Genomic DNA, 72089 nt, shown 5'->3' with positions numbered 1-72089 from the left:
GAGTTTGACAGGTACGATCTTACAAAACGCCATGTTATTTCCCATAGACAATCCACGCCCGGAAGTTGGATGGATACGGAAGTTAGGAGGCGGGATATATTCTGGAGAGGTCTATGGTTCATGCAAGTCTTGATATAAAGTTCTGTAACGTTAGGCTAACAACAGTGATTAAAATGCACTCTTTTTTTGTTTGATTGACAGGGCTGACCCCCAAAACGGACTTTGGAATCTGCCTGCCTTCATGGAAGTATCACATGCATTTTATACTAGGCTATCTATTCAAAAATAAAGAAAATTATCAAATAAATAATTGTGTCGAACTGTTTTATTTCATTGCATGGCTTTTGATGGCCATTTAATATAGACTGTTTATATCAGGTCTAAAGCTGTTAACAGAAGGTGTGACTTTCAAGTAAGTAAATACAAACCTTGAGTTATTAAAAGTTTGTACAAGCAGAGTTTTTTAAAAATCAACCAGTAGTTTTGGGGGATTTGGTTACATAACCCAAACATTACGTAACTTTAACTAAACAGTTGTGTCAACATAACCCAACATATTGGTTAAATTTCAACCCAGTTGTTGGGTTAAATTTAGTAACCCAATTTGCTTGGTTAAGATAACCCAATGCTGTGTTGGACCATATTTTACTCAGCGGCTGGGTTGAAAACAACCGAGTTTGGGTTGTTTTCAACCCAGCATTTTTTTAGAGTGTGCCTGCTGTTAATCAGTGTTGTGTGTGTCCCCATACCTAGCGTTCATGGGCTTCGTAAAAACCTTTCTCCGAGTGAAAACATCATCATTCCGCGTCATTCACGTCACTTAATGTGTGAGTCAGAGGTCGGAAACTGGGGCTAGATTTTGCTAACAGAGTTGCCCAGTTAGGGGCTCGTCATCACTTTTGTCGTCACGTTGTAGTTCGTTTGTAGTCCATGTGGCCTTTTATGTCCAACAGTTTTAATGTGAACTTGGGAATTTGCCCTTTTTATCACTTGAAAAGCTGCATATCTTTCTTTCATGAGCATCTTACACTATATTTTAAGCAAATACAGTTGTTTGTTTAGGATTAGTGAGTATATGTTTTAACCTTTGTTGTGGCACCCGTGTTTGTCACACATTCGATGGCAAAGCACTTGAACACTTGCTGTCGGAAAAACAAAGTAGCCATGGGGGCGGTCCTTGTCATTCCGAGGTGCTCTGAATGCGCCCATAGCCCTGTGTGACCTGCGTTGTGATTTGCTGTTTTTGAGTGACTGACGTGACACGGGATGACGATGTATTCGCGGGCTTTTATAGACCTCTCCAGAATATATCCCGCCTCCTAACTTCCGTATCCATCCAACTTCCGGGCGTGGATTGTCTATGGGAAATAACATGGCGTTTTGAAAGATCGTACCTGTCAAACTCTGTAGGTGACAAAGTAGAAAAAGCTGCTGGGCAGATTGGCCTACACACTTCTGCCATCTAGTTTCCACTGGATTTTTTGATTTTCGGTGCCGTTTAAGTAGTATAGTCTATATTATACTACTTAAACGGCACCGACAATCAAAAAATCCAGTGGAAACTATATGGCAGAAGTGTGTAGGCCAATCTGCCCACCAGCTTTTTCAACTTCGCTACCTACAGATGTTTTACCGGTATGATATTTCGAAACGCCATGTTATTTCTCATAGACAATCCACGCCCGGAAGTTGGATGGATACGGAAGTTACGGAGGCGGGACTTATTCTGGAGAGGTCAATTCTCTGCAAAACGATAGGGACAATACAGTGAAGCAGGCAGTAGGTTCTCCTTCCCCCAATTCCTCTTCCCCAGAGTGACAGAGACACGGCAAAAAGCACAGGTAACCCACACAAAACATACTAAATACAAAATACAAGATATAAAATAAAAGTAACATCAATCATTACATTTAAAAGGTTAACACAACTAGTCGCTAGGATTTAACCATTAAACTATGCTACCTAGCCTAGCTCCTGATAGAGACCTAATGGAAGTAGCTAGCTAATATGGCTAACTTAGTTAGCAACTATGCTAGCGGGAGCTAGCATGCTAATTAGCTGTACAAGGTTACAAGCAAAATAACACCATGACAAAGTGATAAACAAACAGAAAACAATGACACACCTGCAAAACGATAGGGACAATACAGTGAAGCAGGCAGTAGGTTCTCCTTCCCCTATGGAATCAATTTTGTGTCAAAAAAATTAAAGAATACTTATAAAATAGCAAGCAAAAAAAATCAAATCAAAATACCAAATAGAAAAAATCAAACAAATTGTTTTAACTCAATTAAAAAATACAAGATTGCAATGAAATCATTTGGGTAACCGTGTAACATATTTGTCTTTGCCTCTTTCTCAGTTTTGTTTGCTGCTGTTTTCTTTGATTACGATTCCAGCTTTCTCGTTTGCGCTCCCTGACTTATTGATTGTGGTTTTGACACAAACGTGTCGGGGGCATAGGTCAGGGGGTTGGGATTTCCTTGGGTGCATTCCCATTGGCTTATTTATGTTTGACGGACAGCTAAGCAAGTTTACGATTCAGTTTATTATTAACAATTGTAACTATTACTGATTGTACATTGTTGTTTACAGGAGCAAGTACGAACTGAGTTCTTACAAAGAATACAACAAAGATTCCTCTTAATGTTGAGAAATGAAGCAGTAGACCTCGGCTATCTATTAGATGTTGCCCAGCAGGAATTGAATGTTAGCTACTAGCTAGCCTACCGAGCGGGGCTCAAGGCGAGGCGGTGTGTCTTGACGTGAGCTAGCCGGTTACCGAGCGGGGCTCAAGGCAAGGCTGTTGTGATTGTGCTTGACTGGGACTAGAGGTTACCGAGCTGGGCTCAAGTTAAACCGCTCCGTGTTTGTGTTAGACAGAGGCTTGACTTGGCTGAGCTGGGCTCCAGGCGAGGCTACCGCAGTGTTTCCTCTAGGATTTTTTTAAGCTGTGGGGGCAGGCCTGTCCGAACAACCCCACCGCCCCCCCGTCCCACGGAACTGACAACTGACACTTCGCTGCAACACAAACAGTTATATGTATTCACCTCTATTCACACACAATGAGGCATTATTTTCAGTTGTGATTGAGCTGTATATTTGGAGAATCTACAACAGGTCTGCACAATGAATTTTGAAAGGCAACTGCGACTATTCTGCGTCTGCCCCATTTCTGATACCGTGGGGGAAGAAAATTAAACCGTGGGGGGCCGACACTACCAAATCAACATAGAGGAAACACTGCTACCGTGCTTGTGGACAGTAACGTTAGCCAGTCACCGAGCATGGCTCAAGATGAAGATTCCTCTTAACGGGCTGTTCAGACTACACTCTCGGATAAGTTGGATTGTACTGACGACCTACGTGTTATTTAACCTGGAGCTTGTTGTATTCTTTGTAAGAACTCAGTTCGTACTTGCTCCTGTAAACAACAATGTACAATCAGTAATAGTTACAATTGTTAATAATAAACTGAATCGTAAACTTGCCTATGTCCTGCCTTACCTAGGATTGCATTCTGCCATCAAGGTGCGACGCACCGGTGATGACGTTGTTACAACCAATCAGAAGCAGAGTACGGCATTCGCAATACGCTTGCTTAGCTGTCCGTCAAACATAAATAAGCCAATGGGAATGCACCCAAGGAAATCCCAACCCCCAGACACGTTTGTGTCAAAACCGCAATCAAAAAGTCAGGGAGCGCAAACGAGAAAGCTGGAATCGTAATCAAAGAAAACAGCAGCAAACAAAACTGAGAAAGAGGCAAAGACAAATATGTTACACGGTTACCCAAATGATTTCATTGCAATCTTGTATTTTTTAATTGAGACTTCCGGTTTCTGAACTTGTTGCAGTTCCTTCTGTGGTTCCACATGAGGGCGCTCGTCCACGAGTGCAGAATGCATGGAGGTCTATGGAGCTGTACCCCTCAAAATCCACTTTTCTTGGGATATATTTTTTTTTTCAAGTAATTTGAGTATTGCATTCGAAAGGGGAGGCAAAGAAAATACACTTGGTTGAGTATTATATTTTTTAAAGTCACTTGATTGTTCTAAAAAGCCTTTAAAATGTGTCAATGATGTCATTCATTAGCACAATGCTAGCGTGTTATGTGCAACAACGACCCAACCTGTAAGAAATCAAAAGGACATAAGTACTCGTTCATTCAACTTTTGACCTATAACCCGTGTTGAAGTTATACAAACTACAATCAAATATGAGATTTGTCAACGACAATCAGGTGAAAGAGACAAATTTAGCTGTCTAGCTCCATTGACTCCCATTCATTCTGCACCCCTGGCGATCGCCCCCAGTGGAACTCTGGTGGAACTGCATCCAAAATTCGGTACAATGGGACTTAATACGGAGTGGCAAGGCTCTCCGTAGACGGGCTCTGGTACAGGCTACAGCCACAGGCTAGTCACAGGTTTATTTTACACCATGTGACACGAAAGTACAAAATATAAAGAAATAAACAAGAAAGCTCCATAATAGATAAAACAAAGTGTACAGAAAGTAAATATAGGTAAAGTGATAGTTATGATAGTAGTGAAAGACAGTATATGGTGAAGATATTTAATATAATATGAAAGGAGGGATAGACAGATAACATACCTCTTCCCCAGAGTGACAGAGACAGGGAAGAGGTGAAGGGCACAGCGAAATATGAATATGAAAAATTGATACATTAGAGGGGGCGGGAGACTACGGAGGCCCACTAGGACTCTCACTGTACTGGCGATACAAGGCAGTGTGTCAAGGCAAAAACCATCTTTGTGTAATTATAAAACAATAGAAATGTGACCTGTTACACTCACCCCTCTAGAATTACACAAAGATAAGGAACCCATACAAGAATAAAAAAAAAATCCTATCAACAGCCAATACAAACACCAGCATGGCAGCTACCTAGAAAGGTCAGACGTGAACTGGGGGGATCAAGTCCCAGAACACCCACTGGGTAGATGAGGTGCCATATACACCTCAACAGTATGGCTAAACTAACAGTATTTCATAACAACTGTGGCATACATTATGCACACCAGAAAAACAATTCTCACACGGAAAACTGACTCTGAAGTCATGCCGTAAGGCAAACCTGAAATAACCTCACACAGTAAGCTACACATGAATAACATGACCTACAGCCTCATCCCCACCCAGGATGCTTTGCAACTGAGCCATAGATTCTATCAATCTACATACAGGACGAATAACTCTACCAAACCTAGATGTAGGAAGGGAATGAACGTAGTCAGGATGGTCAGTAACAGTGTTGCGTGCGGGGATAGGAGGGGCAGTGAAGTCAGTATGGTCAGTGTTGTGTGGGGGGTTAGGAGGGGCAGCAAATGTGACATGTTGTGCAGCATCACCAGGGTCAACCTCAGCACCAACAGAGGCATCAGGGACATCACAAAGAGGCACATCTAAATGTAGGGACCCAGGAACAGCCACAGTAGAGGCCACATCAGGATGGAGGGAACCAGGAACAGCCACATCAGAGGCCACATCAGGATGGAGAGAACCAGGAACAGCCACATCAGAGGCCACATCAGTATGGAAGGAACCAGGAACAGCCACATCTGACACATCAAAGTCACTCTGGATAGAAGACTGTTCAGCGACCCAGGAAGAGGTGCGGTCAAGAGAGCCATCCTGGCATGACAGGTCAGCGCCAGTAGGGGGCAGGGCATCCTCAAAAGAGTGGTCTGACAGGTGGGCTTCAGACACAGACTCACCCGAAAAGTCAAATCCTGCTTCTTGGCTCAAAGTGGCATCGTCCGGAGAGGCACTGAGTGGCAAAAAATTGACAGGAAGCAGGAGGTTTCTGTGAAGCACTCTCGTGTTACCTTCGCTGTCCTGGACTTTGTAGATGTGGAGACTAGGCTTCGAGGCCACAACAATGTAAACATCATGCTCCCATCTGTCAGCGAGCTTACGTTTTCCTCTGCACCCTTTGTTGGCTACAAGAACACGGTCACCGATGGAGAGCGCCAGCCCCTTCACACTTTTGTTGTACTGGTCAGCCTGGTGTCTTTGTTCAAGCCTTGAGTTCCTCTGAGCGACTTGCATGGCTGACTGGAGATCGCAGGCCAGGGACTTCACATACGTGTCGTAGTCTGCAATCCCCTCATCATGGCTCACATTCCTGAACATCAGGTCAACAGGCAGCCTCGGCACCCTGCCAAACATCAAATAGAATGGCGCAAACCCAGTCGTTTCATGTACTGTACAATTATACACAAACGTCATGGTCTGAACCATCTGGGGCCACTTCTGTTTTGACTGTAGAGGCAGGGACCTCAGCATGTTTCCCAATGTCCGGTTGAATCTCTCTGTACCACCGTTGCCCATCGGATGGTAAGGAGACGTGTGAGACTTGTGGACGCCAGCTAACTCCATAAGCTCCGCGATGAGTTCACTCTCAAAAGATGCTCCCTGGTCAGAGTGCAGGCGGGTGGGAAAGCCGTAGACACAAAAAAAGTTATCCCATAGCTTCTTTGCTACCTTCTTAGCAGTCTGATCTTGACAGGGAAACGCGTGGCCCATTTGGTGAAGTGGTCGGTGATGACCAGGACATCCACAGACTTGTTGTTCCTGTCCTCAGCTGACCAGAAATCAATACAGACAAGCTCCAGGGGGGCAGATGTTCTGATGCTCCGCAGGGGAGCTCTGGCAGCTGGCTCAGGGGTTTTGCTGAGAACACACCTCATGCAGGTCTTGACATGGTTTCTGACATCCTTCTCCATGTCATACCAGAAGAATCTCTGCCGGGCAAGGGAGAGGGTGCGGGGCTGACCCTGGTGACCAGCCAGATCATGAACACCAGCCAACGCATCACTCTTCAGAGAGTCAGGCACGACGTACTAAAACCTCTTGATGTTGGTAAGCGGGTCTTTAAAAACTCGGTACAGAATTCCATCCTCCAGCTGGAACCTCTGCCATTGCCTCAGTAACTTCAAGGCCAGGTTGTCCTCGTGGGCACGTTCACGCCTTGATGGTCTCAGTTTCCGATCAACGAAGAAAATCACTCTTGCAATGGTGGCATCCTGAAGCTGGCGAGCCCTCAGTTCATCCGTCGACCATGTGTGAAACGTGTCTTGACCACCATTACCCAGGCCCTCCAAATGATCACCAAGGGAAATGGCCCTCTGCTGAGCTCCACGGTCCCAGGCATCCTGTGTGTCCAAAGCTGCCGACACGTCATCACCTGACATGGATAGGGGTTGCTCAGCACTGAAGGAGGAGTCAGTCATGGCCTGAGGATGACAAGTGAGGCGAAATACGTCCTGAACACAACTGTTGTCCACGTCAGAGGCTTGCTGCAACAGATCTGTGTATGACTCAGACAGGAGCCGCTGGTTGACAGGCTTCACAAAGGGGTCACGACTCAGAGCATCAGCCACCACGTTCTTGGTCCTGGGGACATGCTTAATATCAAAGGTATATGGAGCCAGCTTGGAAACCCACCGCTGCTCACATGCATCCAACTTTGGCTTTGTCAGAATGTACGTGAGTGGGTTGTTGTCCGTCCAGACGGTGAAAGTGTGGCCCTTGAGCCAGTGACTAAACTTATCGCACACAGCCCACTTCAAAGCCAAAAACTCAAGCCTATGTGCTGGATAGTTGGCCTGGCTCCGACTGAGGGATTTGCTGGCGAATGCTATAGGTCTGGCTCTCTCTTCACCATCTTGAACCTGAGATAAAACAGCTCCTAAGCCATCAAGTGAAGCGTCTGTGCACAGGACGAACGGTTTGTTGAAGTTCGGATGAGCCAAAACTACACTGGTCATCAACGCTCTCTTGAGGTCTTCAAAAGCTGTCTCACAGGCTGGAGTCCAGTCCCCTGGAGTCAGCTCACGGTAGGTGCCAGGTCTCCTGAGCTTCCTGTCATGCCTACCTCTACGCTTCTGGCCAGCAGTCAGCGCAAACAGTGGCTTGGCAATGGACGAACAGCCAGGGATAAAATGTTGATAATACATCACCATACCCAAGAAGGAGCGAACTCTCTTCTGAGAAGGTGTGCAGCCGTCCTCCATCATAAGGTCCTGTGTGGTGAAGCTAGAGATGACATCAACTTTTTCCTGATCAACAGACACGCCACTCACATTGACGATATACCCAAGAAACTTCACAGACTTGCGCAAAAAGTGGCATTTCTTCTGAGAGAGCTTCAGGTTGTATGTTCTCAGTCTGGTGAAGACAACCTCAAGACGCAACAGAGCCTCAGTCTCAGATGGAGCAAAGACAAGGAGGTCATCAAGGTAGCACAGAAGAGTGGAGAAATTGAGATTGCCAAAAATGCTCAACATCATGCGCATGAAGGAAGCAGGGCTGTTACACAGGCCTTGAGGAAGCCTGTTGTACTCATAAAGCCCGAGTGGAGTTGTGAAGGCCGTGTACTTCTTGTCAGACTCATGGAGGGGGATGTTGTAAAACCCAGATGTCAAATCCATGGTGCTGAACAGTGCATTTCCACCAAGGGCAGCGAGGCAGTCAGACTGGTGTGGCAATGGATGTGCATCCTTCACAGTCTTAGCGTTAAGCCAGCGAAAGTCTGTACATATTCTGAGGTCCCCGTTCTTCTTCCAAACCATAACCAGAGGCGAGGCGTATTCACTGATGGACTTAGTGATTATCCCTTTTTCCTCCATCTCTCCCAGGACTTCCCTCAGCTTGAGATAGTGGGCAGGGGGAATCCGGCGGTAAGGAAGCCTGAACGGGCGATCATCAGTGAGGTGGATGCGGTGGACGAAATCCTTGGCCTCTCCACAATCGAGCTTGTCCTTGGAAAAGACATCTTGGAACCTGGAAAGTAGCTCAGCCAGCCTGGACTTCCACTCATCTGAAACCTCACAGGCATCAATGTCGATATCTCCTAGGCCACAGGCATCCAAACATCGCTTGGGTGGGCACAGTGATGCCTGGAAGTCTGTGGAGGACTGAACAGTGCTGTTATAGGCCAGGCCCTGGGTCAATGGCAGATCCTCGACAGCCAGACACGGTGACACGTCGGCCAGCTTGGTGTTGCGATGCAACCTGACTGGGTTCTCGGTGGGGTTCAGAACTCTCATTGGGATCCAGTGGTCTCCCCACATAGGCGTAATGACTCTCCCTACCAGAATGTTCTTAGGACCTGAACGTGCTGCTGTGGGCTCCACTACTACTGTGCTGCCAGGTGACACTGCAACATTGCTAGGCAGCTTGCCCCACACCAAGTGTTCTTGTTTTGGAAGCAGAGTGACTGCTCGCCTCAGCTTAACTTTACCAATAGGACCTACTGACTCTGGGCCTGTCCAGCGAGAAACACAAGTGAGGAGCTCTAGAACCTGCTCACACTCAGGGGCAGAGTCACGAGAAGAAACAAGGTCCCAGTATTTCTTCTCAGACTTCATCCTATTGAGGAAAGGCTTTAAGACGTTGGTGCCTATGATAAACTCATCACGCTGACCAGATATTACAAAAGTGGGCACAAGGAACCTTGATCCAGACACTTCAATCTCCAGCTCGTATATGCACTTAGGGCGCGTGGACAGCCCACCACAACCGATGAGAACGATATTGCTGGGAACTGGTTGTGGACAGGGGAGAACACCAGAAGTTTTTAACCGCGTTTCACTCACTCAGCGTACATGGACATGGATCCTGAATCCAACATGCCTTTCAATGAAACAAGGCCACTGACTACGACTGGAGTGTAAAAGAGATCACTTGCGCCCTCAAGCCGCTGTGAATTGAGGTAAATGGCTGTGGTGTTGGCTGGCAAAAGAGTGCAACTATTTACATAAATAGATTCCAAATCCTTTTCACTGAGGGTCTGACTAGAGGAGCCCATGGTTCCCCTTTCACTACATGGGCTTTCTAGTTTAACTGTGTGGATGAGACGTGGGCAACAGTGCTCTGTGTCTGACGCACTCTTGGGCACCCACTCTTGATGTGCCCAGGCTGCAGACAGTGATGGCAGAGTCGGTCCAATTTGCAGTGATTGAATGTGGTGTGTTGTAGTGTGCCACACACTCTGCAAGGCTGACGTGTCTGACTGTCTGGGGAACGGCTCTGCTGAGCTGGCACAGAGCGTGGAGACATGGATGCAGTGCACACTGAAAGCACTTTGTCTAACATGCTGACCACATGAGACAAGTTCGGCTCAGCTGCAATGGAACTGGGTGGCAGGACAGACTCAGGTGGAGATGGGCCATATGACTGGGGCATCTGCAGAGCCATAACTGTGGGCTGTGGCTCTCCGTGTTGAACAGTGGACTGAGTGAGTGGGCGTACACTGTCTGTGGACACAGGCAAAGGAGGCTGACGAACAACACCCCCACTCCTCTTCAACTCCCTCTGACGCACATCCAGCCTCTCCTGAATCTCCGCCAGCGTCCATCTCTCTGCAGGCTTGAACGAGAGAGACACAGCAAGACTAGAGTCTGGACAATGAGACACAAACATCGTGACCACTTCTGTCCCACGATCCTCCAATGTTCTCTGCTGCCTAAGCAAACACTCTTCAGCCACATCAATAGCTTTATTAAGACGAATCCAGTATGCCATAGCGGACTCACCATGGTGTGGGACAGTGTCATAGAAATCCCTCATTGGCATGTTGGAGTATGTCAGTTCGCTAAAATTCCTCTTCAAGATGTCAAAGACAACAGAAACGTCACCACTAGAGGTCAGTCCTGAGCTGCAACGAAGGGAGACTTTCACTACATCCCTTGCTTTGCCTAAAAGACGGCTCATGACGAAGTCAAACTTCTCCTGCTCTGAACAATTCATGCAACGGAGGCTGCTCATCACTATATCTTCCCACTCATCCACCGGAAACTTATCTGTGTGGTCACCTCTGAAGAACGGTGGGAGTTTGGCATCTGACTGTACAGTCACATTCAACTTTGAGGCATCTACCGCCGCCAGGGATGGTGACGAGTGGCTGGAATGTGGCTGACCACTGGTCTGATGCAGTGTGTGTATGCTGGCTGTGATGTTATCACTGATCTGTTTAGCTAAATCAGACATGACAATCCCTAATGTATCTGCACTTATCATCTGTGTGTAAGACATAGGGGCCGCACATGTGGCTGGTGTAGACATAGGGGCTGCACATGACACTGGTGTAGACATAGGGGCTGCACATGACACTAGTGTGGGTCTGTTTGTACGGGGCCTACAGGCAGGATCCCTCAGGGGAGTGGAAGTGGCCACTGGACCTCTAACCATATCCTCTAGTCCTACCATATTAGCAAACCTCCCGCTACCATGACTGTGTGCGCCACGAGGGCGGGCCCTCCCAAACCCAAATGGGCGTGGCCTGTTATCCCTACGCACACCAGATGCATCACTAGGCTCAGCTGCATCTGGTGAGTCTCTATCCTGGTTATCACCGCGTGCCGCCATCTTATATATACAGTAATATCAATCAACTCAAAATTGAAGACTTGAGTACAAATTCAAAATGCAATTAAAAAAAAATCTAAATATTTACTCAGCTCAACACACTCTAACTTGTAAAACAATGTGGAGCTCTTAATACTAAAATTCTTAAATGTCACTCTAAAATGAAATACCCCAGACTATAAAGACAGTATTATAAGTGACAATAATGGCAATAGCAAACAGCTACAAAAATATATACATTAATATTTACACAGTGACCCGAGTCAGATATACTGTACTACTCAGCATTCAACAATACTATGCAGACAACTGTACAGAATACCATGCGAAGAAGCAGGAGAGGGAGGGGCTGCAGTCCTCGGCGATCAAGCAGGAGTTGATCTAGACGTCACGAAGTCACGGCACCAATGGTGCATTCAGAGCACCTCGGAATGACAAGGACCGCCCCCATGGCTACTTTGTTTTTCCGACAGCAAGTGTTCAATTGCTTTGCCATCGAATGTGTGACAAACACGGATGCCACAACAAAGGTTAAAACATACACTCACTAATCCTAAACAAACAACTGTATTTGCTTAAAATATAGTGTAAGATGCTCGTGAAAGAAAGATATGCAGCTTTTCAAGTAATAAAAAGGGCAAATTCCCAAGTTCACATTAAAACTGTTGGATATGAAAGGCCACATGGACTACAAACGAACTACAACGTGACGACAAAAGTGATGACGAGCCCCTAACTGGGCAACGCTGTTAGCAAAATCTAGCCCCAGTTTCCGACCTCTGACTCACACATTACGTGACGTGAATGACGCGGAATGATGATGTTTTCACTCGGAGAAAGGTTTTTACGAAGCCCATGAACGCTAGGCAAGAGACCTCTCCAGAATATATCCCGCCTTCTAACTTCCGTATCCATCCAACTTCCGGGCGTGGATTGTCTATGGGAAATAACATGGCGTTTTGAAAGATCGTACCTGTCAAACTCTGTAGGTGACAAAGTAGAAAAAGCTGCTGGGCAGATTGGCCTACACACTTCTGCCATCTAGTTTCCACTGGATTTTTTGATTTTCGGTGCCGTTTGAGTAGTATAGTCTATAGTATACTACTTAAACGGCACCGACAATCAAAAAATCCAGTGGAAACTATATGGCAGAAGTGTGTAGGCCAATCTGCCCACCGGCTTTTTCAACTTCGCTACCTACAGATGTTTTACCGGTATGATATTTCGAAACGCCATGTTATTCCCTACGGAGCCCCGGATATGTCATGGGGGAAAAAAATAATAAGTTGTGGCCACGAAATAGCAATTCGTTCCCACAAAATAATAAGTTGTGGCCACAAAATAGCAATTCGTTCCCACAAAGTACTAATTTGTGGCCACGAAATATTAATTCGTTCCCACGAAATAGGTAATTTGTGGCCACGAAATAGGTAATTTGTGGCCACGAAATATTAATTCGTTCCCACGAAATAGTAATTAGTGGCCACGAAATATGTAGTCTAACGTGCACTGGACAGCTGGGTGAGCAAATCGAGCGCCTGTAGAAGCCTGTCGTGTCTTTTCTCATCACTCCCCACCAGCTCTCAATTCTCTGGTTTGCATTAGAGTACAACCGGGACGATTGAAACGGGGGACGAATGAAACATTCCGGTTTTCTCCGAGTGCAACGATGATAGACAGACATCATTTGGACAAAACATAGAGCATATTAACCTCCGTTGCTCAGCCAAATGCCATCCTGTTACGTCCTGTTATCACGGAGTTACAGGCGATAAACGATTTCTGATGGACACAAGTTTACTTCATTAGCGGTTTATTTTTTTTGATTATTAAAGAGTGTTTTTCATTTAAAGGTTTGACTCCATGCTTATTCAGTAGAGCATTTAGTGCTCTCCCCAATCCCAGACATTCACATTGCATGTTTGTTTGTAATGGATGCAAAACAGCCTATAATGTCTATATGGGGGGACGATTGAAACACCTATTTGTCCCGACCAGGCAGTAAACCCCATTTATTCTAAGTCAATGCACACGTATCTGTGTTTATACTATATTTTATTCAGGTGAGACATGGAAAAGCAGTTTTAGAAAGATGCAAATATATTTGGGGCTATCAGGTAGGGGGTCGAGTTTTGCCATGTTAACCTATGGAGACTGACGGCCTGTGGGTCATGAAGGGCACTTATTTGGATGTGTGGTGGCTTTAACCACATAAAAACAGAGTGAAATAACATTTTGTACTATAGAAACATTATATAATTCGAAACATGCATTATTCTAGCTATATTAATGGCATAGTGCATGCTATTTCCATAACTGCGAAATACGCGCATACAATGACGGCAATGAGTTGTTAACAGACATGAACCAAGACATATAGCCCAGCAGCAATCTATCTAAAATAACACAGACTTGAAGTACCATTCATGGTATGTTGTCAAATATTGACGTTGTGGGAAGTTTACATAATTTAAGCTGTATGTTTCATTCGTCCCCCATGCTGTTTCATTTGTCCCAGCCAGGAGGGACGAATGAAACATAATGCACGTTCGACTTCTCCTTAAATAACTCTTGAACGGTTTTGTTTAGAGCTGTAAATGCAACTGTATTTGACAGAGGACAGATGTAGGTTGCTAGTGACAAAATATTAACTTTCAGTGTTTTACAATGTCTTTGTAAATTACGTTTCATTAAAAAGTGTTTCATTTGTCCCGGTTCTCCAGCCTCGGCGTTGCTCCTGACCGTCCATCTATCTCGGCACAGGTCCTCGGGTCAGCGCACCTCTGCGACGCGACGTTTTACAAAAGATAAAAGTGCCCGATATACAGTATGATTTCATCAGCGCGCGGCGTATGCAAATAATAACAAAGAAATGGAACAGTGATGGGTGTGTGGGTAGAAGGCGTGAGATGAGATGAGGATGGGGAAAAATTGAGAGTGAGGAGGGGGGGGGAGAATGAAGATTCACCTCCAGCTATCTGATGCATGTTTTAATGGAAATGTTGACGGCCGCCTTATAAAAAAACGCAAACGAGAGAGACAAGTCGTACCTACGCCGGTGCAGCGACCTGGCTCTTAATAGTTGGAGATGCCTCTCGCTAATAATGAATCCCTCCAATGCCAGGCTTTTCAAAATGTCTTTGTATTTCATTCCCAGCCTAAAATAGCACTCTACCATACTATCCCTGTCCATTGTGTGAGCAGCGACTGTTTCTGTTTGAGGAGTTGCGCTTTATTTGCTCATCCAGCTGTCCAGTGCACAGCCTATAGGCCTACCTATTTCGTGGCCACAAATTACTATTTCGTGGGAACGAATTAATATTTCGTGGCCACAAATTACCTATTTCGTGGGAACGAATTACTATTTCGTGGGAACTAATTAATATTTCGTGGCCACAAATTAGTACTTTGTGGGAACGAATTGCTATTTTGTGGCCACAACTTATTATTTTGTGGGAACGAATTGCTATTTCGTGGCCACAACTTATTATTTTTTTCCCCCATGACATATCCGGGGCTCCGTAATTCCCCATAGACAATCCACGCCCGGAAGTTGGATGGATACGGAAGTTACGGAGGCGGGACTTATTCTGGAGAGGTCTAGTGTGACCAAGGGGGCAGGCGAATTCCCGGAAGTAGAAGAATCGACGTAGGCTGGAGGGACCACCTCTCTGCTAACTCCCATAGAAGTCCATTCATTGTAAGATTTTTTTGAAATACCATAACTTCATATAACATATATCCTGTGCCAATATTGTAGCTTCTGTGTAATCCACATAAACACTACAAAGGCAAAACAGACTCCACTAGCTCGTCCGTAACGTTGGTTACCCGTAAGAAGAACGGTTAGCTTGTTCGGTTGGAGGGAAGCTAGCTTTGACGTAATCTCTCTTTCGCGCCGTAGGGAGATAACCGTATTGTTTGGATAAGAAGCTCAGTCCACCTTGTCTATGACGGTAACCCAGCTAACAATTTATGGTTTCCAAAACGTTCTGGGAACCATAGTTTTTGGTTTCGGAAACGTTAGTTTTTGGTTCCCAAACGTTACCCTAAGGTTAGTTTTTGAGCAAGTTTTGGTTCCCATGGAAAGTTTGCTGAACGTTCCGGAAACGTTAGTTCTTGGTTATATAAAACGTTCCCTGAACGTTCCCCTAACGTTATCTAAAGGTTGCAAACTTTAGAGAACCTTCCCCTAACGTTCCCCAACCGTTGCAAACTTTAAAAAACCTTCCCCTAACGTTCCCTAACTGTTCCCATAACGTTCCCTAACATTTAGGGAACGTTCCCTTCCCTAAATATTGCAACCTTTAGGAAACCCTCCCCTAACATTGCAACCTTTGCATACCAATTACTTTAAACAGCACGAGCAGGAATGCATTATTATATATTAGCAGGAAAGAATGAACAGGCAAAATCGATGGAACTTATAACTTTAATATAAAATTATCAAAAGACAAAAAAAACAATATAAAAGGCCTCACTGTATATATATATATATATATATATATAAATTAGACTTAGTGTTAGCTAAGTATATTAACATAAGGCATTTGACTTTGGTAGGTGCTACATTCAACAAATAGACACACTGTACAATAGACAACATTATACATTGTGGCAGATACCAACACAATATACAAAGACATAATACCAATACAAGTACACATGGAGTGGGCTGTTGAGTGCAAAGTAATAGTGCAAATGTAGAGTGCAAGACGTATATTGGAATGATAAAGTAAGTAATGTGCAGGTGTGGTCAAAGTGGGGATGACTCCACTTATCCACAGAGTGATAACAGTGCGAAAGAAGCTGCTCCTGTGTGTGGTTGTTTTTGTGTGTAAAAAATACAATTGCTGTAATACAAAAAAATACTATAGCTTTGATAGACAATACTATAGCTTTAATTAAAGAAAAATACAAAAGGTTTAATACAACAACAAAAAAATACAAAAGCTTTAAAAATAATTAAAAAAAAATAGAGCTCCAGTCCTTCAAGTCCGAGTCGAGTCTCAACAAGATCAGTCCTCAGCTTGCCTAAAAAGAAAAAAAAAAGTTTGATGTCATACTAAGAATGAACATGTTGAAAAAAACAAGACAAAGTGCCTTAACAACCCTTTTTTTTCTGATCACAAAAAAAGTAGTTTTCCCATTCCTTTGATTGTTATGAACAAATTTCAATTTACCGTCTGTGTGGGGCAAACTTCAGTGCTAGCCCAATCAGGTCCTCCGCCTCTGCAGCATTTAGCGCAGGGAAGTTTTTCTGGGCCGCAGCTATAGTAGAAATCAACAAATGAGAAAAGTTAAGTCAAATTAAAACTTCTTATCAGCCAAGTTAAGCATAATACTGATGTGAACAATAAAATAACACCTGCCTGTTAAAACCCTGCAGAGGGTTAGGTCCTGAAAGGATTTCTTGGCCTTCCTGCCCCGCAGGCTGTACTCCTTTAGAACGTTGTTGGTTGCCACCCACCGTAGCATACGACGGATGGCAGCACCTGGAGTCAACCCTCCAAGGGACGCCAAGAAAAGTAGCTGTAAAACATAGAAATACAAATTATATAGAACAACATATAGAAAGTGGAGAGCTTATACAATCTCATATTGTAAGTCAGTTCAGTTATAATGATTTGAATTTATGCAATTACATAGTGTTTATCTTAAGGGCAGGACTATGGCCATTTAATTACCATTTTGTTCCTCCTCTCCTGGTTACCAAGACTCTGGTCCAAGTCTTGCAGCTCGGTGACTGTCGAGCAGGGGGACAGCAAAAGGTCTTCAACCGGACCAGAGGGAAGTGACTGTGAGCCCCTTAAGAGGCTGAGCACCTCCTCGATCTTGCCCTCAATCAAGTCGATTCGCTGTGCCATGCGGACCATGGATGTCCTCACAGCTATGGAAAAGTTGATAGTGTTAGTTGTTATACATTATAAAATTACATATGTAAACAAATTAAGCGAGTCTTCTTACCTCTCATTTCCATCTCGATGGCTGAGTCACCTCCCTCTGTGCGAGGAGTCACCTCCCTCTGTGCGACGTGTTCTGCTATTTACAACCAAAAAAGTTAAGTTACACTCAAATCCCTTGTCATGAAATTGCATTTAATTGGAAATGGAAAATTCAAAGCCGCTGTACCTTCAACTGGCACCCAAGTCCTGGATAGAGGGCATTTTGTTCCTCCTCTCCTGCAGCTCAGCCAAGCCACCTCCCTCTGTGTGATGAGTCACTTGTGCTGTTTACAACAACAAAAAAAGTTACTTACTCTCAAGTTCCTTGTCATGAAATTGTATTTACTTGGAAATGGAAAATTCAAAGACACTGTACCTTCAACTGGGTCCCAAGATGAAGTGGCAGGCGTTATAATAGACCCATCCAGCTCTGGGCAATGAGCTGGTTGCCTGTGTGGTGTTGACTCATCTAAAAAGAAAGTAAATATGAATATTGGTCAGTTAATTTATGGTAGGTTTCTTGCACATGACATTTGCAAAAGATAAACCTATGCTGTTACATTAAACAATCGCTAAAAAGAAAAACTCACATGCAGGTGGTGGAGGCAGTGACATCTGCTGACCTAATAAAAGGCAGGAAGAGACAAATACATCAGAACAGTAACATGATATGCACTAGGTTAATAAACATGAATGTCAGTAGTTCCATGGTAGGAAATATGACTCAACTGGTTTTCTTAAATAATACATGTATAAATGTTAACTTACAGACAGGGCTTCCAGGCACACGCACCATCCTGGAATGCTTTCTTGCTTGCGGAACGGATTCATCTGAAATAAAAGACCATACAATCTGCACTGATTGCAAAAAGAATATTTGAATTGTGCAAATAATGTAGTCTGTATTTAAGAGGTCTTACCATCACTTGACCATGCACAGCCTTTTGTGGACGCTCGCATTTTCTTCCGCCTCAATGCTAGAAGTGTCCATCAGCCGCTGACATTTTTCCATAGCTTTGGTGTATGAATCTACGTTAAGAGAACAACGTTTTTGTGAGCCAGTAGTAGAGCAAAGCAGTATTTCCATATAGAGAAAACTATTATTGATAGTATTGTAGCAATCAGTCATCTGTACACAACCAGATTTTCTTGACTGGATATTTGGCCCAGCTTTTGACTTGATTTTTGTATTGTAGCCCAGAGAATTTCTAATGGGGAGACACAGCATCCATAGAAATGCATGGGCTTAGTTTGTAAAGCCAGTATGGCAGCTGTGTATAGCCTACTACACACATTCCGCCCCTTCCTGTATGCTTCCCAACAGACCTCTGAAGTTTGCCTACAAAAAGGAACCAAAACTGCCATCTTTGCCTATAAGGAGATCAGGGTGTTAATTTAACCTAACTACCTATGACAAGTTACATTGCAAGTTAGGTCTGGGGTAGCAAAAATCTAAGTTGCTGTCTTAACGTAGGCCTGTTGAAGATCACAGTTAGCCTACCACTCGAAGGCAGAGGACAAACGTGTGTTGAGCAAAATGTCTGCATTTCAGACTTCTTCGTCCCCGGGAGAGTGCAATAATTCTCTCCCCATGTTATTTTCCCATAGCAAAAATTGCAAGATAGGCTACCGGATCTCAGCTTTTTGAAGGCAAAATTCAGAGGTCTATTCACTTGAATCGTCTATCCGATCAACTGTGTTACAAAATGGCCGCCGACAGTGTACTGTAGCCTATACATTATCAGAGCCCTTCTAAGGATTATTAGACATTCTCTGACATTATCTATAGCCATCTCTATGGCTCTAGTGTAGCCTACATATGCAGGACTGTTCAGTAGGTTATACCAACTTAAAAAGCATCACCATCTCAGTATACCCACTTAAAATAGACTAGGATACATTTGGGGTTGATCACAGTATAGCCTACCCACTACAGCTAACTAGCCTACATCACAGTAGCCTAGATCCAGCTACATACAGTAGGACTATATCCACTAGCCTACACCACTGCTGCCGAGTGACTTGCCTAAAAGGACTGACTGTACACTAAAACTAATTAAAAGAAACGGTAGCCTAGTGCTATTATTTGTAACATCAACGCGAGCAGGTTAACACGATGACACAAAACATACAATGCTGCAAAACATAACACGTTGAGAACAGCTCAAACAAAGACGAACGAGCAATGTGCTCTGGTAAATTACAAACTTGGCAGAATCGGAATATAACAAAGCCCTACAAGTGAAAGGACTTAAGGTTAAACCTCAAACTCTTGCATTACAACCACTAGGCCTACATCATGAAACTGTAACATATTTCACTTACTTTCGTGAAATCGAATTCAAGACGAGTGTAATCCATTCCAAGACTTCTTCCAGCGGCGTTCAAGAATCACGGAATTCAAACAGAGCCCGTTTACGGAAGTCAGGACAAGACTTCAATCGATCACCTGAAAGCAGAGGCGCTGTCTTCCCCCTACTGGCGTGGGGGTAGGCCTACGTGTAAGGGAGAGCCTGTCTGATTGAACTGAAGTGAATTGTGAAATGAAAGAAGTGAATTTTCTTAGTTGTGAAAAGTGTTCTATTGATAGATTTTTGTTTAAAGTTCACCTAATACGTAAAAAAAAGCACAAAAGTATATATTTTTTATTTAGTAAAATTGATATTAGCCTAAAATAAATATTATCTTGATATGATGTTTACCTTACTTAGATTTTATAAGACCAATCATTTGAGTGGATCTAAATCAAGTGACTGCAAACATTTTGTATCTTACTTCAAAAACTGAAATGGAGCTTGTGTTAGTATCGACTATAGCTGTTATTGTCTCCAGTTTCTAAAGCTGATAGAGGCGCAATCAATCACACAATGCCAACACATTTAACACGGCATGGAATTGGAATGAATAGAGACGCATTACCATTGACGTCATTGCCACCTAATCAGAAGCCTCGAATGCAAATAATGTAAAATGTGTGAATGTAAAATGGTAATGGTAGGCTACAGGAACAAATGAAACATGTTCTGAATGTATTCTAGTGATAGCAGAAAACTATTATAAAAATATTTTATATTTTATTTACCGAAGTATTATTGTTTGTTTAATCCAACGTGAAACTGCAATCGGTTCTGAATGCAGACCAGGCGTCTTCCCCCTACTGGCGTGGGGGTGCACTCAGAACAACCAAAAACAACCAATAACAACTAAACGGGAACGTTGTGTGAAGGTACTGTGCAACCACAGGAAAACGTTTTGGTTGGTTGGTTCCCTTAACGTTTAGGAACGTTAAGAAACCCTTAGGTAACGTTCCCTAACCGTTAGTTTTTGGTTTGGTTCGAACTACCCTTTAGGGAACCATACACTAACGTTCCCGAACGTTCCCTTAACGTTTTGTGTTAGTGGGGAACACGGTCACCGATGGAGAGCGCCAGCCCCTTCACACTTTTGTTGTACTGGTCAGCCTGGTGTCTTTGTTCAAGCCTTGAGTTCCTCTGAGCGACTTGCATGGCTGACTGGAGATCGCAGGCCAGGGACTTCACATACGTGTCGTAGTCTGCAATCCCCTCATCATGGCTCACATTCCTGAACATCAGGTCAACAGGCAGCCTCGGCACCCTGCCAAACATCAAATAGAATGGCGCAAACCCAGTCGTTTCATGTACTGTACAATTATACACAAACGTCATGGTCTGAACCATCTGGGGCCACTTCTGTTTTGACTGTAGAGGCAGGGACCTCAGCATGTTTCCCAATGTCCGGTTGAATCTCTCTGTACCACCGTTGCCCATCGGATGGTAAGGAGACGTGTGAGACTTGTGGACGCCAGCTAACTCCATAAGCTCCGCGATGAGTTCACTCTCAAAAGATGCTCCCTGGTCAGAGTGCAGGCGGGTGGGAAAGCCGTAGACACAAAAAAAGTTATCCCATAGCTTCTTTGCTACCTTCTTAGCAGTCTGATCTTGACAGGGAAACGCGTGGCCCATTTGGTGAAGTGGTCGGTGATGACCAGGACATCCACAGACTTGTTGTTCCTGTCCTCAGCTGACCAGAAATCAATACAGACAAGCTCCAGGGGGGCAGATGTTCTGATGCTCCGCAGGGGAGCTCTGGCAGCTGGCTCAGGGGTTTTGCTGAGAACACACCTCATGCAGGTCTTGACATGGTTTCTGACATCCTTCTCCATGTCATACCAGAAGAATCTCTGCCGGGCAAGGGAGAGGGTGCGGGGCTGACCCTGGTGACCAGCCAGATCATGAACACCAGCCAACGCATCACTCTTCAGAGAGTCAGGCACGACGTACTAAAACCTCTTGATGTTGGTAAGCGGGTCTTTAAAAACTCGGTACAGAATTCCATCCTCCAGCTGGAACCTCTGCCATTGCCTCAGTAACTTCAAGGCCAGGTTGTCCTCGTGGGCACGTTCACGCCTTGATGGTCTCAGTTTCCGATCAACGAAGAAAATCACTCTTGCAATGGTGGCATCCTGAAGCTGGCGAGCCCTCAGTTCATCCGTCGACCATGTGTGAAACGTGTCTTGACCACCATTACCCAGGCCCTCCAAATGATCACCAAGGGAAATGGCCCTCTGCTGAGCTCCACGGTCCCAGGCATCCTGTGTGTCCAAAGCTGCCGACACGTCATCACCTGACATGGATAGGGGTTGCTCAGCACTGAAGGAGGAGTCAGTCATGGCCTGAGGATGACAAGTGAGGCGAAATACGTCCTGAACACAACTGTTGTCCACGTCAGAGGCTTGCTGCAACAGATCTGTGTATGACTCAGACAGGAGCCGCTGGTTGACAGGCTTCACAAAGGGGTCACGACTCAGAGCATCAGCCACCACGTTCTTGGTCCTGGGGACATGCTTAATATCAAAGGTATATGGAGCCAGCTTGGAAACCCACCGCTGCTCACATGCATCCAACTTTGGCTTTGTCAGAATGTACGTGAGTGGGTTGTTGTCCGTCCAGACGGTGAAAGTGTGGCCCTTGAGCCAGTGACTAAACTTATCGCACACAGCCCACTTCAAAGCCAAAAACTCAAGCCTATGTGCTGGATAGTTGGCCTGGCTCCGACTGAGGGATTTGCTGGCGAATGCTATAGGTCTGGCTCTCTCTTCTCCATCTTGAACCTGAGATAAAACAGCTCCTAAGCCATCAAGTGAAGCGTCTGTGCACAGGACGAACGGTTTGTTGAAGTTCGGATGAGCCAAAACTACACTGGTCATCAACGCTCTCTTGAGGTCTTCAAAAGCTGTCTCACAGGCTGGAGTCCAGTCCCCTGGAGTCAGCTCACGGTAGGTGCCAGGTCTCCTGAGCTTCCTGTCATGCCTACCTCTACGCTTCTGGCCAGCAGTCAGCGCAAACAGTGGCTTGGCAATGGACGAACAGCCAGGGATAAAATGTTGATAATACATCACCATACCCAAGAAGGAGCGAACTCTCTTCTGAGAAGGTGTGCAGCCGTCCTCCATCATAAGGTCCTGTGTGGTGAAGCTAGAGATGACATCAACTTTTTCCTGATCAACAGACACGCCACTCACATTGACGATATACCCAAGAAACTTCACAGACTTGCGCAAAAAGTGGCATTTCTTCTGAGAGAGCTTCAGGTTGTATGTTCTCAGTCTGGTGAAGACAACCTCAAGACGCAACAGAGCCTCAGTCTCAGATGGAGCAAAGACAAGGAGGTCATCAAGGTAGCACAGAAGAGTGGAGAAATTGAGATTGCCAAAAATGCTCAACATCATGCGCATGAAGGAAGCAGGGCTGTTACACAGGCCTTGAGGAAGCCTGTTGTACTCATAAAGCCCGAGTGGAGTTGTGAAGGCCGTGTACTTCTTGTCAGACTCATGGAGGGGGATGTTGTAAAACCCAGATGTCAAATCCATGGTGCTGAACAGTGCATTTCCACCAAGGGCAGCGAGGCAGTCAGACTGGTGTGGCAATGGATGTGCATCCTTCACAGTCTTAGCGTTAAGCCAGCGAAAGTCTGTACATATTCTGAGGTCCCCGTTCTTCTTCCAAACCATAACCAGAGGCGAGGCGTATTCACTGATGGACTTAGTGATTATCCCTTTTTCCTCCATCTCTCCCAGGACTTCCCTCAGCTTGAGATAGTGGGCAGGGGGAATCCGGCGGTAAGGAAGCCTGAACGGGCGATCATCAGTGAGGTGGATGCGGTGGACGAAATCCTTGGCCTCAACTCATAAGCAACTCATAAGCAAAACCTAGCATACACGACCGTATGTTAAGGTAAAGCATTACACAGAGGGAACCTAATAATAATAAAAAAGTAAACCTAATTTTTAAAAAAAGGGCACTAATCATTTCAGAGGTTTTCGATGGATTGACCGTAGGTCGGAAAAGTGGAAAAAAGATTAGCTTCAAGGCTATAACTTTGTTTTGTTTTAGCATGACTGTTTTTGAAGATGATCATGTAGGCTATGGTAGCTTCAACATTAACTCGACTTGGTGAGGATGATATTAATAATAATACATAAATAAATGTTTAACTTTGATGACTTTGAAGGCGAAGGAAGTGTAAGAAGAATTTCTGTGTATCTATCATATGAGTTACAAGATTCAGTTCGATGGCTAACGTCACGAAGTTAAGTGTGAGTCTGCGCAGTACTGGGGGGACCAACTGAAAAATCGTTCTATTTGACTCAGTGCCCTCCCATTGAAAACGACGGAGTCTGTTCGTCCATTTCTTTTACTGTCTATGAGTGTGACCGGTGGAATACACTCTGCGTTGTGATTTGCTGTTTTTGAGTGACTGACGTGACACGGGATGACGATGTATTCGCGGGCTTTTATTCTCTGCAAAACGATAGGGACAATACAGTGAAGCAGGCAGTAGGTTCTCCTTCCCCCAACTCCTCTTCCCCAGAGTGACAGAGACAGGGCAAAAAGCACAGGTAACCCACACAAAACATACTAAATACAAAATACAAGATATAAAATAAAAGTAACATCAATCATTACATTTAAAAGGTTAACACAACTAGTCGCTAGGATTTAACCATTAAACTATGCTACCTAGCCTAGCTCCTGATAGAGACCTAATGGAAGTAGCTAGCTAATATGGCTAACTTAGTTAGCAACAGGGGCGTCACTAGACCTTATTCACTGGGGCACGTGCCTTAGTAAAAGTCTCCAGTGCCCCAGTAAAATTCTAGCGCGGCTCTAGCTGGAAACGGCATTCATGAGCGCATCTCCGTGCCTGCTTTACTCATGGCTCGAGCCTGTCACTTACCAGCCAATAAAAAAAAAAAAAAAGGAATAAAGAAAGGGGCCATAATAGCCAATCAGGAAATAGCATCTCTGTAGCTGGGTAAGATTGAACGCAACAACCAATGAAAATCGTTCACATGATTCTTCCGAGTGTTTCGTTGTACTGCACACACATACACTGTGGAATCGGCTGGAGCTCATTACATCACTTTGAGCACAGAGTAAGTCGTCCCCTAAAATTCACAACACAAAAAATGACAAGTTGATCGCTGTTAGAGAGTGTTGCACATAACTAGCATCTGTTTTTCAATGCTTAGCGTCATTGTAGCCTTAGCAACAGTTTACCAGCTTGTGCTCTCACTCACACACCATGCGTAGGCTGCATGCACACATGCGGACAATTAACAACGATTTATACTATACTGTAGAAAGAGTCCTGTAAAAGTAGCCTATACTGTTTGTGAAGCTGTCCTACTGTAAAACTAAACATAGCCTTCTGATAAACTATATAGAGATGGACATCATAAAATTCTTCCTGAACAGAGGCAGAGGGAGAGGAACAGTGAGGAGGATGAGGGAGGTATGGTAATTTTGCCCACATTAACGGTAACATTAACATTTATGCTGGTAATAGCCAGTGCTGTGATTTGATCAATGATTTAATGGCAAACTCAAATAAGTTTGCTGCATTTGCAAATGTAGCCTATAATACACAGAATCAGATAGCCATCTGTGTAAATTATTATAGGCTACATTTGCAAATGATCACCAAAAGTCAGTATGAAGGCTTTAGTAGGCTATTTAAGCTACAAAGAACTGCAGTATTGCCAGGATGTCTATAGGACCCTTGCCTGGGAGGGAAGTATATCTCAATTTTGACTAAAAATAAGCTTTTGTGTTAGTAGGAAAGCCTATTAAATTAATGCAGTGAGTATAGGCCTACTTATGCCTATGTGTTTGGATGTTGCTGGATAGTGGCTGCTACAACAATTGAGTGAGAGAGTGCTGGAGGAGGAGAAGGAGTAGAAGAAGGTCGAAGAGAGGGAGAAGAGAGGGGAGAAAGAGCACAGGCTGGGCAGTCCAGTACCAGGCAGGGGGAGGAGGAGGAGAGAGACAGGCAAGAAACGGATGAGAACATGATGGGGGCTAGACGTAAAACTATTCAGAGTATGGAGGAGGATGTCGGGGGAGCCTAGGGGAGATATGTGATGGTCCAAATCAGGCTAGCCATTTATTTCATATTGCGCGCACAGTTATTATGACCGCCGCGCAGCGAAGCGGCGGTCATATAGGTTTAGTCAGATTTTTTTTTTTTTTTTTTTTCTTTTTCGCATGTCCAAATTTCTGTCAATGATTCCCGGGACACTGAAAGACCGGGGTAGACGAAACTTGGTGGGCATGTAACCCCATATGGATAGCATGGAACCATCGTTTTTCGTTTTGATCTGTAGCCCCCCCGCTGGACTGCACCCCCCGAAAGGAGGGTAGGGCAGACACAGTTTTCTGTGAATATCTCGAGAACCGTAAGGTTTAGGAGGACCATTTTTTTTTTGTATGTTGATCTCAAGGGGCCATGTCAACCCATTCCATAACCACTCATTTCATGTATAGCGCCACCTAGTTAAACACAAAAAAGTAAAAATGAGGTGTTGTAATCGCAGGTATCTGTGACCTAACATAGTCAAAACTGCACGAAATTGGAAGTGTAGGATCATTATGACACCCTCTGAATGCACGCCAAGTTTCGTGGAATTCCGTTCATGGGGGGCCACACAATAAATTAATTTATGTTACTATACACCAACTGGCCTGTAGGTGGCCGGAGACAGTTTTCTGTGAATATCTCGAGAACCGTAGGGCCTAGGAGGTCCACCTTTTTTTTGTATGTTGATCTCAAGGGGCCATGTCAACCCATCCCATTACCACTTATTTCATGTATAGCGCCACCTAGTTAAAAATTAAAAAGCAAAAAATTAGGTGTTTTCATCACAATATCTCTGGCTGACATGGTCAAAACTGCACGAAATTGAAAGTGTAGGATCATTATGACACCCTCCGAATGCATGCCAAGTTTTGTGTACTTTCGTTCATGGGGGGCCTTACAATAAAACAATTTATGTGTACATTTAGTGACGTACACCAACAAGGATTCCCGGGACACTGAAAGACCGGGGTACACAAAACTTGGTGGGCATGTACCCCCACATGGATAGCATGGAACTGTCATTTTTCGTTTTGATCTGTAGCCCCCCCGCTGGACTGGACCCCCCGAAAGGAGGGTAGGCCAGACACAGTTCTCTGTGAATATCTTGAGAACTGTAGGGCCTAGGATGACCATTTTTCCGTATATTTGCCTCCAGGGGTCATGTTAACCCAGTTCATGTGCACACATGTGCACAAACAGATACACACACACACACACATTCACAGTAATCATGACACATACTCACACAGTAGACATATGTACGCTTCCATGCACAGGCACATACGCAGGCACGCACACACACACACACACACACACACACACACACACACACATAACATAAACATAACACAAACAATCAAGAATTTCTCATAATTATGAACAGGCAAGATGGAGGTGGGGTTGTATAAAATTAATTTTACATGTGAAATCTATGAACTAATCATGTTTTGGTACTTGTTGTCTAGCAGATACCAGTGAGAAGTGAGTGTGGATAATGCAATTTAGTGAGACAGTTAAAATCATATAGGCCTTTCAGCGTGATTTCTTTTTGTGGAAAAAATGTGCTGGACTGGGCGGCGGTCATATTTTGTACCGCTCTGCGGTACATCTAGTTTATTTAATTTTTTTTATGTATTGGGAGTTGGGGGCCTGTGCCCCAGCAAAGCTCTAGGTCTAGAATCGCCCCTGGTGGGTATGTAGCCCCACTAGACTTTTACGGAAAAATTTCGTTTCGTCCCCGGGGTCCACTCCCCCCCCCGTGCTGGGCCCCCCGAACCGCAAAAAAAGCAGTTTTTCCTAAATAACTACCTGAACCGTGGCACCGAGGATGAAGAATCTTTTATGGTATGTTGGTCTCAAGGGCCCACATCAATCTGGCCCATAATCACTCATTTGTGATTTGCACCCCCCCGGTAAAAAATGAAAATGCAATATTATTCTGCTTTAATCGTCCCTATCTTCAGTTAAGATGTTCAGAACTGCACCAAATTTTATGTGTATGATTGACCTGGCATTCTCTGGGGGTATGCCAAGTTTCGTAGAATTTCATCCATGGGGGGGTCTTTAAAAAAATAGATTATGTGTACATTTAGTGACTGTACACTCATTGGCCTGTAGATGGCGGTGCACACATATACACATGCACACACACACAGGCACCCACATACTATCGGTATTAGAACGGCTGATACATAATTACAAATTCAGTAGGATTAAAAGAAAGCCAAAATAAATATTCATCATCATCATCATCATGGCTGCATTTCCAGTATTGGCGATAAGTAGTCGTTTGTCCACTAGATGGCGCATCGTTGCAGTGAGACGTAATTTTGTTGGAAGTTAAACGTGGGTTGGAATACAATGGCCGCTTCCTACAAGGACTATAGTTTACCGCAGAGAACGTCTAATAAGGATAGGATGATGTTCACATGAAATGTAATTCCCATTTCTTCTTGAAGCCGAAATAAATCTGAGGATGTTTATCGGACATGCTTGGTTTTTACTGCAGGTACGTTAATCTTATAATATCAATAAGGACCTAGGCAATGTTACCGTTAGCGTTGGTTGAGTGATGGAGGCCAATTTGATTGATTGCATTTGTAGAAAACTATAAATGCGGTTATACCAAGCAAATTGATAACAGCACTGTAATTGTATCTTTCGACTGTCATTTGTTGCACGTGCTACAAAAATCATTCTGTGCAATGGAAGATTTACCAACGTTACACCGATCTGATACAGTTTTGCCTACATGCGTGAGACTGAGACGCCTGTTTATTTTGTTTGAAGTGCGTGCAGGGTCTGAGAGGGGAATCGATGTGCTTTGATTCCAGCTTGGTAGTTGTAGTCTGTGAAATTAAAAAGCACGTGTGTGTGAAGTATCCAAACAATGACACCTTCATTTCATTATGGCTGCTTTAGCAACACACCATAAGCTACTGTTTAGGCTAGTGGGTCCCATTTAGAGGTGGCTACTTCATTCGCGCTTTCCTTGACTCATGGAGCTGCGTGAATTTTATTACAACTTTTCGCCACGATATGGCAATTTAAGTCCGCTTGATACTGTAAGGCTTAAGCCATTGGTTTCCAAAGGAGATTTTATTTGTGTCGCCAGCATAGCTTATTGACAATTTATGTTGTAAATAGGCCTACCTTATAAGCCTACCTGTAGCTTAAGGAAGCTAACAGCTTTCTATTAGGATCTAGTTTGTTAGTTACAGTTTTGTCATAACTCCCTGATGCATTTTTGCATTTAGAATAGCCAGAGCGTGAACAATATCGGGTGCCTATGGACTAGGCTCGCTTGGTGAACCCAGCCTGATCTGCCCGCTATTTATTTTTTGATTTCTTAAAAGATTGAGCTTGGTCTGGTGAAAGCCAGACTAGCCATGGACCTCAGTTACACAATGCAAGGGAACATGAATCAGCCTATATTTGCACGAACAATAACGGACAACAGCTCTTCAACTTTGGCCCGTTAAAATGTGTATGAACAGTCTAGCGACGCATTTCATCAAGGCCCATTTGGACATGTCAGTTATTTGCACCACTAGTAAAACAGCATTTCGTTTCAGACTACTGTTACTTAATTTGTGCATTAACAATAACGTTTCAGACTACTGTTACTTAATTTGTGCATTGACAATAAAGTATTACATGAACTAAAGATGACTAAAATCTTATGTAGAAGAAGAAACATTCACAAAAAAATCCATCCATCCAAAAATGACCTTTGTTTTTGATAGCTGTTGAAAACGGCTGAGATGTTTTTGTAAATAAATAAATAAATAAACAAATAAATAAATAAATAACATTATGCTGATACCTTTTGCTTTTCCCAAATACAATGTAGCCTACAGGTGTAAGTGACCTTTCATCAATCCAGTTGTAATGGATGAACTGTGATGAACTGCCCTACTTGTGATTGTTTAGAGATTTTAAAGGTTTTATAACAATGCTACATCTTCTTTGGCTATTCTACAATCTATTCACCTTTTCAGCACCAGTAGGCTACTTTCTGTGCAGCCGCACACACACACTCAGGCATGCCAAACAAGCATACACAAAAGTTTCAAGAGTGGGGGATGGAGTAAAATATGGAGACAAATTGAAGTGTGCTTTATTTTCGCGGAACGGATGTACAGGACTGAGCGGCGGTCATATTTTGTACCGCTATGCGGTACATCTAGTTTTTTACAGTGTGGGGTGGTACTCTTAAAGTACAGATTAGTACCTTGATGGGTACAAAAAAGTACCTGCATTCATGGGTACATTATTGTTCTTTAAAAGGGTACTGCCCCAGCGACAAGCATTTGTACCGACTTTGGTACACACTGGTATTTGCATTTTTTAGAGTGTGCGGTAATGACATATACAGGTACATTTCAGTCATTGCAGGTACACAAGTGTACGTTGATGGGTACAGATGGCTAGGGTACAAAAAAGTACCTGCAAGCATAGGTACATTATTGTTCTTCAAAAGAGTACTGCACCAGCGACAAACATTTGTACTGGCTTAGGTACACACTGGTGCACCAAGCTCCTCTAAGTTGCTCCATTACTTGGTGAGTGAGACAAAGTTAAGGAAATAACGGTTGCTCTCGAATCTCCTCCCCCAACAAATTTTGACAGGCCATGGACTTTTTGTCCCTTCAGTACAAATATGGTCCCTTATTTGTGAGTGTATTTAGTAAAGGTACATTAATGATCTCACAATGGTACATATTAGTACTTTAGTGGCTCTATTGTGTTCCCTATAAGGTAAAGGGTCAAAAGTTGTACCTAAAAGAACAAATATGTACCCCAACCGCACCCCTATTTTTGAGAGTGTTGAGAAGTATGAGTACGGGTGGGAAACATGTGCATGTGTGTTGGCAGGGGACCAAAATAACTCAGGAGCCCCCGGCCACTATAGTTAGTCAGCTCAAGGTCAGCAGAAAACAGGTTGGGTGATGGAGGGAGAGGCGACAGCTTTCAGTTAAGACCCCAAAGTTCTGACTGGACTGAATTTGGATTTTGGACTGAAATATTCACTGCCATTCTAAAAAAGGTTATAATTGTCTTTAAACCTCCCCATGCTGGATGTGGACTGATGGAAATGTGTATTCCAAGCTCAAACAGGACAGATAAAAGTAGTTTAAAAAAAAAAAAAGTTGTGGTCCATGTGTGGGAGCTGTCCGAGGTGCTGAATTGTTTGGTAGCTGGGTGCTCATGGGGTTCAGTATTCCACAAAGTCTCACTTTGCCCATCGCTACCTGTATGTGCAGCCCATTGCCTTCCACTCTGCATTAGCATGCATGTGAACAAGCTCTGACACTAATGAACCGCAGATGCACTGAAACTGACGTAGCTAACGTACTGAAGTCACAGACCACAGTGACTTTAACCGCTGCCCACATCAGTTTTCTTCTTCTTAAAGAGACAGTGCTCACTTCCCTTTTAGTCCTGCTTCATGTTGACTTTGGTAGATACAAACTGTATATAAGTGTTCTCATCATCACAGTGTTTCCAGTCTTGTCATGGTCCACACAAAGACACATCATGGGACTTGAGTGTAATGCAGTTTGAAAATCAAAAACTCACTCACTCACTCACTCACGCACCCACTCACTCACTCACTCACTCACTCACTCACATGCTCTCCATGTCTCATTCATCATTCATTCTCTTTCTTCACTCTGCAATGTCAATTAGATATAAACAATACATTATATTGCACTGATATTTTACAGTTTTTCTCAATTCCTAAAACACAATTTCTGAAACCTTGCTCCATTTTCTTTAAACATTAAATACAAAACCTCAGCTTCAAGCACTATTTACAAAACCTCTGACTCCTCTTGCAAAATGAAACTTTTGGCTCAAAACAGCTTTACCTGTGCTCAAAATGAAACTTTTGCCACAAAACAGTGATATACTGATATACACTATCAAGCAGTCAGTAAACAATACACCAAAAAATAGAAAACACATTATTCAAAACATATAGTTCTCAGGGAGAAGTACATTTTAAATCTAAAAGCAAAATTCATATTTTTCCGTCATTGTCTTTTGATGAACGAAAACATCAAGTAGAAATTACTACTTTGCTTTGCTCTTTGCATTTTTTTGTTCTTTCAGCTTGTACCCCTATTTTTACAGTACCCTGCATCTCACAAACTTGTCCTTTGATTCTTGTTCTTTGTTGATATGAACTTGCAACCACTCAAAATCTATTGAGCAGTCAGTACTGTGAACAAATGGAAAGCACAATGTTCAGGGCCATACGATTTGTTTACAGTATTGTACAGTATACAGCCTACAATGCACTGTACTACAGTGTCCAATAAAAATCCTCTTTCTTGCCATCCTCCCCTTCCTCCTCGTCCCCCACCTCACATGCTGTATGCACTCGTGCTCGTCCTCTCACATAGTTTCTTCTATCCATTCTCATTCCCACCTTCAACAACCTGTTTGCTCTCTGAACTGGCTTATATTGGTTTTGTCACATCATTTGAAACAAGTGAAATCAATTTTGAGTGGTTCTGTTTAATCAATGACACGTGTATGTCTATTTCTATTTCATTTTTGACACTTGTGTTTACCAGTATGGATGCATGTGCATTAGAGTGCAGAATGTGTTTTGAGAATGAGAATGTGCTCAAAGTTTTGCTAAAAATTGTAAGTGAGATCTGCAAATTGTGTTTTACTTTACCATGTGAAATGGTTTAAGGTATTGACAACAGACTGAACAATTAGCTTAATGAGTTCAAGCAACTGAAAACTTTCTTCAGCCAATGGGTTTAGTGTTTTAGCCACTGAGAAAAAACGTAAATTCAAGTGTATGATTCAAGGCCAAATAATTTATACTTTTGAACCGCAGACACTTTTTGAGGCCTTGTTCACTAGTGATCACCAGTGGTGCACTGCTCTGAACCACCCAAAATAATGTATTTTATTTATTTATATTTTATAATAATGTATTTTATTTATTTATATTTATTTATTTATAATGTGTATACCGGTAATTTCATCTCAAACCTTTTCAAATTTAACCAAGGCATTAAACAACACCTAAACCACAAATGCAAGGCTCATAACTCTGTCACCAACACTGGCTTCTCTGGCTTCTGTTTCCTCATTCACAGAAGCAGGCTACAGAATTTAACACATGACAACATTACAGTTAAATAACACACTCAGCTCCATACCAGAATTCACATGGTGACGTCCCTGCTTGGTCCGTCTGCTTGCGCTTTTTCTGCTGGTTGTCTCTGTCATTGCAGGTATTGGCGGGGTGAGCGTGGCCAGCACACCTGTTGGTGCTAACTGGCCGGTGAATAAAGGGCACGGGGGTTTCCCCTGCTGCTGTTTTTTGGGCCTTCTTGGGTTTTATGGATAGGTGTGTTTTTTTGTTTGTTTTTAGCATCCACGCATTTCACCTCTCAGTCCATATCGCACTCACCCACTACGCTGCATACTGACTCCATATAATGACGTGGACATTTTCGCTCGTTTTGATTAGTTTTTGTAAAATAAATAGGTAAAAGTTGACCTTTCTATACTTGTCCTCCTTTGTTCTGGTTATGGCCTTTGAGCCAGGCCGTAACAACATGTTCTTTATTTATTTCATTCTTAATGTGCCAAGGAAGTAATCCGAAAGTAATAAACCAGTGAAGCTTAAAATTGGCACAATTGCTCATTCACAGACGCAGTCACACACACAAAATGGCATAATGACTCTAAAACAGAATGTGCATTATTATAGATACAAGGATACAAGGATACAAGGAAGTTTATTGTCACATGCATATAGTTACTGATCATTACAGATGTAGAATATGGTCTCCACAGTCAGTTCTCACCACAGCTAGAACCATTTGGATATGTACAGCACGTAGAAGAGAACTGAGAAAAGACCTGGCATATGAGAACCACCTAAAAAAATACCAGAATGTTCTTTATTTCTTTCGTTCTTAATGTGCCAAGGATCTGGAAGTAATATACCAGTGAAACTTAAAATTGGCACAATTTCTCAATCACAGAAGCAGGCACTTACACACAAAATGGAATAAGGAATTGTGCAGAATGTGCATTAGTGTAGATTATTACAGATGCAGAATATGGTTGGATATTGTCTCCACAGTCAGTTCTCACCATAGCCAGAACCATGTGCTACCTTATTTGGATATGTACAGCATGTAGAAGAGAACTGAGAAAAGACCTGGCATAAAAAAAGTATTAGCCCAAGATGATTCTATGTATGAACTCAACCCATTGCATCGACCCCAAGGCTGACATCACTCAAGACAGGATGTTTCAGGGCTATTTATAGTCAGCGTGAGAAACACAATGAAACACTGAGCCACATGTGGGTGCTGTCCGTGGTGTTGAATTAGTCACTATCTGGGTCTTCATTGGTTTCAGTGTTTCACAATCATCTGCCCCAATCTGCCTGTTACTCTCCTCCCCTCTGTCTCTTTTTATACCCTATTGCTGTTTGTTTGTTGTTTCTTCATCTGCTGCTCGTTCACTTGTTTTCTACCTTTTCTACCTTTTCTTTGTGTTTCTACGTGTCTATTGCTGTGCAAGAGGAGGTGAGAGATTGTGGTTCTGGTCTGGTTTCCTCTGTAGGCTGTGAGCTGTGTGTAGGAGGGCCTCACCAACCATTTCCTCTCTACTGCACATGTGCAGATGGTAGTACAGTGAACATTTACTGAACAACACAATATAACAGAAAATATGCATCAAAATATAGTTATAGCAAAAAGCCATGGCAATTAGACATAGTTAATGAATACTTTATATTGCACAGAAATTTCAAATGTTAAAGGAAATCCAAGTTTGATCAAGACTAAATAATTCATACTGTTACATGTAAACTGTATGCAGTTTTTGAGGCCTTATTGTTTATATGACCACTGATATTATTCTCAGTTACGACACTCCTTGTACAAAATAATGAGGAGGTGTTCCTAAAATACAAGCTGGTTTATGCTCAAATGTTTAACAAGTGATACTAAAAACCAAGCCAATGAAAAAAGCAACACTTAAACCACAAAATATGTGTGAGAAAGGGGACTTTTGAAGTTCACACTTGTGTGACCAACAAGTTTATTTTTGAAGACTGTGGCTTTTAGCTGAACATGGGTCAGCTCTCAGAACATCTCTGGCTGCTGCTTCCTCATTCACAGAAGCGGGTTTGTACTGGATGTAGCACACATAGACCACATATGCATGACATTTAAAAACAACAACCATCTCTATATCTCAGATGCATTTTTTTCTTGTAGTTATATCCATGCCAATTATATATGGTGAACTAATGCATAATACTAAACAGATCTAGCAAGTTTTTTTCCTTCTTGTCATATAGAATGACAATTGCAAAAATGAAAAAGAGCAAAATACCAATAATGAGAAACTAGTTGCATCTATGAATGTGGTATGAAAGATTCATGTCTCTCTTTGTGACTCTCAATAATAGCATTGACTCTCTCTATGATTCACATTTATGGCTTCTACAGAAAAATTAGACTTTTAGAGGCTGACAGTCCCTCAGGAGAGAACAAGGCATAGTTGCCATTTTGTCCAAAATGTATTTCGGCTTGTTAACCATCTAACTAAACATCAGTGAAGTAAACAATACAAAAGAATTAATGTATGAATGAATTGATCAATTTATTAATCAATCTATCAAGACATTTTATGTGTATCCTTTTCTGCAGCCCCACTTTTGCCTGACTGCCTGCCTGTCTCAGTTATTCTGCCTTACACCCACCTACACACCCACCCATACAATCCACCACAACACACAGCACACATGTATTTGTGCCAAAAGTGACTTGGGTTGCAATGTTTGAACATGCTTTTGATGTGTTACTGTATTAGTGATTTGATGCAAATGGTACAGATAAATATGTTATTCTGGTGAGAACTATTTTTTTTTTTGTTTAATGAATTTGCTATTATTTAAGGGGACAACTTGTTCTTCTTGTTGACATGTCCCTTATTGTGACATTTTTGGTTTGCTTGTGATAAACAAGAAAGACAAACTCTCTCTCGCTCCACCACTACTCCCCTGTTCTCTGTGGGGGAGGTGTGGTTTGTCTTTTTTGTATCTTTCTCTCTCATCACACTCTACCATCTCAGTCGATCAGAAACCGGACAGCACACAGAATGGAGCTCTCTCCTGTGGGCCTGCTGCTTGGTGAGTTATGCCTCTCTCTCTCTCTCTCTCTCTCTCTCTCTCTCTCTCTCTCTCTCTCTCTCTCTCTCTCTCTCTCTCTCTGTCTCTCTCTGTGTGCATGTGTACGTGTGTCAGTGTGTGTGTGTGTGTCTGTGTGTGTGTGTGTGTGTGTGTGTGTCTGTGTGTGTGTGTGTGTGTGTGTGTCAGTGTGTGTGTTTGTGGGTGTGTGTGTGTGTGTGTGTGTGTGTCAGTGTGTGTGCGTGCGTGCGTGCGTACGTGTGTGTATATTTAGGTATCATTTATAACTACAGAATTTATGATCTCAGAACAAAGCTATTTGTCAAAGATTTGTGGATGTGCGTGCACTTGGATATGTCCTGGTTTGTATCGGTGTTGTCTGCAGATGTAAAGAAATGAATGAACGTTTAAGAATTTAGGAAATTCATTTGAGGAAAATATGTTTGACTTGATGATGTCTGGTCATGCCTAAATGCCTGATAGCTTTGCTGCTGTTTTTTCCCTGTAATCATTTGTTGTGCTACTAAACAAAAGGCAGGTTGTTATTAAACAGAAGTTTCAAAATGATTAAAATGACAATGTAGCTGCAAATACTGTTGGCCCAAAAAATGCCAATGTTAGGAAACATCAAACATTATATGTTGATTTCAACACTTTTGCAGGAAATCATTAGTTAATCCAGCACACCTTCACTAGTCTGCTGAGTTGTGAAAGTCCTGCTCCTGTGTCCCTGATTGAGGAGGGGAGCCTCTTTTGAGTATGTCAGTAGAGCAGCACATTCTAGTGGTGAGAATCAACACATCCTTTAATGAAGAGTACGGCTTATAGTCTATTAGGTGTTACTACTCAGTGGTGTAATGTAGTTGTGCTGGGCCTGATTAGGTGTTGCTACTCAGTGGTGTAATGTAGTTGTGCTGGGCCTGATTAGGTGTTGCTACTAAGTGGTGTAATGTAGTTTTGCTGGACCTGATTAGGTGTTGCTACTCAGTGGTGTAACATAGTTGTGCTGGGCCTGATTAGGTGTTGCTACTAAGTGGTGTAACATAGTTGTGCTGGGCCTGATTAGGTGTTGCTACTCAGTGGTGTAATGTAGTTTTGCTGGACCTGATTAGGTGTTGCTACTCAGTGGTGTAACATAGTTGTGCTGGGCCTGATTAGGTGTTGCTACTCAGTGGTGTAATGTAGTTGTGCTGGGCCTGATTAGGTGTTTCTACTCAGTGGCAGGGATGGACAGTATTTCTAATACATGTATTTAAAATACGTATTTCAAATACAAAATACTATTTTGTAATTTGTATTTTATTGAGAGAATGAAAATGTCTTCGTATTTTGTATCAAAATACTTCAGTGTTGTGTATTTTTGTATTTTCAAAATACTGTAAAATACTTTCTGTGAAACACTGTGATGACATCTAACTATCTATAAAGCACAAAATCTCTGTCTCTGTCTGTGGCACCCTCGCATGGTCAAGCCCCTCTGCTCCAGTAGAGCGTTTATTTTCCTAACTGATTGGATGGTATTAATGTGACAACCTGATTATTTGTTTTTTGTATTTACATTGATAGAGGTTGTGCACACACCAATTTTAGGCGTATACAAAATTATTCAACTGTGATGAAACTGACCACACAATAAGTGTCGTAGTGATGGTGTTAAAGAACATTTCGAGCGATCACATAGCCTACGTTCAATATTGCAATATTATCAGAAGGCCCTATGTGCAATTTGCTTTTGAGCAGGATCTTACAAGAACATTTCAAAATGAATGGAGTGACACTGTGATGATGAGATTTTGCACTCAGCTGTAGCCTAGGGCTGCTAGTGGTGAGTCTGTTATAGCCTATTTACTTGTATTGTAACCTATGTACCTATTCTATCACTGTAAACTCTGTGTGCTAGTCTATTAAACACTAGGCTATGACAGCTATGTTCTTGCACTATTTCCCCCCTGATCATATTGTTTCAGTTATCCAAAAGGCTTGAAGGATGCTCTTTATTATATGGCAATTTTGGAAAAATAACTAATAAAAGAGAGGTGAGGTGCGGTGCCCCCTTTTTTGGCTGCTGTAGTTTGTAGCTTATAGTGATACTTATACTTGGATGTATATACTTATATAGTGATTGTCAAAGTTTTTTTTTATTCTTTTTTTTCCCGTCATCTACTTCCTGAAATTTTGGTCAACAATACCCGGGACACCGAAACACTGGGGCACATGAAATTTGGTGGGTATGTAGCCCCACTAGACTTTTGTGGAAAAAATTTGTTTGGTCCCCGGGGGCCACTCCCCCCCCCACGCTGGGCCCCCCGAAACCCAAAAAATGCAGTTTTTCCTAAATAAGTACCTGAACCGTGGCACCAAGGATGAATACATTTTTATGGTATTATGGTATTATGGTATGGGCCACATCAACCTAGCCCATAATCACTCATTTGTGATTTGCACCCCCCCCCCCCCCCCCGTTAATAAATGAAAATGCTATATCATTCTGCTTTAATCGCCCCTCTCTTCAGTTAAGATGTTCAGAACCGCACCAAATTAATAATTAACCTGACATTCTCTGGGGGTATGCCAAGTTTCGTAGAATTTCATCCATGGGGGGCTCTAAAAAAATGAAGTTATGTGTACATTTAGTGACTGTACACTCATTGGCCTGTAGATGGTGGTGCACACATATACACACGCACACACACACAGGCACGCACATACTATCGGTATTGGCAATTAGAACGCCCAATACATTATTACAAATTCAGTAGGATTAAAGGAAAACCAAATATTCATCATCATTTGGCTGCATTTCCATTATTGGCGTTACGTAGTCGTTTGTCCACCAGATGGCGCATCGTTGCAGTGAGACGTAATTTTGTTGGAAGTTAATCTAAAGTGGGTTGGAAAGAAAATAGACGCTTCCTACAAGGACAGCACTGTAGTTTACCGCAGAGAACGTCTAATAAGGGTAGGATGATTTTCACATGAAATGTAATTCCCATTTCTTCTTGAAGCCGAAATAAATCTGAGAATGTTTATCGGACATGCTTGGTTTTTACTGCAGGTACGTTAATCTTATACAAGTTGTATCAATAGCCTACGACCTAGGTAAAATAATGTTAGGCCTACATGTACCGTTAGCATTGGTTAAGTGATGGAGGCCAATTTCATTATTGGTGTATTTGTAGAAAACTATAAATGCGACTACCAAGCAAATTTATATCAGCGCTGTAATTATCTTTCGACTGTCATCTCATTCTTTTGTGACCATAGCCTACATGCAGGAGGTAAGTGAGTTAGCCACAACGCATTCGCTAACGTGATGGTTTTCTAATGGAAAATATAGGCCTACCTGAAAGAAAACCTGTCTATGAAGCATCCTAAAAAGGCTGGGACATTTCTGCTAGCTAAATAGTTTTTTCTGCTGTTGATTCACTCACGGTCCTTGGTGGCCCTGTTAGTGCTTTGTAAAATGTTGCATTAAGACCACAAAAAGTCTCAAAAAGCATCTGAGCTAATGTTCATTCCCAAACAATCCTCTATTTTCAAAGGTGTTTCAAGTAACGTTAAGGAAGAGCATGGCTCAAAGTAAAGTAATAGGGCTGAGACGACGTAATTGACTAGACTACATTAATTCGTCAAAGTGAATCATTTGTGTCAACTAGTCACAACGTAGATTTAGTGACCAGTGATGATCTAGGCTACATCTCCGTTTAAATCAAATGTTTTAGAGCGCATTTGAGAGATGTATCCAGGGCAGGGCTGTTGCACATGCTACAAAAATAATTCTGTGCGATGGGTGATTTACCAACGTTACGTCTGATACAGTTTTGCCTATGGCTATACATGCCTGAGACTGAGACGCTTGTTTGTTTGAAGTGCTTGTTTAGGGTGTGAGAGGTGAATCGATGTGCTTTGATTCCAGCTTGGTAGTTGTAATCTATGCGATTAAAAAGCATGTGTGTGTGGGAAGTATCCAAACAATGGTAACACATTCATTATGGCTGCTTTAGCCACAGACCTTCAGCTACACAGTGGGTCCCATTTAGAAGTGGCCACTTCATTCGCGCTTTCTGTGATTCACGCAGCTGGGTGAAATGTATTACAACTTTTCGCCAAGAGGTGGCAGCTTGTCCGCTTGATACTGTAAGCCAGGTGTTTTCAACCAGTGGTCCGCGGCCCACTTGTGGTCTTTGAGGACATTGCTGGTGGTTCCTGACCGTAGATTCAGTATAGTTGCAATGTGGAAATCAGTATTTTTCACACGAACAATAACGGACGCAGCTCTCAACTTGGCCCGTTAAAATGTGAACAGTCTAGCGACGCATTTCATGAAGGCCCTTTTGGACATGTCAGTTATTTGTACCACTGGTTAGATGTAAAACTGCATTTCATTTTAGACTATTGGTATTTAATTTGTGCATTGACAATAAAGTTGAATATCATATGAACTAAAGATGACTAAAATCTTGCATATGTAGAAGAAACATTCACAAAATGTGGCATGACCTCTCTTGATACACTCCAAAAAATGAATTCTAACCAAGTGTTATTGATCTTATATTAAGATTAAAAAATCTATTTGGTATTGTTTTTAGTATGAAAAGACTTACCTAGCGCCCTCTCAAAAGATCATTTTGACTTCATTTAAGAAGACTTTAACTTATTTTAAGGAGTCTTATCAAGACAAATTTGCTCAACGCACTGGCAGACAAATTTGCTTGTTTTTAGGACAAATATGCTTAACGCACTGGCAGACAAATATGCTTGTTTTCAAGATGAGATGTCTTAAAATAAGTCAAAAAATTAATTAAAAATTTTAATTAAGTCAAATGATTTCACAAGAAAGTGCTAGGTAAGTCTCTTTATACTGAAAACAATACCAACTAGTTTTTTTATCTTGATATAAGATTAATAACACTTGGTTAGATTTTGTTAGATAAGCAGTTTTTGCAGTGTAGCTGTTGAAAACTGCATGGAAATGACAAGGATTGTTTTGTTTGTTAATAAATAAATAAATAAATAAATAAATAAATAAATAAATGTAAAACTGATACCTTCTGCTTTCCCCAAATACAATGTAGCCTACAGGTGTACATGACCTTTCATCAGTCCAGTTGCAATGGATGAACTGTGATGAACTGCCCTACTTGTGTTGTTGTTGTTTAGAGATTTTAAAGGTTTTATAACAATGCTACAAATTTTTTGGCTAGTGCTACAAATCTGTTCACCTTCGCAGCGCCAGTAGGCTACTTGCTGTGCGGCCCGCACACACACACATACACAGGCATGCCAAACAAGCATACACAAAAGTTTCAAGAGTGGGGGGTGGAGTAGAAGATGGATACAAATTGATTAGTGTGATTTATGTTCGCGGAACGGATGTACAGGACTGAGCGGCGGTCATATTTTGTACCGCTATGCGGTACATCTAGTTTTGATACATTTTTGGTATTTTATTTGGAAATACATTTTGATGTATTTGTGCCCATCCCTGCTCAGTGGTGTAATGTAGTTGTGCTGGGCCTGATTAGGTGCTGCTACTCAGTGGTGTAATGTAGTTGTGCTGGGCCTGATTAGGTGCTGCTACTCAGTGGTGTAATGTAGTTGTGCTGGGCCTGATTAGGTGTTGCTACTCAGTGGTGTAATGTAGTTGTGCTGGGCCTGATTAGGTGTTGCTACTCAGTGGTGTAATGTAGTTGTTCTGGGCCTGATTAGGTGTTGCTACTCAGTGGTGTAATGTAGTTGTGCTGGGCCTGATTAGGTGTTGCTACTCAGTGGTGTAATGTAGTTGTTCTGGGCCTGATTAGGTGTTGCTACTCAGTGGTGTAATGTAGTTGTGCTGGGCCTGATTAGGTGTTGCTGCTGTACTCAGTGGTGTAATGTAGTTGTGCTGGGCCTGATTAGGTGCTGCTACTCAGTGGTGTAATGTAGTTGTGCTGGGCCTCAGAACAATAATTTAACATTTTCTACTTGTTGTTGTTTTTTGCTCTTGAAAGGTGGCTTTGAAGATTGAAGATAACGTGGGTTATATTGTAAGCAGTAACATACAGAATGTAGAGGTAGATGGAAAATGGAAGTACATTTGTCATTCAGTTTCAGCAAGTGCCACTTTCAGTTCACTGATTGTGATATTGAACTAATTATTATAAAACCTAATATTAAATGTTATTTTAAGGGTACAATGAGAGCATGGTTTGTGTATGAGAGAGCAATCATCACTCAAGCCCAAAACATCAATCAGCTAGCTGCCCATCCTGTGAGTACACTGTCAAAATAACAAAAAATAACAAAATAACAAAAAAATAAATGTGTAGGCAGCCCACGGTCCGAAAACTGGAAACAAACAAACTGGACAGCCTGCACTCCGAACAAAAGTGCAACACTGTGTGTACATTAGTTTCTCTGGGAATAGTGAAGGGAGGCTGGTTTTGTTTGGTCCTTGATTGAAATTTAAGGCACATTGTTTTGTACAAAAGCATCTAAATATAAACATAAACAAGTGCGATACCATGCACAATGGATGACTGTACGGTGATGTTGGTAGTGGTGACTACTCTCATGGTGAGAGGAGATAATGATGAAGCACATTTGCCCTACAGTATAATATAGTTTCACTTGCTCTTGTGCGTTAGTGTACTCCTGAGTAGTGATTCTGTTCTTACCCAACAGCAAATCTCAGATAACAAATCATTGGTGAGTGTCAGAATCTTAATGAAAACTGTGTGAAGAACTCTGATGAACTTGGGTCGGTGTGTCTTTGTGTTCTAGTGCTGATCTTGTGTTCCTACTCTGGACATACAGCAGCATGGCAAGGTAAAAGTGAATGTTATCATGTAATTTGTAATATGTTGAAATATCCCAGACACAGCTAGCTTATCCCCACATCACACACTAAACTAATTCGGTTCTCAGACTATATGTCTTTACGTCCAGTTTCCATCAGTTTTCCTCACACCTTCATGTCATGTTTGTCCTGTGATTCACAAAGAGAATCCCAAAGCTGTTCTGGTGCTGGATCGTGACCAAACACAGTTCTACACTGGAGAGTCTGTCACTCTCAGATGCAGCATAGAGGGACAGGACACGTCAGGGTGGAAGTTCGTCTGGCAAAGAGATGGTAGATATAATTACCCACAACAAGGCTGGAGTGACAAGAATGAATACATAACACTGGATGTGTCCGATGGTGTTGAATACAAATGCCATGGTGTCAATGATAAAGAATACAGCGAATGGAGTAAGAGAGTGAAACTGCAAGTGTCTGGTGAGTTTTGGTCACTTAATGTGAACCATAACCATTTTCTTCCACTGGATTTGCTAGCAGTAAAAGACAGTTGAATTTCCAGGTACAGTAAGTGCCTGTGTATATCTGGGGTGTCCTGTGTATGTTGGAGAGACAGTCACTCTGAAGTGTGAAGGACAGTCTGACAGGAACTGGAAGTATGTGTGGTGTAAAGGCAGGTCTGATAATGTAGGCTACTGTTTGTGTCTGACAAGAGCTCATACACCATCACAGCCGACGTCATGACAACGAGAACGTTTATTTGTTCGAGTTATATATTTCAAATAGAGAAACGTGAAATATTTTAAGCCTTTTTGTTGACTTAATCTTGATTATTATAATCTTGATTATTGGAATTTACGGCTCATGGAAATCAAAGATCCAGTATATCAAAATATTAGAATAAAGAATGTATCATACAAAAATGTCAACCTGAGAAGAGCTTTAATGAGTTAATTAAGTCAATATACTGGCAATGAATGATATCAAAAATCTAAATATTAGAAGGAAGAATTTATAATACAGAAATTTCTATACAGAGAGCTCTAATCAGATAATAAAGTCAATATACTGGCAATGATTTCCCGATCATTTAATCTCTCAGTCTGTTCAGGGTAATTGACTTTCCACTATATTCTATTTTTTTGAGATGCTGATGCACCTGTATTTGGAGAGAGTGACTATCGACAAACTGGTTATCAGGTTCATTATCAGGCCCATTTATCATGTGATGAGTGTGCTGTTAATCAGTGTTGTGTGTGTCCCCATAGCCCTGCCTACACCTACACTGAGTGTGCAGCCAGAGACTCCTGTGTTCACTGGAGAGGAAGTCAAGTGTATTTATTCATTTTTTACTCTTTACCTCCCATAGCCCTGCCCACTCCTACAGTGACCATAGAGCCAGAGAGTTCTGTGTATGTTGGAGAGAGAGTCACTCTGAAGTGTGAGATACAGTCTGAGAGTGACTGGACGTATAAGTGGTTTAAAGGCTCCAACAGTGATCATCTCTCTCAGCCTGACACCAGCACGCTGAGCATCACAGCAGCAGCCAAGTCTGATGAGAGTCATTACTGGTGTCAGGGAGAGATGAGAGGCAGAGCTGTGTCTTCACTGATGAGTGGACATGTTTATCTTTTTGTTAAAGGTGAGTAACTTCTTGAACGGGGTATAATGCATCTTTGCTTTTAAGGTAGCTCAACCTAATGGAAGAGTGTGTAAAGCAGTGGCTCTGAAAACAATTTGTCTGGTGACCCAGAAAATGATTGACCCCACTCTCTCCTACCTGCAAAAATGGAGTTCACTTTAGATAATGTGGTGAGATTGTTGGCGTGGGCAGAACATGTGCTGTCAACACTGAAGGCATTAATGTCAATGGCAGACTTTGACAATCTAATTCTAATTTATTATTTCCCAATGAATAACTAGCGCTTATTCAATGTATAACTAGTGATCCTGTGGCAAAAGCAGGCTGCATCACTGGTAAGCTCACGTCACACACAGCTTCTAACTGTTCATCGTTGCCAAAGGCATAGATTTGCATCTTCGTATAATTTGTTTTAGAAAATGTTCTTTAATTCAGACCGGAAATCATTTTCCAACCACTCCCATAATTTTGATGTATAATATGTATCTTTCTGTTCTGGCCCTTCATACATTTTATGTTTATTGACCCACACAGTAGAAGTCAGTCAGTAAATTAGTCTGCGGCTGTTAATGTTTCCCTCCACACTGCAGTCAGTCACTCTGAAGTATCTCTATTCATCCTATTTGTCTCCTCATTCTCTCCATGTGTTCCTCTGCAGAGCTGCCTTTGGCTACACTGACTGTAGAGCCCCAGAGTCCTGTGTTCACTGGAGAGACGGTCACTCTGAAGTGTGTGATAGAGTCTCTCAGTGGCTGGACATATAAGTGGTATAAGGAGTCCAGCAGAACCCCAGTGTCTGAGGGAAACACCTTCAACATCAGAGGAGCTGCTGAGTCTCATAAGGGCCAGTACTGGTGTCAGGGGGAGAGGAGAGACAGACCCACATCATCACAACCAAGCAGGAGAATAACTCTTGATGTTAAAGGTGTGTCTGTGTGTTTGTGTGTGTGTGCGTGTGTGCGTGCGTGTGTGTGTATGTGTGTGTGTGTTTGTGTGTGTGTGTGTGTGCACGTGTGCACACATTTGTGTGTGGATGCGTGTATGTTACATATGTCCTGTGTCATTTTGTTGAGATGTGGTTGACAATGACTGTTTCTTCCTCTTTAGCGCCAAAGCCCAAACTCACATTAAGTCCAGACCACCAGCTCCTCACAGGAGACTCAGTGACTCTGAGATGTGAGTTGGGTGTTTCCTCTGGTTTGGTGTTCTACTGGTACAGACACACACAGACCTCTGATCCTGTGGCCCAGACTGATGGAAACTCCTACAGCATCAGCTCTGTTAAAGTCTCTGATGGAGGACAGTACTGGTGCAGAGCTGGGAGAGGAGACCCAGTCTTCTATACTCAATATAGTGATGCAGCTGAGATAAAGTTCATAGGTTAGTTTGTTTCATTAGAATATCAAGTTTTTATGAGTATGTGTGTGTTTTATAGTCCACTAATGTCAATTCTGATTTGTATCTCTCTTAGGTGTGTCTCCTAAAGCTTCTGTGATCATTCATTCAAACTGGACCCAGATTTTTACATCTGAGCCTCTCTCCCTGAGCTGTGGGGTTCAAGGCAATTCTACTGGATGGAGACTGAGGTGGTTCACAGGCAGAGGAGGAGAATCAAAGTGTCCCACTGACTGGAGATCAGAAACAGGATCCAGCTGCAGCATCAGCTCAGCATCTCCATCAGACAGTGGAGTTTACTGGTGTCAGTCTGAGTCTGGAGAGCAGAGTAATCCTGTCAAGATCACAGTGCACAGTGAGTTGAAGAACAGTGTTTCCATTTAGTAAGAGTTCACAGTGAGTGTTATCAGATATTATAGTGTATGGAAAATGTAACTGTGTTTTCCATTTAGTATCTAGGTTTTCTTTTAGTTGTTGTTAGCTAATGTATTACCCCTGCCAGGTGTGGTGTGTTTTGTCTATCTCTATTTGTGCAATTTGTGTGGATTTTCAGATTAGCTGCAGTGATTTAGTTTTACTTTCACTATTATTGCACTATTATGACTTTCACACCTGGTATGCCCTCTAGTGGTCAAAGCAAGCAAATGCATTTATTTGCAGTCTCACCCATAATAGTGCCGTAGCTTCAGTACCCAGAGCTGTGATAACTTCTGTGGAGGTCTGTGCTGTCTGAGTGCCACTCTAGTTGTATCTGGATTTCCATGGGGTGGTTCAGCAGACTTTCATCATTCTTGGTCTATAGGGCAGTGAAGTAAATTCTCAGACTTTGTCAAGGTCTTTATGAGCAAAGTGTGATTGCTTTTGGAATAGGCAACTAAATTAGTAAATTGTGTGTGCAGAAGGAGATGTGATCCTGGAGAGTCCTGTCCATCCTGTGACTGAGGGATATCCTCTGACTCTGCGCTGTAGATATCGTTACCAGCCATCAAACTTTAGTGCTGTCTTCTATAAAGATGGGACACTCCTGCAGACCTCCACCACAGGAGAGATGACCATCCCTGCAGTCTCAAAGTCACATGAAGGCCTCTATAAGTGCAGCAACCCAGAGAGAGGATTATCACCAGAGAGCCGGCTCATAGTCAGAGGTTTGAAATATTAATATTTATAGATTTGTTATGTAGGGGATGATGTATAGTCCACCGGTCTTTATAAGAATATGAATCCTGACATGACCAACAGTATCCCCGCATGCAGTGTGTACTGATCTCCCTGCGCGTTAGGTACTTCGTGTACGTTATCACAGTTCACCAGCCAGCCAAACTCAGGTATAGAACTAAACTTGAGCCAGGATTCGGAGCGCCCTGCTCCCTTTATTTCCTTTCACAAAAGTTGCAATACCACGAGTGAAACTGCAAATGGAAACAATACAAACCCTTAGTTTCTTTTTACAGTATGTCGCTAATAAACAGTATAAAATTACGCTATTTTCAAAGTGATTCACAAGAACTACGCGCCAAAAGTCAGCCCTTATATAAACATGCTAATACACTATTACCGTTAGCACACAACGTAGTTACATTAGCTCATAACTTCAACTTAGTGCATGACTTTACAGTCGGTAAACTTTAAACTTACAATGCCTAACATCACATTGCATATTCAGTCAAACTCATACATTAATAAACTTACAGCCATTGCTTTCGTGAGCTTGAGAAGAGAAGATTCATTGAATGACCAACTGAACTGTTACCGTCTTTCTTAGGGACCGTTCGTTATTTATAAACGGGGTCACCGGAGGGATTTTGAGTGCTTCAATAAAAAATCGCATGACCCTCCCCTACCTGCAAGAAAATTTTCAACGACCCTCCAGCAGTCTTTTCAAAAAAGACATGACCCTCGCCGGCCAATCGTCGATACCTAGCGTTATATGGAGCGCTATGAAAACACTGCGACTTAAGAAATCGTTCTAAACTCACCCTCTGCTTTCTGATCTTACACATCACACTTCACCAAGATGGTGGCCATTTCTGTAGATTTACTCACTAACATTGTTGTGGAAACACAATAAGCATGGAAACTAAATGCACACTTCCTGCAACTGCATTAGCCTACTTGAAATAATTTACTCCTCTAGTAAGTACATGAAATAAAGCAATAAAACATTGAGACCATTCAACAAAGCACACTGGGTAATAACAAATTCAACACATGAACTTGTTGCTATGGACTCGTCTCTAGGCTTCCTCAGTCATTGTAAAGCTGCCGAAGCTGAACATTATCCAAAACTCAATTTCTCAGACGAGCGTCAATTTGGGAGCTTGCTACACTCCTTCCTTCTCAAATGACTTGAAAAGACCAAATGACTTGAAATAATCACAGGGACCGAAAAATACCTAACATGCCAACTTTTTCCGGGTTTAGGCCTATCATTTTAACTTTTCCCCGCTGTCTTGCCGTTTTAATATTTTCCCGTAGAATATCCCATATTACTGTAATACTCTCATAACATTAGTCCTGCTTTCTGGGCTGTCTCTGTGTTGTCCTGTTGTTACCCCTTGCCCTTCCAGAGAAACAGATGTATTCAAATCATCGTTTTGCTTGCTTGAATGCGAACTCAGAGTGATGTTAACCTACAGTAGGCCTATTTAAGTTAACGAGGTGGTTGTTGTGAGAGCACGATTCATTGGCGCTTGCAGTGTTCGGCCGTAGGCTAGCCTATGTCTACGTGCGCACCTGCCAGGCTAAGAGCCAAAGAAATCCCCCTGTGTATTCACTCCAAGTTGGCCTACCATAACTTACCAATTCTAGCCTACACTGTAGACCATAAACTGGCTATTTATATGACCAATGTATTTGTATTCTGTATTCTGCTTTATGAAGCAGAATTACGCACTGCTACTTAACACATTTTTGTTGGCAGGAGAGAGAATGACAGCGATTAATAAATTGCACTTGTTGCTGGTTACCAATAAATACCCTACAAACACGGGACGTCCCCCGGACCTTATGCCGACATTCACGACGTCCCCGATTGGTCCCGGTTCTCTAGCGGACGTTCCGGTGACCTTATTGACGTCCGGAGCAAGTTATCGTTTGGTTATTGCGTGACGTCCGGTGCAGGACTTTCTGGGGACGTCACCGTCAGGTCCCTTGGATGACATTTGCATTTGGTCATTTCAAATACCTTCTAAGGACCCGACAATAACGTTATACCGGGGACATGAGGGGGACGTTCGTTTATTCACACATGGCAGCGGAGTTGAGAGCGCTCTGGCTACCGCTTGCAGGACGGAGACATCACATCCATGCACGACTTCACGTTACACGTCTGGGGATGACTAAAGTATCTATCTATCTAGTATCTCTAGCAGTAGCTGCATTAGCCTACCGTAGTCTAAGGCAACATATCATACACAGTTTATGAAGTTGTGCGTCTATGAGCAAAGTAGGCCTACTTTGCTCATAGACGCACAACTTCATAAACTGGGAAAAGGGTTGTTAACGTTAAACTCAAAATGTATATGCTACATAATTCAGCATACATGCTGAATTATGTAGCACATACATTTTGAGTTTAACGTTAATGTATAATGTTACAAACTAGGGAAGGGATTTTATCAAATTCGCTGATGTGATGCTTGGTGTAACGTTAGCAAAGTCGCTGTTCTATAGCTTCTAGCTTAGCCTACAATGCGCATTTCTTCAGATAACTGTCATTAGGCTACGTGATGCATTTAACATGCTCTAAATAGGCAGTGGTTTATTTAACGTAGTCACCTACTTATTATCTGTTTTATTTTCAGAAACACACACACGGCCGAATTGGGACTGAACCGACTTTTGGAGTTGAATACGATGCAATAAAACTAGAGAAATGTTAAAAACAGACCACGTAGCATTTATTTAGGGTTGTCTAGCAACAGAAGTGACTACTTAATTTGTAAAGCAAAACAATCTAGCTCTACATTGCAGAAGAATTAAGGATACTGCTTCTTCATGACTTGTTTAAATGTCATTGTAATTTATTTGACGCATGCTCGCGTTTAAAAGTGTCACGCATAGCTGTCCCCGATGTTACAGCAGCTCCTTGTGGAAACAGCAAAGAGTGCACATAGCCTATCCGATGAGATTTCTGACGAGGAGCAAGCTCTCTGCCTCACCAGAGCCTTACTGTTTATTAATAAAACAATGATATAGAATAGAAACATCTTTCTATTTATTTCATCTTAAAGTTGGCTACAAAGAGCATTCAGGGAAAACGATACATTTTTCTTTATCTGCAATGTTCCAGGAAGATAGGCTTACATTTATAGGCTGTGCCTGTTTGATCACAGGTCCAAGAAAACGAGTGGATATAACGTCAATGGATTCTAGTTATGTTTCATGTAGCCTACTTTATTTCATGTTGAGTTTTGCTTCCCAGCATGCATTGCGATTCATTTAGTATTTTTGGCTATTATTAGTTTTTAATATTTTGAAACAATATGGTTTGAACAATTTATCTTAGGCTAGCCTAGGCCTACTCTGATGATGTTTTGAACAATATGCTACGGGATATGCCGATTAAAACGTCGTACTAGTTTATGAAGAAAATGACACCGTAGATGTGAAAGCAGCACATCCTAGCCCGGTATAAATGTCCATGTCTACTAATCATTAGTGTAATACATTCGGAGGACGTGATTTGTCATACATGCGTGAAAATATGAGGTGAGTGAAGTTGATTGTGTAGGTTATTGTAGAACAAGTCGTTGATGCGTGTTGTCGTTGATGTTCCGTCCACCTCTCTCCTAGCATCGCTGAGACTTACAGGATGTAATAGCCTACCATACTATATTGCGCTTTAATGTTTTTTTTTTTTTTCAACCATCTTGGAAATATAAACGTCGCGCGCATAACGTCGCGGTGACCATTACAGGACGTCCTCTCAAAGTCTCGTGGACGTCTTTTAGACCTCACGAACAGAGGTCCGCGGGACGTAAAGGGAACCCTACACAATGTCGAGGAGGTGACGTTCACCAGGGGACCTTTAGGGGACGTCGCCAGGACTTTATTTTGTTTACTGGGTAGTGCCTACTATATATTTTTTTGCAAACAACAAACACAGAAAGGATGGAGACAGCAAAGCTAGAGATGGGCAGGAACAAAGTCAATTGGTAGAAATGCTTGTCAAAACGTTAGGAGCTGGATGTGGATGAATGAAGCACAAGTATGCTTTATAAGCATGCACACTGTTTAAAGTTAGGCTTGGCTACACGGTAAACTACAAGTAAACCAAAGTTAGCTTTTTTAGGGCTGGATAAAGTTGACCAAATGGATATAGGCTGTTAGGCGTGAATAAAGTAGGCTACTTTGTTGCTCCAACCCTTCCAACGTTAATGGGGACGGATGTTGACATTTTCCGTATTGCGTGAGAAACCAGGGAAATCTCCCTTATTTTCATTGTTCAATATTGACAGAGCTATGGAACGAAAGAGAATGTTATATGGCGACAGAAATCAACAATCAAACAAGCCACTTTGATTTTTTGCTGTTTTCATTAATACAAAAGATGGGTGACCCCCCCTCCTAGACAAAAAAAGTTAGGTAACCCTCCCCTCAACAAAGAATAAAAAGACATGACCCTCCGGTGACCCCGTTTATAAATAACGAACGGTCCCTTACTGCTGGCTTCTACGTGCTTCAAGTGTAAGCGTTCATAGTTTACAACTGCATGTCAAAATAAAAGTCCAGCTCACTGTAGAACTATAACTACCTGTGTGTGTGTTATTCTTTCTCTTTACCCGAATACATTCAGTAAATCATTTCAAATACCTTTTACCTTCTTTAAATCAGGAAAATAACTCTGAGGACAGAACACAATGGAAGGCATTCATATACTGAATAGTGGACTTTTCATTATTCCACTTAATATCTACTCTCTCTCTCTCGAAAGAGAAAATAAACTTCATGCAGAATGATTTGAAAGAGATTAATCAGAAGCCCAGAACCTGTTACTGAAGTCAGTGGTCATGATATTTCTGTAGATATTATTATTTAGAAATATTGGACCTACAAATGTTGGGATGGCCCATTCACTTCAGTGGCATTTTCTGCAACATTCTGAAGAACAAGTGATTGTCAGTAAAAACCATGTTCTTGTACTGAGTGATCACTGAGTTCAATGTTTCAGATGCTGGGTCCTCGAAGTCGATGGTAGCAATGGGTGTGGTGATTAGACTGCTTGTTGCCTTTGCTCTGGTCATTTCACTGGTCCTTCTGTATCGCTCCCAGAGAGCAAAAGGTAAGAAAACAAGTTTTCAACAGAAAATAAGTTTATCAAAATAACAGTGTTTCACCTGACACATTTCATAGAAAATATGCAGAATTTAACCCTTAGAACCCTAAGCTGTTTTTAGGACATTTTCACTACCTTTATTCATAAGGATTCATTCTGGTCATTGTAAGTGCCACACACACATATTATATATTGTTTTTTTCAGGAGAGTCGAGGCTATTCAGATCTGCCATCATTTCATGTATTAATACTAGCATTGATTTTATTTTGATTTTTAAAGAATTAAAATATAAAAATTGTATTATAAAAATTCTTATATTTCGACATGTATCTCACCACAGCAAGCTCACAGCTCTACATGCATTTCATGTGTGTGTAGGGCAGACTGTCCTGAATCGGGCAATATAATTGCCATGTTGGAGGCATACTCTGGGGCTGAGCAATTTTCAGAAATATTTGCTGTGTGATTTACGGAAATAAATGCCATTTTTTATTTAGTGATGAAAAATGACCTTTCTGCGCTCCATATCTGTGACACGAACTGATCTGACCTGACTTGACCCGAGGTTGCGTGTTAGCCTGCATGCCTGTGTGTATGCAGTCATAATAATTCTCAACTCTTTACTGCATTGCCATGAACAAAGTAAAGGCAAAAAAGGTGTTTATTTGTTGAACAAATTGGGATGCAATGTGAGCCTTGAATTGGATGCCATGCAGGAATTTGCTAGGATCTCAAAACCGGAATATGAACATGCTTTGCCATAGAGAAACACATGATAGCATTGGATTATAAACATGCTTTGCCACAAGACAAAAACGTGGGGTAAGTCCAGCTATATGAAGTTATTATTTTGCTGTCACTTCGTCTGTTTTATAACCCAGAAGGATGTACTTGGTATCAAATGATAGCTCTGAGTCTCCTCTTTCATCTGACATGCGTGGCATATCTATGTGATCACGGGTCCGCGAGTAATTCAAACGAGAGTAATGAGTGTGCAGCGTTGGTTTGTGTACATGACGTTATTATTTTGCAGTCACTTCGTCTGGTTTTATAAGCCAGAAAGATCGATAAACATGGTACCAATGGATAGCCCTGTGCCCCCTCTTTCATCTGATATGCTTGCCATATCGATGCGATCACGGGTTCGCGAGTAATTCAAACTAGAGTAATGTGTGTGCAGGTGAACGCAGAGAAGTATAGACTGTAAATATGATGCAATTTGATTTAATTTCATGATTTTTTTTAATTTTCATACTTGATCGTAGAGACAAGTGTGTAGTCTCGTTGGAAAGCCCCACTTCTGCTCTGTCGTGCAATAAAGGTTTCATCTCGCTGCGATGAACCGTTCTGGAGCAATGTAACAGAGAAGAAAGGGTGTGTTTTTTGACGCACTTTGCGTCAATCGGGTTCTAAGGGTTAAATAGCCTGGCTAACGTCATACCCTCATCTCAAATGAGACGGGGTCTGGAAACTAGGCATTCATTTTCTCGTATTTGAAACATGGTTTACGAATGCCCAGAGCCGTTTATTGGGCGCTACGAATGTCTATCAAATGCGTCTGTACGTAGCTCATAACGGCTTCGGTGTGTCGTCATCGTCTTGCAACACCCTCCCCGCTCTGTGATTGGTCCCCTATCTCAGGCGAAAATTTGCTCCATGGTGTCCAGGCTGCCTTGCAGCGCGAATTAAATCCCAGGCTAGAATTTAAATGAAAAGAGAAAAGATTACATGTTATATCCTAATGTGTATTCTTAAAGTTTTCTTTTTGAAATTCAGGTTCAGCTTCAGTGATGCCAAACCCGTAAGTATTTTCCTTATAATGTTACATTTCAATTAATGGGGAGCCAAACCAGTTTAAATGTTTCTTATCCACTATCAATACATGTATGTGGTTGTGTGAGTTCTGTTAGTTGCCTTTCTTCAGGATGAGTGTTCTGAGAACACAAATGATGCAGTTGGAAACCTAAATATATAAGTACTAGTGGTTGTATGGGTATTGCCTTGATCTATACACATTATTACACATTAGTGTATTACACACAAACAAACAATTTCCTCTTTTACTGATGAGAAGTTTGCTGTCTATCTCCCTCTAGTGGTCCACAGCAGAGCAACAGTCACAGTTCCACCTCACAGAAAAGAGTTTTAGGTAAGAGATTTCATCCATATAATGTTTACTCATGTATTCGGGCCCTATCTTAATGGTCTGAAACATACCGTCTGAAGCAGATGGTTTAAATACATTTAGGGCTTGTCCAGTCCAAAATCTATCTTGGTCTTGGTCTAGCTATCTTGGTGGTGTAATAAGTTCGCCAGATGCGAGGCACATCGTTCAAAAGGGTTGTTCTTATGTTTCTTAATTAGTCATGGGTGGGTTTTGGGAGAGATTGGAAAATGAGAGTGACATCTGTCATTTCCTTTAAGAGGAGTGCAACATCAATGAGTGCGTTGGTAATTTGACAACGCATCAGTCAGCACATCTGAGGGGTATTTCACAAAGGCAGAATTAAGACACCCAAGATAAGTGATAAAGTGAGGCTTGACATAGCGTCGTCTGGTCATCCTAGCTCAACTCAGTTCACTAACGGCTATCCAAGATTATACATACGCGTTCTCGTTTCTCCCCCAAATAACTCACGGTTGGAATAAAAAAGACGTGGAAAATAGTGTCATTCACACAAAGTAAACAACCGCTTTTGATATAGTCTAACAATGCAGTAAAGTTTTCCTTCTTTGAATAGGGGATCATGGCTATTTCTGTAAAACAGCAGGAGTAGGCGTGGTAGACCAACTGAATGCAAATATACACACCCATGTGAGAGGGCTTCCTTGTCTCGGCAGGCAACGTCATTAAGAAAGCGCTTGCCACTGCAAAGATGCATATAGTATGACTATATCTAATTAGTTGAAAAAAACTTCGGAAAATCCCTCCACTTCCAATCAACTACTACAGTAGGCTATTCATCAACGTCTATCAACAAAAGAAGCAAACAACGAGTATGTAAATAATTATAAGGCTACCATAATTAAAATGATAACCATATAGTATTAGGCAGACAATTTGTTGTGTTTTGCGAGTAAATACTGTACATGTAGCAAATAGTATATAAATAGAATAAAGCTCTTACAAAATCACATGGAGGTCTGGTTTGAATGACAGCTGGCTGAACCAATAAGACAACATCATTTACATTAGAATTAACTAAGCCTGCCCAGCCTGGTCGGGACCAGGCTAAGTGCAGAGAATAAATCCCCATGGTAATGTACCATCTCTTTTGTGAAACCAAGTCAAGGCTAAATTCATCCAGGATAACCAAAAAATCCCAGCTTAATCCCTTATCTAGGTTTTGTGAAATACCCCTCTGGAGGAATCTGCTTCCACACGAGACTGTTTATGCAACACCAGGATTCCACTAAACCTTGCTTAACTAAAATGTGTGTGTTACTAGCAGAGTATAGCCTACATGCATCTGCACTCGCCTATTATTTGAACTCATAGGCAAACTAAAACTAGCTTCACCGTGGTCTCATAGGCAACGTCAAAACAGTTTTACACTTACACGCCTTTCGCTTTAGACCAGGTTTTTCTTGGTCAGTTGCTTTATGATGTCTTTATGTGCCTGACCACACCTATTTTTTTTATTTACCTGCCCTCAGGCACAATGTTCAGTTGAACTGGTACACATGGCTAAATCCATCACTGCCTTGGGTGTAAGTTAGGAACAAGACTTGTGTGGCACTAGGTGCCACAATGCTCCAGGTGTAAGATGGGGACTTTCATCTTTATTGAGTCATCTTTATCATTTTGTTATTCATCTCTTCCTGAGTCAGGAAACTCATTGAGTTCAAGTATGGAGTGTTTCAAGGAAAAAAATAATAATAATATGTTTTCATTGTACACAGAAGGCAGTAGTATCTTCCCATAGCTCCCACTGAAACCAGCAGCAATTTTAAAAGACACAAAGCAATGTATAGCAAAATTACCGGTACAGCTCTGGAAAAAAAAAAGAGACCACTGCACATTGTTCTGATGTCATCCCATGGTTGCTGAGTGACATTCTAATGAGTTGACGGTCATATTCAAATTTGCAGTGGTCTCTTTATTTTATATATGACCATCAACTCATTTGAATGTCACTCAGCAACTGTAGGATAATATCAGAAAAATGTGCAGTTGTCACTTAATTTTTTCCATAGCTGTATAGTGATGGAACTTTATCTTCCACTAGGTGGTGTTGTGGCTGGAACCGGTGATGTGGTCTACGCCGAGATTGAGTTGAAGGAAACAGACAAGAAAAAGAAAGGTCTGTAGTGTAGAATGTATGGTTATGTGTTTTCAAGACATCTGCTAAGTATGCTGCAATTAACACATTAGCGCAGAGAAGTCATCCATTGTGTGACCTGTTTGTTTTTAAACTTGTTCCAGCCAAGAGAGGTGCAGCAATGTCAGACCCTCTGTACTCCCTCCTGAAGCCAGTGAAGAGTCCAGGTAAGAGTATCTGAGCCATCACTGGCTCCATCAATATCAACAGCCTTTGTTCTGCTCTCTTATGGCTCATAATTTTAAAGTACTAAACCTATTCTAAAGCTAAAATTAAAGTACTTAGCAGATGATTTTATCCAAAGCGAAACAGACTCACAACGGGGGATTCAGGAATCAACCCCAGGCCAATTATATGTCAGGTGGTGACATTACCACTATTCAACCACACCAGAGTTATTTAATTTTCACATTCACTGATGAAATGAAGAAAACACAAACATGTTCCTGTTTCATGGATTAAGCTTCTAGAAAACTTCAATGAAACTCTCCATCATGAATAAGAGCTAAAACTAGGAAACTAGGACTAGGTTGTTAGTCTAGGACTAGGACTAACTCTCTCTGGTTACGGTGTCTCTGAAGTAGTCTCGGACTCGGACAGGTCCAGTGATGTGACATATGCCAAAGTAAAACCAAAGAAACACAAGAAACAAGGTAAAGTTGATGCCTTGAGTGCCGCCTGACTATAATTCAATATTACAACATCAACATTTCTGAAGAGTTAAACAGTCTTCTAACCAGTAAAATCTTCTAAGGATGTTTTCTTTTCAATCATGAAGATTCAGCTGGCCCCAGTGATGTCACATATGCTGATGTAGAGATTAAGATGAAACAACTGGGCAGTAGAGGTGAGTCATATCTCTGTCCTCTAAAGCAACAGTATGCAGGAATTTATGACTCTGTTTTCACTGTTAACTCATGTTGGTATCTTCATTATGATATAGTGATATGAAGGACTATTTAAGCCTGTTGTTCCCACAAGTGACCCATACACCACACTGTTTCATAGCAAGCCTTGTCTTAGTGACAGCTCTGCTTTTACTGAATATTTTTACATACTGTACCTTCAAGTAGTTATATTTAGCTTGCTTGTTTTGAACTAAATTTCCTTACTATTTTGCTAACTTGAAGCTGCTATGTCATTTTGTTTTAGTGAACCAACCACAGGAACATCTTTACTCTGCTGTCAAGCCTGGCTGTTCAAGTAAGGAATAATGTGCCCCAAGCTTTCAAAACAGATGGGTTGTGATGGTTGCACAAAAGTACAGGGGAAATGGCAAGCAATCTGTGGAGTTTCTTGTACATGTGTAAAGTTAAAGGAACACGCCACCCAATGTCAGTAGTAATATATGTTCTTACCTTAACTTTCACAAGTTGAGTCATACCTCTCCCGTGTCCGTACGTGCACTCAAACGCTCTGGTGCGCGGCTGGACTGTGTTAGCATGTTGCTATGCTAGCGGGCTTTGACGGCAACTAAGCGTAGAAGTAATCAAAAACATCCACGTTTTAGCAACTTAAATACAGTTGCACGAGTAGTTGATAGAAATGCTACGGCCACGCAACGTGAAACGTGGCGATTTTCCAAGCGAATAAACCAGAGAACTACAATGTGTGGCGCAATAGCACTTGGGAGTACTTCGACCTAGCGTAGTAGTATTGTTAACACCTAATTGTAGATCCTATCCACCACAGAGTTTAGAATCCATGCTGGATCGACCCTCAGCCTCTCCCTCCCCTCTGAGCGAGAGAGATGCACACACACTAGAGATGCGCTGATGGGCTATTATTTCAACCATAACTGCATAGCAAAACTTATCATCCATCAGCCATCCATCAACACCAAAGTTTTTTGACCAATTTTCGAAACGGCACCCGCCCACCATCCGCTGGTTGTTTTAATGTAGGCTATATGGGTGATGCAGCGCTGCTGACGTGAGGCTAGAAAGCCCTTGCCTGTTCTAGGAAGACTGATCCAATGCAGCAAATATATTAAAAGGCTAAAGTCGTACATTGGCTATGTTGTAGCCTATCCCCAGAATATCAGCAGCAAACTCAGTTTCTGTCTCGCAAAACAGTCTCCAAATAAAATGCACATCGGCCTGTTGCCTTTTCTGCCAGCTTGTGAAAATATATCGTCCAAAATGCTTGATTGCATTGCATTCTCCACATTTTTAGCTACATTTTCATGTACCACATCAGCATTTTTGTTCAGTGAATCTTTTGTAAATTGCTTTACAATTACCGTCGGGCCTATAGGCCTATTGCCTGGCTTGCCTCAGCTTCGGTCACGTCCTTTTACAATTTTATCATTGTAATAAAAAACGCAATTTGCCACATAATTTCAACATGCTCCTGGCCTACTAATTAATGCCTATTGTACTTTATTTTTTGCAAAAAGAAAGAAATCCTTGATAAAATAACAAGTCATTCACATTATAGGCTACTTTACACACTGTTATGTCAGGGTGACTGAAAGCCTGTTCTGAAGACTCCCATTCATTTTGACTGCACGAGCGCGTCTTTTTCAGACAGACAGCGCAATTCATTTTAAAGCAATTTACAAAAGATTCACTGAATAAAAATGCTGATGTGGTACATGAAAATGTAGCTAAAAATGTGGAGAATGCAATGCAATCAAGCATTTTGGACGATATATTGTCACAAGCTGGCAGTATAGGCAACAGGCCGATGTGCGTTTTATTTGGAGACTGTTTTGCGAGACAGAGACTGAGTTTGCTGCTGATATTCTGGGGATAGGCTACAACATAGCCAATGTACGACTTTAGCCTTTTAATATATTTGCTGCATTGGATCAGTCTTCCTAGAACAGGCAAGGGCTTTCTAGCCTCACGTCAGCAGCGCTGCATCACCCATATAGCCTACATTAAAACAACCAGCGGATGGTGGGCGGGTGCTTTGGTGTTGATGGATGGCTGATGGATGATAAGTTTTGCTATGCAGTTATGGTTGAAATAATAGCCCATCAGCGCATCTCTAGTGTGCGTGCCTCTCTCTCGCTCAAAGGGGAGGGAGAGGCTGAGGGTCGATCCAGCATGGATTCTTAACTCTGTGGTGGATAGGATCTACAATTAGGTGTTAACAATACTACTACGCTAGGTCGAAGTACTCCCAAGTGCTATTGTGCCACACATTAGTTCTCCGGTTTATTCGCTTGGAAAATTGCCACGTTTCACGTTGCGTGGCCGTAGCATTTCTATCAACTACTCGTGCAACTGTATTTAAGTTGCTAAAACGTGGATGTTTTTGATTACTTCTACGCTTAGTTGCCGTCAAAGCCCGCTAGCATAGCAACATGCTAACACAGTCCAGCCGCGCACCAGAGCGTTTGACTGCACGTACGGACACGGGAGAGGTATGACTCAACTCGTGAAAGTTAAGGTAAGAACATATATTACTACTGACATTGGGTGGCGTGTTCCTTTAAGAAAGTTTCTAGAAGTTAATTTGGAAGAATTTGTTTGGGAAATCTTTCGGATTTACCCAAATTGTTAAATTGGGAACGTGTAATGTTACAGCAGCAATTAACATACTGTACATCACAAAAACACACATACATTTCAAAATAAGACAAAACACTGTGTATACAATTATATAGTCATGGACAAAATGTGTAAGGCCATCTTAATTTAATTTTTTCTTCTTCTGAATGCAGTAATTGCATTAGAAATTATTGATAAAGATGATGATTATGTGAGATTGTGTTGTCCTCACATCAGTCTATGGTAATAACTTTTTTCAATTGGCCATTACACAGTAAACATTTGATCATGCTGCATTCTACTCTCTAACACCCTTACACATCCACCAATGATTCACGTCATGATCAAGAGCCACACATCGACATAGTTTAATCTGCTGGCATTAAGTGGTTGTCTGTCTTGGGAAGATGCAGTGATTTTATATTGCTAGTATTATTATCCGACATGTGCCTCTCTGATTTTGAGCTGTATTTTGTAAAATATCAAAAGAAATTGTGTACATCTGAACACATTGTCTTTTGGTTTAGACATTTTCTTTTAAAGCATTTTAATGTTTTATTAAGCATTTTCAACATACTATATTTTTGTACTGTATATTGGAAAGCCAAAAATGTAATGGGCCAAGCTTGACTCTATAGGTCATCATGCTATTGTAACATAGTGATCCCTTACTGTAGATGAATGCTGAAATTACTTTCAACTTCAACATCTAGAAAAAGGGAGATGACGTTTTGGAACTTGACTGTATATAAGGCTTATTTCTACGGAGCCCTGAAGGTGACATGAAAAAAAAAAACGAAGGTTAAAAAAAAAAAAAAACTGAGAAAAGGTATGTTCTGGGGACAAACACCGACTAGGTTTGCGAGATCTTGAGTTTGTTTTTGCGAGATCTTGAGGTTGTTTTGCGAGATCTCGAGTTTCTTTTGCGAGATCTTGACTTTCTTTTGCGAGATATTGAGTTTGTTTTGCGAGATCTCGAGTTTACCTTCATTTTTTTTTTCATGTCACCTCCCGGCCTCCGTATATTTCAGAGTAAAGCTTTAATGTCTATAAAACAGATTATTCTGTGTAGAGATCAGTGATATTACTCTGTGTAGAGCAGGGGTGTCAAACTCATTTTGGTTCAGGGGCCACATACAGCCCATCTGATCTCAAGTGGGCCGGACCAGTGAAATAATTGCAAAACATCCTTTGACAACTCCAAATCTCCAGCTTAGTTTTTTTCAGTAGGCTATGCTTTACCCTTCAGCCTACATTTGTAGCCTACATAATCACAAGGGATATATTAGATTATTACACATTTATTCAGAGAGGCCAATGAAATTGAAATAAAATGCATTTCACTCTCATAAACAACTGGTTTATTTTTATAGTTGAGTGGATAGGCCTACATTTTTACATCTGACCACCTGAACCAACTCACCACACTAAACTCAAGTGGGAGCTATGAAGAAAGTTAACATCCTGCCTTAAAAATGTAAATGTGCAAATGTATGAAAAATAAAATGAATTTAACAAACATAAGTTAGCAGTGCATGAGCAATACGATCAACTGATACGATTAGGTTACATCAGATCAAATAATTTTGTAGGCTAGGTGGCGGTGCTGTGTAATAGGCTATCCACCATAAAGGCCAGATCCTGCACCCATTCCGGGCATTTAAATTGCTACTGGTCTGCCTTTTTTCTCCAAGAACTGTCCAATTTCCTCTCGTAGTTCAAAGAAACGCTTGAGTACGGCACCTCGGCTTAACCACCGTAGGGCCTACTACAGCGTGGTATGGTAAGCCAGACAGAATGCCATTATCACTAAGAAAACAGTCAAACTGACGGTGAGTCAGACCTCGCGACCTGATTAAATTTACAGTTTGCACAACCACACTTTAACATGATCCAAGTTTAGTGTTTTACAACACAACACTTCCTGGTGCAAAATACAATAAAATGCCCAAACATCTTGTCCTCCGTTTGCAGGCTGCACGTTGTCTCTGAATTTTGTCGCAACGCCTGCTTTTCTCCCGACAATGTAGCCAAACTGACAGCACAGGACCAGTCAACTCCAAACTTTTTTTTTGTTTTTTGGCTGCGCCTAGCGGCTGAATTGAGCATTTCGGTTATTTCTTTGAAAATTCATAACTCCTCACAGGAATGGGCTAGAGATTTTTTTTTTTTGACATAGTCAGAAATGTATTCTCTACAAGTCTGGGCCGGATTAAACCATATAGCGGGCCGCATCCGGCCCGCGGGCCGTATGTTTGACACCCCTGGTGTAGAGAATAGTGTGATTTTATTTAACAGCTATATTACTTGCTGAAGAAGAGGCAGCTTGATTAAAACATTTCGCAAACCTTTCTCAAACCTGCAGCAAATTTGTTTCATTTTGGTTTTTTTTTAATTGTAGAGTACAATAACATATTTGCCAATTATCTTTTAATTGTCTCATAAAGATGTATATTATAAACATGTAATAAAAGTTTATTTTTGTTTGCTGTTTTATCACTTGACTTCAATAAAGCTTCCCCATTAAATCATGATGTTAATAAACATAATCCATCATTTTTAAGGATGCTAAGGTTTGATTTACCTCAGAGGTTTGCCCCAATGTGGTTGAAAAGAAGGAAAGAAACCTCAGACCGAAAAAGCATAAACAGAAAGAGAAACGCTCAGGTTTTGTCTTTAGGCTCCTTCATTGGGTAATGTGGGTTTGCTCAGGGGCAGAACAGGTCAAACCACATCCTGGGGGTTACGTCTCAAGAGATCTTGCCAGAAGTCACAGAGTCTGCAGAGGATGGAGAGGCATGTAGTGTAGAGCAGGGCTTGAAAACGAAATTATTTTTCAAACGTTCCGTTCCGAACGGTTCAGGTAGGCCTATGTTTAACGTTTTCGTTCTTGCATGCGTTCCGCCACCAGCATATCGGTCCTGAACCGGTTCGGAACGCAAAATATCGTTCGTTCTTAACCCATTTCACCCCATCGGTCACAATTGTGACCGAAAAAAAATATATGTACTTATAAGCCTCTAAAACTGTAACTGGGGAATACCCCAATACTCTTTCAGTAAATATTGAAACAATAGAGTGTTTCAATGAAATGTGTGCAGTGTCAAATGTTTTCAGTAAATTGTCACATGACCAGAGCTGCTTACTTCCTGGTTTCACCTTGAGAAGAGGATGACGGCCTCACAGCTCCCAAATAAAAGGTTTTTAAAGTATGTTAAAATAAACATAGGACAAATATTTTTTTGTACACATGGTCTTTAAGGTGTCTAGTTATGATATATACATTTATAATTATGCAAATGTCTTTGGTGTGTTTGCAGAATGAGTAAACATGTTAACGGTCACAATAGTGACCGGTGGGATAGAATGTTGTATCTAGATGCACACATACTTCTACACCTACAAACACGCACACATACACATACTCATACATACACGCATACAGAGACACACACACACACATACACACACTCACACACACACATACATACTCACACACAAATACACACAGATATACACACTCACACACACACACAGACATACACTCACACACATACACATATTCACATATTCACACACACAGACACACACACTCACAGACATACACACACACACGATATGCTTTTGTGAAATTTTATAAAATATATAGAGAATGAAAAAAAAAACGTTATTAACCGGTTTTGTGGATTTCAGAATAACGTTTCTGTTCCGGAACAGTTGAAGACCATTTTGTTTTCGTTTCCGTTTCCGCTCCTTGTAAAATTCTGTAAAAGTCTGTTCGTTTTCGGTTTTCGTTCCTTGAATCGGTTCGGAGCCCTGGTGTAGAGCACAGGAAATGTGGTCAGATATGATAAATCCTGTATTTTGCCACCCTCCTCCTGCTTAACACCTATTGAGAACACAGTTTGTTCCAGTTAAGGGTTTGGAGTCTCCTCTCTTTGAGAATACATTAGTAGTAAAGTGACTAATGTTATATTGTGCTGAAGGCTCATGGGTGTGAGACTGAGTGGCCATCTGTAAGAAGCAACACAGAAGGCATCATGAACTCCAGAAATTCCACAAATTCTGTTAATGACCTAATGTATCAAATGCATCTCCAGCCCAGCTGAATGAGACCTGGCACACACACACTATCACATCTCCTCCCTTATTTTCAGTAATTTACTATTTGTCTGCTGCTATCCTATCAGGACCACACAGTGCAGATTCCTGCAGGTCCTAATAGGTCGGATAACTTCTCAAATACTTTCTATTTTCCTTCAGCCCATTGCTTCAAAATCTCAACTAATTCCATGTAATATTGTATATTGTAATGTGACATATTACCGTCTTTTCATGTGACATATCATTCATGGTTTTATTTTACTCGTCAACAAAACCAAAGTTGTTTTCTTAGTAAGATTCTCTTAATGAATACATATCACATTACAGTATTGTTTGAATAAATAGTTGTACATTCAAAGCATTCTGTTTTAATCAAATCCTACACTCGATCACAAAACATCAACAATATTACAAGAGTGATCATGATATATTGTTTTAATTTAAATCACATTGCTTTTGGAAGAATACAAAAGCTAAACACTGTTGTAAGGTTACAAATTAAGGAACCTGGTGAGAGATGGCTGCAGCGGTCTGTTTTCACACCCCAGCTAAAGTTGTCACTCTATTTATAATGAGAAGGAGAAATGAGATGCATGTATGTAGCACAGCTTAAACCATTTGCTACCATATTTGGATGTGTTTACAGTACAAACAAGTGGCATTTATGACACATACACACTTTTTTATGAAGTTGATGGTATGAGGATGTACAGTAGCAGCTAAAATCAGTCTAAAAGGAGCATGCCACGACGACACATTTGAATACCACATCAATTTGGAGAAATAACAGGCCTTCATTACAAAAACATTACTGGGGACTGAAGGCTTTAGGGGAGTTTGACACCTCATCTAAGGGGGGGGTGTGTGTGTGTGTGTGTGTGTGTGTGTGTGTGTGTGTGTGTGTGTGTGTGTGTGTGTGTGTGTGTGTGTGTGTGCGCGCGCGCGCGCATGCATGCGTGTGTGTATGTCTGTGTGATATTATGGACTATTATATGATACATCTAGTTCTCATTTTGGGCTATTAATGCTATACAGGTATGTATGTACTGTATGTATGTACGTATACATGTATGGCTGGGTAGAAAAAACTAAAACATCTTTCAAATGTAGCACACAGCTCTCTTTCTCCCTTCCCATTTTTATTTATTTCAGCCAAAAGGCATCAGTTGATGGAATAGCAGAAATCAACCACATACAGTATACAGCATACTCACCAGTCACTGCTAGCTGAACAGCATTGCTGATGTGTGACTGCAGGTAGCCCGCGCTGCTCTCCCCCTGACACCAGTAGAGGGCGCTGTCCTCTCCAGCAGCCCCCCTGATGGTGAAAACATTCTCACTTTTGCTGTACCGCCCCGAGGGCCCCAGCTCGGCTCCAGTGTTCCTTTTGAACCACTTGTGACGTTCACACTTGTGACAGTGACTCCTTTTTGATCCACTTTTAAACAGTCTCTGCCCTATGCATCTTCATTAACAGAATCAGGCCTTAACCAAATTTAACACATAAAAACCACAAGAATTAATGGCAGAGACATTCACTTTACTAAAGCGCACAATTTTATTCATTAGTATCACTCAATCACTCACAACAGTATCACACAAATGTCACAGGTTCAGTAGTCGTGGTTATGTGAACTTAGTTTCCAACAATTAATTTATACTTAAATTTTGGCTGTAGTGAAGCACTCCCCTGCACCCACACACAGACTCAGAGAAATAGGTACGAAAATACAAGTCTTTATTTTAAAGTTCATTAATATTCATAGATGATATAATTAAAATAGTCCAATGTCAATTCTTTGGCCATCCACTCTCCTAATCCACTGTCGACCGTGAAGGGAGTCCAGTCCTTTCCTTTCTACCAGAGGCCTAAGCTGGAACACATGACAAACACACACACACGCACAAACACACTTCTGTCATACAGTACTTGGGGAAGTTTAACCCTACACATGAACACCGGGTGGCACTACAGGAATTTGAGAGGCTCACAACCCTTTAATACAATAGATCCCCATACCCACATAAATATATATTAAGGAGCCCCCGCTAGCTGTACTCCAACCGCTACCCACGTAAGCGCCAATGCTCTGCTCACTACGTTACACTACCCCCCAATCACGCACAAGCAAACCCACACTCAAACTACGAATAACTCTAAACGGAAGGGAAAGGCCACTTAGCTCAACATGGGGGGAAAGCTCCACACTTCTCTGCCCCCAAGGCAGTTGCGTAAGAGAGGTGTAATTCCACACTGATCACTGGTCCGGCAGCCTGTGGCCTGTCGTCATTGAGCGTTATTCCGATGTTCTCCCCCGCGTCGTCGTGGCCAGTGGCGTTCCAGATCACACAGTCTGCTCCCCTTCTCCGGGCTCAACCAGATGCCGTTCTGCGTTTAAACTGCTTGTTTAGCTGGTGACATAGGCCGTCCGCCGGTCCTTTAGCGATCCACCACTCCAACGCTGCAACACACAAAGACAAGCCAGAGACAAGGCACGAACTCTCTACAGGCATATTCACACTGGCTTATCAACATACCTCTCGCCCCCTTCCTACCAATCAAGTGTAATCCCATAACTCAGTGCAATTAGTAATCAGTTATCAGTTGATAAGCTACAGCTGGTTTGTTTACATGAGCGCCGGCTAGTCCGTCACTCAACTACTTCCCCACCTATGGTTCCTAGTCTCCACCATATGACATTACCCCTCCCCTCTAAATCATGGTCACGTCCCTGTGACCACATCCCAAACCTAATTCCAACCCTTTATCTATACCTTAACGGCGGCTTTCCACGGTTAGCTCTCTGTGACCTACGCACTCCCTCCCCACTCTCTGCCCTGTGCCCCCCAGAGACACCCTCCTGATCGCCTTCATACTGTTCCTCGTGCTGATCTAGAATCAAAGGCTGACCCACCCCAGATGGCTGCGTTGTCCGTATGGCCCAAAGTGGCCATTGCTCTTCTGGACTGGGTACTGGCACTGGGGAGGTTACAGCCACAGGGGATGGCTTTGGTTGAAAGAGACATGGTCTCAGGCGGTTCCGATGGATCGTTCGGATGGGCCCTTCCCTCCCTTCTGGTTTTACCTTGTAAACTGGAATTCCTGAGGGCAGCTGTTGCACTACTACCTGTGGCACTGATTCCCATCGGTCTGCCAACTTGCCCCCATCCCCTCGTCTAAAAGTCCTTATCAAAACTCGTTCCCCCGGGACCAAAGGGGCAAATCTGCACCCCTTTCTGACACTTCTTTTGACGTGCAGCAGCTTGAGCAGCATGCTCAGAGACTTTTTTGTATGCCCCTACTAATCTCTGATGGTGCCGTTGCACCCAATCCTCAACACTCACTGGCTCCTGATTAACCCATGTACCTTGTATTAAATCAACAGGCAACCGAGCATGCGTCCCAAACATCACATAGTGAGGAGGCAACCCTGTTGAGGCATGAACAGTGGTGTTATAGGCCTTCACCAACTCTGGCAGTGACTCAACCCAATTATCCTGCTTATCTCTCTCTAAAGTGCCCAGTAGATTTAACAAGGTTTGATTAAATCGCTCACAAGTGCCATTGCCTTGAGGATGATATGAGCTCGTCCTACTCTTGACACAACCATAATATCGGCATAACTCCTTAATCAATCTGGACTCAAAGCTTGCACCCTGATCTGATAGAAATCTCTGTGGGCAACTGAAAGGCTGGATAATGCAATGCCAAAGGGAATGCGCTACGGTGTTGGCGGTTTGATCTTTAGTAGGAATCACCCACGCAAACCTGGAAAATAGGTCAGTTACTACCAACAAATATTTATAAGTGTCTGCAGGTCTACTCAGTGTCAAGAAATCCATACCTACTACTTCAAGAGGGGCCGAGGTGACAATGGGGACCAGTGGAGCCTTTCCCTCGGTACGAGCCTTCCTCAGCGAGCAGCGTTCACATGCTGCCACCCAGTTTTGACTGCATCTGGCCATTCGAGGCCAATAGAACCTCCTCCGAAGGGCAGACAGAGTCCTCTCTGTCCCAAGGTGGCCAACGCGAATATGCAGAGCCTCCCACATGGACTGTCTTTCAGAAGGAGGAAGCACAATCTGGTGATAAGTCTCTCTGGTATTAGAATCCTGTACTCTACGGACAAGGACCCCTTCGTACAAACCCAACCGTGGCCACTGCTGTAACAATTCACGAACGTCGACAGGCTCCTGCTTACAGGCTTGTCCAGATAACCGGTTACCTGCCATTAGGAGCTGTTTTACACGAACCAGGTTGGAGTCTTTATCCTGGACGTTAGTCCATTTCTGAGGGTTCCAGCCCCACTGTTGGTCCTGTAATTCCTGCTCTTGAGCATAAGAGGGAATCCTGCTGTTAGATGGGCGATAAGTAACCACACGCACTGCTGCTTCCTTAGACACTCCTCCCTGTCGTGATAAAACATCCGCGTTAATATTTTCCCCCCCAGGCCGGTACCTCAGATCAAAATTGTAATTTTCCATTTGCGACATCCACCGCTGCTCAACGGCTCCTAGTCTCGCAGTTTTCAAATGGAGTAGCGGCCGGTGATCTGTGAAAACAGTGAATTTAGCACCCCACAAGAAATCTCTAAATTTTTCTGTAATGGCCCATTTCATTGCTAACAATTACAATTTAAAGGCACTATAATTAGAGTCGTTCTTTTCCGCGGGATGCAAACTACGACTTGCATAGGCAATAACATGTTCTCTACCCTGCTGTAACTGGGATAACACTGCACCAAGCCCCCCCAAGCTTGCGTCGGTATATAACCTGAAGGGTAGGGAAAAGTCCGCGAATGCCAACACTGGAGCCTGGGTTAGTTCCTGTTTTAAGGTGCTGAAAGCAGTTTGACACTCTGGGGTCCATTCCACTGGAATGCTCTTTTTCTTCCCGTGCTTAGCTGTATTTTGCAAGAGTGCATTCAGAGGCCGGGCTATCTTCGAAAATCCACCGATGAACCGTCGGTAATATCCGACGAATCCTAGAAAAGATCGCACCTCATGGACAGTTGATGGAATTTTCCAGTTTTGCACTGCGAATGTCTTTTCTGGATCTGGCCGAACTCCCTCTGAATCCACCAGGTGTCCAAGGAACCTAACCTGCTTTTGGAAGATTCAATTTTAATCCAAAGGACCTCATCTTATGAAATACCTCTTCTAGATGCTGTATATGGCTTTCAAAGCTAGGAGAAAAGATTATCAGATCATCCAAATACACTAAGACAGTATCTAAATTCAGATCACCTAAGCATCGCTGCATCAGTCTTTGGAACGTGGCAGGCCCGTTACATAATCCGAAAGGCATCCGCTGGAATTCATATAGGCCCATAGGTGTAGCAAATGCTGTTTTCTCTTTATCCTGCTCATCGACTTCTACTTGCCAATATCCAGAGGCCAGGTCCAATGTTGAGTACCATTGTGATTTCTTTAAATTAGTCAAAGCCTCTTCGATTCGTGGGAGCGGGTATGCGTCTTTGTGAGTTACAGAGTTCAGTTTACGGTAGTCTACGCAAAAACGGAGACCACCCCCCTTCTTTTGGACCAAAACCACCGGGGCTGCCCACGGACTACTGCTTTCCCTTATCACCCCTGTATCCAACATACCTTTAAGCAGGGCCTGCATCTCCTTATACAGTGTGGGTGGGACTGGGCGATATCGCTCTCGAATAGGCGCTGCATCTCCAGTTGGAATGGAATGACAGACCACGCTCGTATGCCCATGATCATCCTCACTTAAGGAGAACACGTCCTGCCATTGTTGCAGAGTTCTCTCCACCTGCCCTCGCTGCTGAGGGGTCAGCTCAACACCCTGCTGGACCAAAGAGTGCACAGCCTCGTGTAGCGGTAAGGGATCAAGAGTACTCACATGTCCAATGCGAACTTCCACTACTCCTGGGCTCACTTCCTCCAAGGCCAGGTGGCCATTACCCCTCACGTCCTCCGGAGAAACAGACGTCACGGCTGCCAGCCGCTGATATTTCTGTAATGTAACTGGAAAAGAGTTCAAGTTATGCACACGCAGAGGGATCCTACCTTGTCGCACTGTCCCCACACTACGGGCCACGGTCAGGGATTCCTGTTGGCTTAGAGGTTCAGCTAAGCACATTGTTTGATGGGAAAACATTGCTGAAACTCTTGCCATCACATGAATCTGAGACCTCGGGGGAACCATAACTGGACGCCGAGAACCCAAGCGGGCAAAACCAGTGATGTCTTTTTGGGTTACAGCCACCCGATCACACACTTGGAGGGCCCCTTCCCAGGCCATTCTGGAGTTCAGCTTCTCTTGTGTGGACAGAAAAGACAATTTAGCATTTGGGTCGTTAAACAGTTCCTTCCAGCAACCCTCAATAATATTCATGCCCAATATTGGTTCAAATTGTTGGTTACTCTGTTTATCCTTTACCACAACGACCTCACGCTGAGGCAACTCTAATTCCCCAATTTTTATGTCCATGATCGCATAACCCAGATAGGGTATTTCTAACCCATTAACTGCCCGCAGTGCCAGCCAAGAAGCATCTTTAAATTGTCCATTTTTTCTACTGGGAAGGCTGTTATAAATGCTCTCTGGGAGAAGGGTTACCTGAGAGCCAGTGTCCAGTAAGCACTTCACAGTCACACCTTCTATATCAATGTCCACTCGTGGGCATGGGCCAACAACTTGACTTAACTGGGGGCTTATTGGGCCTATACCAGAGACTCCGGACACCTGCCCCCTAGTGGCCGGAGAATCTAGTTTAAATTCTCTTCTCTGGGGCAGAATCGGGCAATGTGCCCACTCAAATGACATTGGGTACAAATGAGTCTCCCTTGTTCATCCCACTGAAATCTAGGACGTGGGTGCCTGGCCCCTCCCTGCTGCCCCTGTGAGCGTGGCCTACTGTGGGTTACCTGAGACTCTTTGGGCTGTGCTGGGAAGACATGCGGATGGCGATTCGATGGTGCTACCTGTTCCTCGGAGCGGCTACGGATGGGTTGTAGTTCTTCCAACAGGGCTTGTTGCATTTCTTTCATCTGTAGACGCATCTCCGATAGCAGTTCGGTCTTCAGCTCTGTTTTCCAGTCGCCCTGGGGCCCAGCCCTAAAGGGTGGTTCTCCACCCCGCACTGCTGCACATGTTGGCGGTTGCCAGATGTTAGTCTGTTTATCACTCTCCACCTGGAGGGCTTCCTCGCGGGTCTGTTCGAAAGTCGTTACCTCCCTCCTACGAATCATCCGGTTCAATTCTCGTCTGAGTTCGGCATCTAGCAGGCCCATGATGAACTGGTCTCTTAGAACTAGCCCCGCCTCCTGGAAAACATCTGGGTCTCTGTCCTTCAACCGCTGGAAAAGCTCTCGACACCGGAGGGAAAAGGCTCGCACGGTTTCCCCGGGGCGTTGCCTACAATCAAAGAACATACCACGTAACAGCGCTAAGGGTGTATTATCCCCATATAACCCATTAAGATACTTGAAAATGTCTCTTGGAGTGGACCGCTCAGCTTCAGTGAGAATAACTACTTCCCTCCTAGCCTCCCCATCCAAAGCCCCAATCACAAAATCACTCTGTTGTAGACTTGACCATGCAGACATTGATGCCAACATAAACTTAATTTGAGCTTTCCATTCTCCATAGGACAACTCAGAATCTACACCTCTAAATCTCGGTACCCATGGGGAGCCAATGAAGTAGGGGGACATACCAATCATATTACCTTGCTGAGCTGCATCTACTACGGGTCCTGTGTTTCTACCCTGTCGCATACCGGCCGACGCTCTAGCTTCTTCGGGGTCTGACATGGCTGCAAAAAGGGTGCTTCACACAGATCAAAAAGTCCTGCCGACTACGCCAATAATGTCACAGGTTCAGTAGTCGTGGTTATGTGAACTTAGTTTCCAACAATTAATTTATACTTAAATTTTGGCTGTAGTGAAGCACTCCCCTGCACCCACACACAGACTCAGAGAAATAGGTACGAAAATACAAGTCTTTATTTTAAAGTTCATTAATATTAATAGATGATATAATTAAAATAGTCCAATGTCAATTCTTTGGCCATCCACTCTCCTAATCCACTGTCGACCGTGAAGGGAGTCCAGTCCTTTCCTTTCTACCAG

At 42.5% G+C, this 72089-nt stretch overlaps 1 protein-coding gene and 1 long non-coding RNA gene across 3 annotated transcripts; one reads left to right on the top strand and one right to left on the bottom strand.

The window, feature by feature from the left end:
* Positions 1-17921: 17921 nt before the first annotated feature.
* On the bottom strand, positions 17922-19873 carry LOC143127396 (uncharacterized). Its single transcript, XR_012987596.1, has 4 exons — positions 19668-19873; positions 18263-18371; positions 18111-18173; positions 17922-17965 (listed from the first exon to the last, which is right to left on the bottom strand). It is a non-coding gene; the product is annotated as an uncharacterized LOC143127396 (long non-coding RNA).
* A 15870-nt stretch (positions 19874-35743) lies between these two features.
* LOC143127390 (sialoadhesin-like) lies at positions 35744-57705 on the top strand. Of its 2 annotated transcripts, none has more exons than XM_076288865.1 (16): positions 35744-35970; positions 42730-42774; positions 42950-43225; positions 44115-44387; positions 45046-45312; positions 45495-45767; positions 45859-46137; positions 46682-46927; positions 51955-52065; positions 53837-53861; positions 54157-54209; positions 56290-56364; positions 56487-56549; positions 56967-57035; positions 57161-57229; positions 57535-57705. In XM_076288865.1, the coding sequence occupies exons 1-16, from the start codon at positions 35940-35942 to the stop codon at positions 57594-57596; spliced, it is 2217 nt and encodes a 738-aa protein (XP_076144980.1). In that variant the 5' UTR covers positions 35744-35939; the 3' UTR covers positions 57597-57705. The 2 variants fall into 2 exon arrangements, with proteins under 2 accessions (XP_076144980.1, XP_076144979.1); XM_076288864.1 differs by having other exon boundaries at positions 56964-57035.
* Positions 57706-72089: the final 14384 nt, after the last annotated feature.

Source organism: Alosa pseudoharengus, unplaced genomic scaffold (genome assembly GCF_046254945.1).
Source record: "Alosa pseudoharengus isolate Yale_2024_CS ecotype anadromous, Long Island Sound unplaced genomic scaffold, YU_APseudo_1.1 YU_APseudo_1.1_scf_17, whole genome shotgun sequence".
Classification (NCBI taxonomy): Eukaryota; Metazoa; Chordata; class Actinopteri; order Clupeiformes; family Clupeidae; genus Alosa; species Alosa pseudoharengus.
This window is presented reverse-complemented; position numbering and strand designations above follow the sequence as displayed.

What these genes read in the sequence shown, in the direction of transcription:
- LOC143127390 (XM_076288864.1), top strand. Translation starts at nt 35,940, where the DNA reads ATGGAGCTCTCTCCTGTGGGCCTGCTGCTTG. An exon ending in AACAGACAAGAAAAAGAAAG is followed by an intron (nt 56,365 to 56,486) that starts GTCTGTAGTGTA and finishes AACTTGTTCCAG; the next exon opens with CCAAGAGAGGTGCAGCAATG. An exon ending in GAAACAACTGGGCAGTAGAG is followed by an intron (nt 57,230 to 57,534) that starts GTGAGTCATATC and finishes ATTTTGTTTTAG; the next exon opens with TGAACCAACCACAGGAACAT.